Source organism: Salmo salar, unplaced genomic scaffold (genome assembly GCF_965601325.2).
Source record: "Salmo salar unplaced genomic scaffold, fSalSal1 ptg000177l, whole genome shotgun sequence".
NCBI classification, from domain to species: Eukaryota; Metazoa; Chordata; class Actinopteri; order Salmoniformes; family Salmonidae; genus Salmo; species Salmo salar.
This window is the reverse complement of record NW_027675325.1, coordinates 840,785-912,873: the sequence shown is the minus strand read 5'-3', so window position 1 is coordinate 912,873 and position 72,089 is coordinate 840,785. Positions and strand designations below refer to the sequence as shown.

Genomic DNA, 72,089 nt, shown 5'->3' with positions numbered 1-72,089 from the left:
ACAGTAGGTTGTATCTCTCTAGGTCATGGCAGTAGGCTACAGTAGGTTGTATCTCTCTAGGTCATGCCAGTAGGTTACAGTAGGTTGTAACTCTCTAGGTCATGCCAGTAGGCTACAGTAGGTTGTATCTCTCTAGGTCATGCCAGTAGGTTACAGTAGGTTGTATCTCTCTAGGTCATGCCAGTAGGTTACAGTAGGTTGTATCTCTCTAGGTCATGCCAGTAGGTTACAGTAGGTTGTATCTCTCTAGGTCATGCCAGTAGGCTACAGTAGGTTGTATCTCTCTAGGTCATGCCAGTAGGTTGTATCTCTCTAGGTCATGCCAGTAGGTTACAGTAGGTTGTATCCAAGTGGAAACAATTATCAACCCAATGTGGAAAGTGTTGAATGTGGTCAACAACAAAATGAATGGCTTATTTGCTACGTGAGGTTTACTTGATCTAACAGAAGTTTCGTAATGATTAAGTTGTTACGTGGACACGTGACATACCGACAACTTTGATAAAAACACTATAGGAGTTGTCTTCAGATCGCTATGCATATTCATGCTAGTAGCTTAGCATCTCTCTCCATTGAATACAGGCGGTTGACGACAACAACCCTCATAGAATATAAACAATAGATTACAATAATAAGATGTATCCACCAATCCAAAGACAGGATAGGCGGGAGATAGACAACCCACAGAGCTTCGTGGACAACGACTCCCCTTGTCAGGACGGAGAGACATCTTGTCAGTATATCCATAATCTTTGGTGTAGCCAACCCAACTCTCACATGGCTCTATTGGGGGTCACGGTGTGTAGTAAAACATCACTACATTAAAATCACTACATGCTGTGGCCCCCCAGTCTGCGGTCAGCAGATAGACCCTCCTCAAATATATATGTTAAGTCACTTTTTGGAAACGGAACGGAAAAAACAAGGGGTAGCTTGTTCTCTACGTTGTCTGATTCTAGACATATCAGTCATCATCCCAGGGCCCTCCGTTGAAGAGGTATTGACGAGCCAACTCCGAATATCCAAAGTTAAAAACGAATTGAAGGCGGTACTTACTGGTGTTAATCAGATCTCCTGTCTCCTCCTCTTCATCTTCCAATGTGACAGTAATCTCTCCTTCCTTCTTCACTCCAAAAACAGCATCATCCTCTTCTTCCTCTTGTTTAACTGAAACGTCTTTCTCTTCTTCTTTCACTGTAACAGCCTCACCCTCTACTTCTTGTTTTACTGTAACATCCTCTTCTTCCTTCTCCTCTTTCACGACAATGTTCAGCCCCAGAGCTTCTTTCTCCGTCCAGCAGACCTCCTCTTCTTTAACAGGAGGGGAGTAGTTTAGGGAGCTCATGTTCGGGGATGTTAGCTAGCTAGCTATCATTAGCGACTAGGCTAATGCTAACTTAACCAGCCAGCTACTATAGCTGACTAATAAAAATAACGTAATATTAAATTAAATAGGTTAACAAGTAGATACGATAGAAGTGTGTCTAAAACACAGTAGCTAATATAGACCGAAAGCGTCTAAATAGCTTGAATCTTTCGGCTATGTTGGCTAGCAAGCTACCGAGGTGGTTGACGAGCTGTTTATGAAGAACCGTCCACTAGATTATACGTCACGCTGCAGCATCGCCTGAAAGACGCACATCGCCGTCTGCTGACTGGATGGAAACGCAGTTGAGGATCACATTTTAATTACAGACAAAGATTATTTTACATGAATTTAATTAACTTTTTTTAAATGTAGTTTATAGCGTATTCGGAAAGTATTCAAACGCTTTACTTTCTCCACATTTTGTTACGCTTTATTCTAAAATGGATTTAGGAGAAAATGTTCCTCATCAATCTACACACAATACCCCATAATGACAAAGCGAAAGCAGGTTTTTAGAAATGATCAGAAATGTATTACAAATAAAAAACTAAAATACCTTATTTACATAAGTATTCAAACCCTTTGCTATGAGACATATTACAGACATATTCAATCTCTCCCTATCCCAGTCTACTGTCCCCACATGCTTCAAGATGTCCACCATTGTTCCTGTACCCAATATATATTTATTTTATTTAACTCAGCAAGTCAGTTAAGAACAAATTCTTTATTTACAATGATAGCCTGGCCAAACCCGGACAACGCAGTGACTCCCAATCACAGCCGGATGTGATTCAGCCTGGATTCAAACCAGGGACTGTAGTGACGCCTCTTGCACTGAGATGCAGTGCTGTAAACCGTTGCACCACTCGGGAGCCCAGAAAGCAAAGGTAACTGATCTAAATGACTATCGCCCCGTAGCACTCACTTCCATCATCATGAAGTGCTTTTTGAGACTAGTCAAGGATCATATCACCTCCACCTTACCTGATACCCTAGACCCACTCCAATTTGCTTACCGCCTCAATAGATCCACAGATGATGCAATCACACTGCACACTGCCCTATCCCATCTGGACAAGAAGAATACCTATGTAAGAATGCTGTTCATTGACTATAGCTCAGCATTCAACACCATAGTATCCTCCAAGCTCTTCATTAAGCTTGAGGCCCTGGGTCTGAACCCCGCCCTGTGTAACTGGGTCCTGGACTTCCTGACGGGCCTCCCCCAGGTGGTGAAGATAGGAGAAAACACCTCCACTTCACTGATGGGTGCTCAGCCCCTCCTGTACTTCCTGTTCACCATGACTGCGTGGCCACGTACGCCTCAATCATCAAGTTTGCAGACGACACAACAGTAGTAGGCCTGATTACCAGCAATGATGAGAGCCTACAGGAAGGAAGTGAGGGCCCTGGGAGTGTGGTGCCAGGAAAATAACCTCTCGCCCAACGTCAACAAAACAAAGGAGATGATCGTGGACTTCAGATAACAGCAGAGGGAGCACCCCCCTATCCACATCAATGGGACGCAGTGGAGAAGGTGGAAAGATTAAAGTTCATCATTGTACACATCACTGACAAACTGAAATGGTCCACCCACACAGAAATGTGGTGAAGAAGGCGCAACAGCGACTTTTCAACCTCAGGAGGCTGAAGAAATTTGGCTTGGCAACTAAAACCCTCACAAACTTTTACAGATGCACAATTGAGAGCATCCTGTATCACCGCCTGGTACGGCAACTGATAATGCCTGCAACTGCACCCCCCCGGTGATGCGGTCTGCCCAACGCATCACTGGGGGCAAACTACCTGCTCTCCAGGACATCTACAGCACCCGATTTCACAGGAAGGCCAAGAAGATCATCAAGGACAACAACCACCCGAGATGGTCGATGGTCACTATGAAAGCACTCCAGAGTTCCTCTGTGGAGATGGGAGAACCTTCCAGAAGGACACCATCTCTGCAGCACTCCACCAATCAGGCCTTGATGGTCCAGTGGCCAGACGGAAGCCACTCCTCAGTAAAAGGCACAATATTCTAATTAAAAAGGTACACTGTATTTAAAGGGATGGCTTAAGATGGAAAGGACTGAAAACCCTATTGAAATTAAAACTCCATGAGAAAATATGTTGGCCAACAAGTGTGAGGGTTTTCAGCCGTTTAATGAAATGTATTCAGAGTGCCCAAGGTAGGTATGCAGAGCATGAAATTAGTGTGTAGGCAAAGCATACATTCCTAAATGGGGATCGGCCCCAGTCTCCTGATAAAACACAGACCCCTCCTCCTACAGCAATTTCATGCTCATTTTGAGAAAGTGGCACTACAGTCTCCTGGTAAAAGAATACTTTGCCAAAAAACCCATGCAAAGTGCTGGAAGTGTGTTGATTTTATGGATCTACTTTTGATGAAATAAGGAAAATATTCAATTTACTTTTAGGGAAGAAATTGTACAATAAAACCGGAATAAACGTTAAAATCCCCACTTGCTCCTTGATTATCGATAAACATTTTGGGCATTCAACAAAACATATAGCGTCCTCCATTACTCTGGGTACAGCCTACCTCTGAAAGCAATCTGCACAAACCTGATCACATTCGACATATCAACATTTTGCCATATAGCCAGTTGGCAGGCATGCTGTAATGTCTCTTTTGTCAGTCAACATGTTTGAACACAACTGTTACAGTGGCTTAAATGAAGGAATGGAATGGAACACTATTAGATTCTATATAGAGGAAAGGATGGAATGGAACACTATTAGATTCTAAATAGAGGAAAGGATGGAATGGAACACTATTAGATTCTATATAGAGGAAAGGATGGAATGGAACACTATTAGATTCTATATAGAGGAAAGGATGGAATGGAACACTATTAGATTCTAAATAGAGGAAAGGATGGAATGGAACACTATTAGATTCTAAATAGAGGAAAGGATGGAATGGAACACTATTAGATTCTAAATAGAGGAAAGGATGGAATGGAACACTATTAGATTCTAAAGAGAAGAAAGGATGGAATGGAACACTATTAGATTCTAAAGAGAGGAAACGATGGAATGGAACACTATTAGATTCTAAAGAGAGGAAACGATGGAATGGAACACTATTAGATTCTTATCCCAACTATATAGTGAACAACATTTAGGGGTTTACACTTGCATTCAATCAATCTTAAGTTCATAATCAAAGCATCATATTTTTTAAACTATTTTAATCCGATTTTCGACATGGTCATTTCTTGAGATGGAAAAAAAATGTTGACCTATTTTTCAGTATGTTTTCATTCATACAATATTATTTAATGTAGAATGAACAAAAACACAATTTCTCAATCAAAAACATAAGTCAGAACACAGCCTCTCTATTCTCTCGTGTGATTTCAGGTCCTCTGACTGGGAAAATGTCTTTCCACAATGAGAGCAGTGGTATGTCTTCTCCTCCTGTGTATTAGTATGTTGGAAAGGCTTTTCTCCTGTGTGTGTTCTCTCATGCTTTTTCAAGCTCCCTAACCGGGTAAAACTCTTTTCACATCGGGAACATTTGTAAGGCTTTTCTCCTGAGTGTATTCTCTCATGCGCTTTCAGGCTCCCTCGATGGGTAAAACTCTTTTCACAATTGGAACAGTGGTAAGGCTTTTCTCCTGTGTGTATTCTCTCATGCTCCTTCAGGCTCGCATACCACCTAAAATTCCTTCCACAGTGGGAACAGTGATAAGGCTTCTCTCCAGTGTGTCCCCTCTCATGTGGTTTCAGGCTCCCTAACTGAGTAAAACTCTTTACACAGTGGGAACAGTGGTACGGCTTCTCTCCAGAGTGTCTTCTCATATGTATTTCCAGGTTCCCTAACCCAGTAAATATCTTTCCACACTGAGAGCAGTGGTAGGTCTTCCTATCTTCTGTGTGTATTTCTTCATGTTGTTTCAGGTACCGTAACTGGGTAAACCTCTTTCCACACTGGGAACATTGGAAACTCTTTTCTCTTGTGTGTGTCCTCTCATGCTCTTTTAGGTTCCCTAACTTGGTAAAACTCTTTCCACAGTGGGAGCATTCGTAAGGGTTTTCTCCTGTATTCTCTCATGTACTTTCAGGTTCCTTAACCACTTAAAACTCTTTCCACACTGGGAACAGTGGTGTTGTCTCGCTGGTTTGGGCGTCTCTGGGTCTGGTTCCCCTAAAGGAGTCTCCCTGCTGTCAGAGTGAGAGTCTGGTCCCTCTCCTACCAAAGACAAACAGAGTTTTTAGTTAAATATTAAACAGAGAACTGAATTAAACCTCCATAAAATAAAACTGTCTTCCTGTGAGGCTAGATTCCTCAAAAACCTGAAGTCAGTTTTCAGAACATTACATAATTTAATAAAAACTTGGTGGCCGCCCTAATAATAATAATAATGTAGAACATAAAATCTAATCTTTCTCACATGTTTATAGGCTGAGCAGAGCTCTACAATAGGGAAAGGGGGATACCTAGTCAACTGAATGGATTCAACTGAAATGTGTGTCCCGTATTTAACCCAACCCCTCTGAATCAGAGAGGTGTGGGGGGCTGCCTTAATAGACATCCACGTCATCGGCAGCCAGGGAACAGTGGGTTAACTTCCTTGCTCAGGGGCAGAATGACAGCGTTTTTACCTTGTCAGCTCGGGGATTTGATCCAGCAACCTTTCGGTTACTGGCTCCTACCTGCCAGGCTACATAATGTCGTATTTTAGGCTGAGCAGAGCTCTATAATAATAGATAATGTCAAGTTTATAGGCTGAGCAGAGCTCTATAATAATAGATAATGTCATGTTTATAGGCTGAGCAGAGCTGTATAATAATAGATAATGTCAAGTTTATAGGCTGAGCAGAGCTCTATAATAATAGATAATGTCATGTTTATAGGCTGATCAGAGCTCTATAATAATAGATAATGTCATATTTACAGGCTGAGCAGAGCTCTATAATAATAGATAATGTCATGTTTATAGGCTGATCAGACCTCTATAATAATAGATCATGTTTATAGGCTGAGCAGAGCTCTATAATAATAGATAATGTCATGTTTATAGGCTGATCAGAGCTCTATAATAATAGATAATGTCATGTTTATAGGCTGATCAGAGCTCTATAATAATAGATAATGTCATGTTTATAGGCTGATCAGAGCTCTATAATAATAGATAATGTCATGTTTATAGGCTGATCAGAGCTCTATAATAATAGATAATGTCATGTTTATAGGCTGAACAGAGCTCTATAATAATAGATAATGTCATGTTATAGGCTGATCAGAGCTCTTTAATAATAGATAATGTCATGTTATAGGCTGATCAGAGCTCTATAATAATAGATCATGTTTATAGGCTGAGCAGAGCTCTATAATAATAGATAATGTCATGTTTATAGGCTGATCAGAGCTCTATAATAATAGATAATGTCATGTTTATAGGCTGATCAGAGCTCTATAATAATAGATAATGTCATGTTTATAGGCTGAGCAGAGCTCTATAATAATAGATAATGTCATGTTTATAGGCTGATCAGAGCTCTATAATAATAGATAATGTCATGTTTATAGGCTGAACAGAGCTCTATAATAATAGATAATGTCATGTTATAGGCTGATCAGAGCTCTATAATAATAGATAATGTCATGTTATAGGCTGATCAGAGCTCTATAATAATAGATAATGTCATGTTTATAGGCTGATCAGAGCTCTTTAATAATAGATAATGTCATGTTTATAGGCTGATCAGACCTCTATAATAATAGATCATGTTTATAGGCTGATCAGAGCTCTATAATAATAGATCATGTTTATAGGCTGAGCAGAGCTCTATAATAATAGATAATGTCATGTTATAGGCTGATCAGAGCTCTATAATAATAGATAATGTCATGTTATAGGCTGAGCAGAGCTCTATAATAATAGATCATGTTTATAGGCTGAGCAGAGCTCTATAATAATAGATAATGTCATGTTTATAGGCTGATCAGAGCTCTATAATAATAGATAATGTCATGTTATAGGCTGAACAGAGCTCTATAATAATAGATAATGTCATGTTTATAGGCTGATCAGAGCTCTATAATAATAGATAATGTCATGTTTATAGGCTGAACAGAGCTCTATAATAATAGATAATGTCATGTTTATAGGCTGATCAGAGCTCTATAATAATAGATAATGTCATGTTATAGGCTGAGCAGAGCTCTATAATAATAGATCATGTTTATAGGCTGATCAGAGCTCTATAATAATAGATAATGTCATGTTTATAGGCTGATCAGAGCTCTATAATAATAGATAATGTCATGTTTATAGGCTGAGCAGAGCTCTATAATAATAGATAATGTCATGTTATAGGCTGATCAGAGCTCTATAATAATAGATCATGTCATGTTATAGGCTGATCAGAGCTCTATAATAATAGATAATGTCATGTTATAGGCTGATCAGAGCTCTATAATAATAGATAATGTCATGTTTATAGGCTGATCAGAGCTCTATAATAATAGATAATGTCATGTTTATAGGCTGATCAGAGCTCTATAATAATAGATAATGTCATGTTATAGGCTGAACAGAGCTCTATAATAATAGATAATGTCATGTTTATAGGCTGATCAGAGCTCTATAATAATAGATAATGTCATGTTTATAGGCTGATCAGAGCTCTATAATAATAGATCATGTTATAGGCTGATCAGAGCTCTATAATAATAGATAATGTCATGTTTATAGGCTGATCAGAGCTCTATAATAATAGATCATGTTATAGGCTGATCAGAGCTCTATAATAATAGATAATGTCATGTTTATAGGCTGATCAGAGCTCTATAATAATAGATAATGTCATGTTTATAGGCTGATCAGAGCTCTATAATAATAGATAATGTCATGTTATAGGCTGAACAGAGCTCTATAATAATAGATAATGTCATGTTTATAGGCTGATCAGAGCTCTATAATAATAGATAATGTCATGTTTATAGGCTGATCAGAGCTCTATAATAATAGATCATGTTATAGGCTGATCAGAGCTCTATAATAATAGATAATGTCATGTTATAGGCTGAGCAGAGCTCTATAATAATAGATAATGTCATGTTATAGGCTGATCAGAGCTCTATAATAATAGATAATGTCATGTTTATAGGCTGAGCAGAGCTCTATAATAATAGATCATGTTTATAGGCTGATCAGAGCTCTATAATAATAGATAATGTCATGTTATAGGCTGATCAGAGCTCTATAATAATAGATAATGTCATGTTATAGGCTGATCAGAGCTCTATAATAATAGATAATGTCATGTTTATAGGCTGATCAGAGCTCTATAATAATAGATAATGTCATGTTATAGGCTGTATTTGATCCAATGTAAATAACATTTTGTTGGTGTCCCACTTCATCTCTAAAGTAATAATTACCATACTTTCTAAATGATAATTCTTTAGTTCAGCCTTTCCTTGAAATGGCTATTTTATTTTATGTTTTTTTGTAGACTTACAAACGTTTGCTAATATGTTCAGTCTCCCCAAAACGCTTGTCCTTTTGCTAATATGTTCAGTCTCCCCATAACACATGTCCATTTCATGTCAATAATGCATCTTATTTTATGTATTTCTCCAACATTATTTAGAAATCTGCTTTTTGTTGGTATACACACTCCACACAAGGCCTACAATAGACACACGTCAAAAGTTTCATTTATAACTTGTTTGCCATTCTGTGAGACAATTAAGTTGTTATTTTGTGGTGGGAGGGACTCTGATGGTATACACATGTCACAGTTAAGCAATAAGACCAGAGGAAGTGTGGTATATGGCCAATATAGCATGGTTAAAGACTGTCCTTACGCACGACGCAACACAGAGTGCCTGGATACAGCCCTTAGCCGTGGTATATTGGCCATATATCACAAACCAGAGGTGGCTTATTGCAATTATAAACTGGTTACCAATGTAATCAGAACAGTAAAAATGCATGTTTTGTCATACCCATGGTATACGGCCTGATATACCACGGCTGTCAGCCAATCAGCATTCAGGGCTTTAATCACCCATTTTAAAATGTAGCTTTAACATTATATTATAACATAAATTGCTATAGTACAGAACAACATTTTCAAGTATAGAATTTTAGTAGCATGCTGCTTTAAAACAACACATTCGTTTAAAATTGTTGGACAGTTAGAGCCCGTTTTTAAGACAGTACTTACTGATGGTAATCAGATCTCCTGACTCCTCTGTCAATATGACAGTAATCTCTCCCTCTTTCTCCTCCTTCATTCCAAAAACAGCATCCTCCTCTTCTTTTACTGTAACAGCTTCCTCTTTCTCTTCCTCCTCTTCTTTCACTGTAACAGCTTCACCCTCTACTTCTTGTTTTACTGTGACATCCTCCTCTTCCTTCTCCTCTTTCACGACAATGTTCAGCCCCAGAGCTTCTTTCTCCGTCCAGCAGACCTCCTCTTCTTTAACAGGAGGGGAGTAGTTTAGGGAGCTCATGTTCGGGGATGTTAGCTAGCTAGCTAGCTAGTTAGCATGAGTGACTAGTTTAGTGCTAGGCTAACTTATCAAGCCAGCTAGTTGACTAACAATGTACCTATAACATGTAAATGGGGGCAATTAACTAGATGTCAGAAGTATATTTAAAACACAGAGGCAAATATGCACAGAAACAGTCTAAATGTTTCTGCGTCACGCTGCAGCATCACCTGAAAGACGCACATCGCCGTCTGCTGACTGGAGGGAAACGTAGTTAAGGTACGTTTTTTGTTGTTGTTGCACACAAATTTATTTTTCATTCCTTTCATGAAATAATAATATTATATTGAGACGTTCAAATAGAGCAATGCATATTTTAAGTGAGAATTTAAAACATACTATCATTCACATCTGTATTTAAGGCAGTTTCATATTCATTCATTAATTTGGTCACTGCGCTCAATGCAATGGCACTTACAAATGTAGATCCTTCAAACACCCCCAAACAGGGAAACAGATCCCAATCACAGGTGTTATCAGGTGCACCACTAAGGCAGTTATTTATCTTTTCATTTGTCCTTGTGGTAAAATCTTTTTGGAAGCGAACCCCTTGATTTCGTCCCTACATTATATCGGCATCGAACACGTCACCCTCCCTAGGAGAGGGGGTGACCTCGACAATTTATTGTTAAAAACAAGAGGCTGTCTGGATCTTTAATTTAAAGACCTTTGCTCCCGTCTGTCTCAACGTAGCCATTATTGTAATATTGCTATTCATTGTAAATGTTTGCAGGTCTATGTATCCATTATTGTAATATTGCTATTCATTGTAAATGTTTGCAGGTCTATGTATCCATTATTGTAATATTGCTATTCATTGTAAATGTTTGGAGGTCTATGTATCCATTATTGTAATATTGCTATTCATTGTAAATGTTTGGAGGTCTATGTATCCATTATTGTAATATTGCTATTCATTGTAAATGTTTGCAGGTCTATGTATCCATTATTGTAATATTGCTATTCATTGTAAATCTTTGCAGGTCTATGTATCCATTATTGTAATATTGCGATTCATTGTAAATGTTTGGAGGTCTATGTATCCATTATTGTAATATTGCTATTCATTGTAAATGTTTGGAGGTCTATGTATCCATTATTGTAATATTGCTATTCATTGTAAATGTTTGGAGGTCTATGTATCCATTATTGTAATATTGCTATTCATTGTAAATGTTTGGAGGTCTATGTATCCATTATTGTAATATTGCTATTCATTGTAAATGTTTGGAGGTCTATGTATCCATTATTGTAATATTGCTATTCATTGTAAATGTTTGGAGGTCTATGTATCCATTATTGTAATATTGCTATTCATTGTAAATGTTTGGAGGTCTATGTATCCATTATTGTAATATTGCTATTCATTGTAAATGTTTGGAGGTCTATGTATCCATTATTGTAATATTGCTATTCATTGTAAATGTTTGGAGGTCTATGTATCCATTATTGTAATATTGCTATTCATTGTAAATGTTTGGAGGTCTATGTATCCATTATTGTAATATTGCTATTCATTGTAAATGTTTGGAGGTCTATGTATCCATTATTGTAATATTTCTATTCATTGTAAATGTTTGTAGGTCTACATAGCCAAATTGTATCTATGATCGTATGCTATCCATTTATGTTTTCATATGTTCTATTTATATCTGTAAATTAACCAATGATATCAGGCCACACTCAGACATGATTACAGACACCTGTGTGTGTCCTTTGACACAATATAAACCAGTTACCTGCAGTGTTTGTCATTATACCGTGATGAAGACAGCTTGTCTGTGGAAACGTTGGTTATTAGGTTATTAAATGATTGCATCTGAGCTCCTGGAGCGTGAAGTTCTCCTTTTCTTTTTCAGGCCACCGGGGTCTGACAACTTGGATGGAAAAATGACTGAGGATAATAGAGGACGACATCGCCACTCCTATTTGCCATATGTTCAATATAAGCCTACTAGAAAGTGAGAAAACCCTACCTTGTCACAACACAACTGATTGGCTCAAATGCATTAAGGAAAGACATTTCACAAATGAACTTTTTATTATTATTTGTTCTGTGACAAATGGTGAATTAGTTATTGATTTATACCACTTTTAAATGGCATTTTATATATTTATGTATTTCTATAAAATCAAAACTGGAATTTTTGTTTAAAAAAAGTTGTAAAAGTATGCTAGACATGTATATAATAAATCTAGTTTGATGTTTCTGTGATAATCAATGAATTAGTTATTGATTTATACCATTTTAAATGGCTTTTGGCCAATGTCTGTTGAATATCTGAATGTGTGAATATAAATCCAACTTTACCTCGGTCTTAACTTTCATTGCCTAGGTCTCATTTTTAGCCATCTTACTCATTGCTATAACCAGGACATTGTGATTAGGAAACTATGAGAACCACACAAAGTCCAGGGGTTGATCACACTCTACCACTAAGGGTCAGTTTAGTTGGAGCAACGTAAGACAGTCTCGTGTTCCAATTGTATGTTTTAGTAGCATGAATTGTTCCGGTTCACACCGAGGTGAAGAGCGGAATAATGGAAGGAATGAATCCCAGCCTGACCCTCATCACCTGTGGAAGGCGGGACTTCCAGTCCGGAGCGGATTTCATTGGCCTTTTCAGGTGTGATTTTAGATCCTTCAACCGAAGTCGCGACTCCCTATAGTATGTTGTACCAAAGTTGACTGACCCTGAAGGGAACTACACTGCCATAAATACAAGGAAAGTCAAGTAGTGTTAAATAAAAAAAAAATAAAAAAATACAAATCCAGCAAGGCACCAACTTTGAGAAGGGTTTAAAACAAAGGTTTCAGACAATGTATAAATGTTATTGAATGTAGGTATGTTTCTCCTTTAATGTAATGGCATTGAAAACAATTGAAAAAAGGCGAATATCTGTGTTTGACTACCCATACTAACATACTGTATACAACTTACTTAATGAGTATATACTACATACTATTAGTTAATTGTAGTATACTGTAACTACATACTTAATGAGTATATACTACATACTATTAGTTAATTGTAGTATTCTGTAACTACATACTTAATGAGTATATACTACATACTATTAGTTAATTGTAGTATACTGTAACTACAACCTGTTATGGCTAGGGGGCAGTATTTTCACGGCCGGATAAAAAACGTACCCGATTTAATCTGATTATTACTCCTGCCCAGAAACTAGAATATGCATATAATTATTAGCTTTGGATAGAAAACACTCCAAAGTTTCTAAAACTGTTTGAATGGTGTCTGTGAGTATAACAGAACTCATTTGGCAGGCCAAAACCTGAGAAGATTCCTTACAGGAAGTACCCTCTCTGACCATTTCTTGGCCTTCTACACTCTCTTTATTGAAAACTGAGGATCTCTGCCGTAACGTGACACTTCCTACGGCTCTCATAGGCTCTCAGAAGGCGGCAAAATGGTGAATGATGACTCTGCTGTCTCTGGCTGAAAAACAGTGCTGTCACGTCCTGACCAGTAAAAGGGGTTATTTGTTATTGTAGTTTGGTCAGGGTGTGGCAGGGAGTGTTTGTTTTGGGTGTTTTGGGTGATGTTCTATGTTTGTATTGACTGCTATGTAGGTTAAATGTACACTTCAAATGCAGCTGTCCTACAACATATCTGTACCTTCTTGATCCCAATTGCATTGTGTCCATGTTCTGTCCTATAAGAATTTCAAAGGAAGAGAAAATGTGTCAAAGAATAGTCTTACAAGTATTAATATATATATATATATATATATATATATATATATATATATATATATATATATATATATATATATATTTTAAATGAATATTGAAAGATAAATGGCATCGACAAACAATGTAATGTAAAATAGAAGAACATATTGGAGAAAGCACTAGCCAATACAGTACTGCCATACAGTAACAGTACTGCCATACAGCCCTAATATCACATTTCAAGATATCTTTGTACACAAATTGTTCAATATTTTATCAGGCTGACTTGAAAGATTATACACAACATTTTGCTGCGTGGCAATACTGTGTTTGGATTCTGAAGAGCATTTATACAAAAGAGGTAGTCTAGACACTGTATTAATACCATTATGCATTTGAATCCCATCTACAGCTACCATCTAAGATATTAATTTCCCTCCACAAGGGGGCGGACATGTAACGTTTCCAAAATGGGATAGTATTGTACATGTAACGTTTCCAAAATGGGATAGTATTGTCCATGTAACGTTTCCAAAATGGGATAGTATTGTACATGTAATGTTTCCAAAATGGGATAGTATTGTACATGTAACGTTTCCAAAATGGGATACTATTATCCATGTAACGTTTCCAAAATGGGATAGTATTGTACATGTAACGTTTCCAAAATGGGATAGTATTGTACATGTAACGTTATGCCCCCTTGTGAGTTAATAGTATTGCATGCTGTAGCAGGCTATATAAAGAGGAAGACCTCCATTGACGATTCAGTTCGTTGTAACATCTCGTCTGGACAGGTCACCGTCCTAAGTTAGTTAGTTAGTTAACGAAGCTAACGTTAGCAGAAGCTGCTGCAGCTCCAATACAGTATGAGGTGAGACGGTGAACTGATGTTGAATTACACCTCTGTTGCTAGGCAGAACTTTAGTCACATGAGTTCTTCCTCACTTGACCTGACCTGACCTCAGCCTAAATTCCTCCCTCCTCCCCACCTCACGGCTGTCCTGTTGACTTGTTCCAGACTGTGGCCCTTCTCCTCCCCACCACCTCACGGCTGTCCTGTTGACTTGTTCCAGACTGTGGTCCTTCTCCTCCCCACCTCACGGCTGTCATGTTGACTTGTTCCAGACTGTGGCCCTTCTCCTCCCCACCTCACGGCTGTCCTGTTGACTTGTTCCAGACTGTGGCCCTTCTCCTCCCCACCTCACGGCTGTCCTGTTGACTTGTTCCAGACTGTGGCCCTTCTCCTTCCATAGGATCCCTGACGTCTAACAATAACACATTCTGACAGAATGTAAACGTTCTACATTCCCCTCAAACAGTGACATGAATAAGGATATTTCATATTTTCAAGTTCAGAAGTCAGAACTCATCACCTGCTATGTAAAAGAGACAGAAGAATGCACAATGGTCAATGCTATCTGGGATCCTTGGGACATCCCTACCCTAAACCCTAACCTTAACCCCTACCTTAACCATTTAAAATGTCAACTTCAACGGGCTAGGGACGTCCCAAGGATGTATCTCTACCTGGAAATACATGATCTAAGTGATTGATAGTTGGTATTCAGCAGTCATAAAGCCTTATTTACTTTAATGAACTACTAAAATAGTGATTTTGTCAGACAGCATAGACAGCAGCTCTACACTTTATTGACTGACTGATCCATTCATCCTTCCATCCCTCCTCAGCCTTCCTCTCCTCTGAAGACCCAGTGAGGGTGGAGCTCAGTCAGAGAGCTGTTGAGGGACTGGTTAGGAAGAACACTTCTACAGCCAGAGAGGTGAGAGGTCACACATGGTTTAGATGGTAAATATTTATGTCCCCTTAGCGGTTCATCACGTCAGCTAAAAGGAATATGTTCCATCATCTATGTTTATTTACATTAGTACAAATTGTCCACTGATATTGGTGTAATTTCTCACCCCTTTTGGCTGTATGAAAGTTAATTTCCCCTCAGACACACATTTGTTCTTTGATATAATGAAGGTCATTTGTGTCAAATGTACTTTTCCCCACTCATTCACCCCATCTCTTTACATTGCTGATGCATATTCAGTGGCCTGACTGCGTCAAGGCCCATCCTGGTAGATCTGAACCTAATGCAGCTTGGAGTGATCAGAAGTCACATTTAGGTGCCAGGTGTAACTGAGGCCATAGATGCTCCATATCCATTACTTTGAGTGTTTTATATAATAAGACTAAATGTGTTTCTGTGTTGCAGGGGCAGTCAAGAAATGGAACAGCAAGGCCACAGAACATGACATAAGCAGAGCTGTGGGAGACCACCTCAAGCCCCTGGTAGAGCCGGGGGTGGTGTTTACCACTCCACCACGCCTTCAGCAGGCTGGAAAAGTGGGATTGATCTGGTTGATCCATTTGTTTGTTTCGGTTTGCAGTAGTTGAATCCTTTGACGTATTGTTGAATTCAACATTTATCTTCAACAAATGCACTAGGTTGGTTGAAAAGTGATACTAAATGTACAGACCAGCACTATTTTAACATAGTGGGAGATTAACTGAATTTATACTTTTTTCATAATAAGATGGACCAAGATACGTATTGGTTTAGCAAGAGTCTGTTGATTTCTTTTGCAATATGTTCAAATCAAGCTTTATTTATACAGCACATTTCAGACATGGATGCTTCACAGGAAAAAAAATAAAACAATGAAAATAAACAGAAATATTTACCACAACAAACATAAGATTAACAACTGAAAGACGAATTAGCATTCTAAGGAAAATCCATTGATTAAAATATTAATTGGATGCAACAACCAACCCAAAATATAAGCATGTTTTTAGGAGGGGCTCTGAAAGACACTATGGGGGTGTCCACTGGAAGTTGACTAGTAACAACAACTGGGACCTAAAAGACACCCACCATGAGACCCACTAAATCTGCCCAAGAAGAGACAAACAAAAGAAAAACCCACACCAAACTTAAAGACAGGAAGCAAACCAAAAAGGTAGAGCAACTAAAGGTGTTGACTCTCCACATGTATCAAGACAACTGGAGCACTGGGCCAGACACTCTTAAATAGAACCTGGACCAGCTCAGGTGAAACACCTTCCCACTAACGAGATGGACAAGCCAGCACAGGTGTAACACATACTGACTAACGAGGTGACACCAATCAGTGCGTCCTACGTGCTAACGAGCTAGACGAGCTAACGAGCTAGACGGGCTAACGAGCTAGACGAGCTAACGAGCTAGACGCGCTAACGAGCTAGACGCGCTAACGAGCTAGACGTGCTAACGAGCTAGACGTGCTAACGAGCTAGACCTGCTACGAGCTATACCTGCTAACGAGCTAGACGTGCTAACGAGCCAGACGTGCTAACGAGCTATACGGGCTAACGAGCTATACGGGCTAACGAGCTAGACGTGCTAAAGTCCAACCTCAAAACATAAATGGAAAAACCAAAGCCTGTAACACCTTAAGACAACAAATATATCCTATATTTTTGTTGGAAAAGTTTGCTCACCACCAACAGAAAACAACTTCCATTTCACATTATAATCAACTACAATGCTTCACCTTCACCAATATAAACATGGTGTCTACTGGATGTCAACAATTAAAAACAAGAAAAAAACACGTATTTCTAAATAATAATATACAATAGTATTATTTGTTTCTCCTTTTTCTTTCTATAGAATCCTAAAACTAACTAGCTTCTAGAACACTCGTCTTCCTAAAACTCACTAGATTCTAGAACTCTCCTCTTCCTAAAACTCACTAGATTCTAGAACTCTCCTCTTTCTAAATCCCACTAGCTTCTAGAACTCTCGTCCCCTTGGAACGAGCCCAAACAAAACTCATCTCCAATACGGAAAACGTGCAGTCAAAATAAATAAAGATCCATAGCAACGCACTAGCTAAACACAAAACACAAATCTTATATTCATTTGGGGGGAAATCAGGTTGAACCTGCTCTTGAAACTAACACAACAAAACAAAAAACACATGGAAATGGAGATATATTTTACCTCACTGGTTAGAGGACAACCTGCAGAAGACAGTCAGCTACATTTTGGAGTGATGCATTTAAATTTAGGGGTCCCTAAACAAAGGAACAACACTTATTTGTCATAACTCATCGATATCATGTTGAAATCAATTGTGCCGAGAGGAGGGAGATGAGGTTGCACGTCCTGTTAAAACTAACAGCTCAAAAATCACACGGAATCTGGGAATAATGTGTACACCCCTGGTTAGAGGACAATTTGTAAAAAACAGATCGCTACATTTTGAAGTGTTGCATTTTGATTCCAGTGGGTCACCAACATGGTAAGTGTTACAACTCTTTTTTTGTTAGTCACTTTTTATTAAATCACATAAATAGTAACTCTTCCAATTCAGAGCCTGGATTTTCCCCCTGAGGCTAATATCCATATCATGTTGAAATCAATAGAACAGGGGCAAACGTTTAGGGTTCTACATTGTGACACTATTAAAATACTCCTAGTACAATGTTAAAACTTTCTACATTGTGACATTATATCATTGATATCATGAAACAACTCATTCATGTATTTTCTGATGTTTGATCAGATGTCTTTTACCGGAGAATCTCTTGTCACACTGATCACAGCTACAAGGTTTCTCTCCTGTGTGTATTCTCTGGTGTAGAGTCAGAGAGCCAGATGTTATAAAACTCTTCCCACATTGACCACAGCTATAAGGTTTCTCTCCTGTGTGTATTCTCTGGTGTGATATCAGGCTGGTTGACCAAGTAAAACTCTTCCCACATTGACCACAGCTAAAAGATTTCTCTCCTGTGTGAATTCTCTGATGAATTTTAATGCCTGATGAGGAGGTGAATCTCTTCCCACAATCAGAGCAGCAGTGAGTTCTCTTCCCTGTGGATCTCTGCAGGTGTTTCTTGAGGTGTTCTGATCTGGAGAGACTCTTCTCTGCCTCGTCAGCATCATGAGGTTGTTGAGGCTCCCCGGAGGATCCACGATAGTCAAGTCTCTCTCCTGTGTGAACAACAAAGTCAGACAGATGATTAAAGGCCCACAACAGTAGAAATCCACTGTAAAAGGGGATGCCAACAGCGTAGCCATGCTGTTGTTGTACAACAATTGACGTCTGTAATGTCATGTTAAAATTGTTGGACAAATGTCTTAAAATGAGCAAGAATAGTCATATTTTGTCTTGTTTTCACTATAGTAGTGAAATCGATGATTGTAGGCTAGAAATAAGTTAAAGTTGTTGAAACTCTAAGCAGTGTGCCAGACGACGTCTGGTCTCCAATATAGGCCCCTTTCTGTGTTTAATAAAATTGCGGCACGAAACTTTGAAATTTGATTGTAGAAACTCCTCCCTGCTAATAAGGAAACCGATAGTGATGGATGTAGTATATCTGGTAATGAGGAAACCACTAGTTATGGATGTAGTATATCTGGTAATGAGGAAACCACTAGTTATGGATGTAGTATATCTGCTAATGAGGAAACCACTAGTCATGGATGTAGTATATCTGGTAATGAGGAAACCACTAGTTATGGATGTAGTATATCTGCTAATGAGGAAACCACTAGTTATGGATGTAGTATATCTGGTAATGAGGAAACCACTAGTTATGGATGTAGTATATCTGGTAATGAGGAAACCACTAGTTATGGATGTAGTATACCTGCTAATGAGGAAACCGCTAGTTATGGATGTAGTATATCTGGTAATGAGGAAACCGCTAGTTATGGATGTAGTATATCTGCTAATGAGGAAACCACTAGTTATGGATGTAGTATATCTGGTAATGAGGAAACCACTAGTTATGGATGTAGTATATCTGGTAATGAGGAAACCACTAGTTATGGATGTAGTATATCTGGTAATGAGGAAACCACTAGTTATGGATGTAGTATATCTGCTAATGAGGAAACCACTAGTTATGGAAGACAGGAAGCAAACCAAAAAGGTGGAGCAACTAAAGGTGTTGACTCTCCACATGTATCAAGACAACTGGAGCACTGGGCCAGACACTCTTAAATAGAACCTGGACCAGCTCAGGTGAAACACCTTCTCACTAACGAGATGGACAAGCCAGCACAGGTGTAACACATACTGACTAACGAGGTGACACCAATCAGTGCGTCCTACGTGCTAACGAGCTAGACGGGCTAACGGAGCTAGACGTGCTAACGAGCTAGACGTGCTAACGAGCTAGACGTGCTAACGAGCTAGACGTGCTAACGAGCTAGACGTGCTAACGAGCTAGACGTGCTAAAGTCCAACCTCAAAACATAAATGGAAAAACCAAAGCCTATAACACCTTAAGACAACAAATATATCCTATATTTTTGTTGGACAAGTTTGCTCACCACCAACAGAAAACAACTTCCATTTCACATTATAATCAACTACAATGATTCACCTTCACCAATATAAACATGGTGTCTACTGGCTGTCAACAATTAAAAACAAGAAAAAACACGTATTTCTAAATAATAATATACAATAGGATTATTTGTTTCTCCTTTTTCTTTCTATAGAATCCTAAAACTCACTAGCTTCTAGAACTCTCCTCTTTCTAGATCCCACTAGCTTCTAGAACTCTCGTCTCCTTGGAACGAGCCCAAACAAAACTCATCTCCAATACGGAAAAACGTGCAGCCAAAATAAATAAAGATCCATAGCAACGCACTAGCTAAACGCAAAACACAAATCTTATATCCATTTGGGGGGAAAATCAGGTTGAACCTGCTCTTTGAAACTAACACAACAAAACAAAAAACACATGGAGATGGAGATATCTTTTACCTCACTGGTTAGAGGACAACCTGCAGAAGACAGTCAGCTACATTTTGGAGTGATGCATTTAAATTTAGGGGTCCCTAAACAAAGGAACACAACACTTATTTGTCATAACTCATCGATATCATGTTAAAATCAATTGTGCCGAGAGGAAGGAGATGAGGTTGCACGTCCTGTTAAAACTAACAGCTCAAAAATCACACGGAATCTGGGAATAATGTGTACATCCCTGGTTAGAGGACAATTTGTAGAAAACAGCTAGCTACATTTTGAAGTGTTGCATTTTGATTCCAGTGGGTCACCAACGTGGTAAGTGTAACACAGCTCTTTTTGTGTTAGTCACTTTTTGTTAAATCTCATAAATAGTACTCTTCCATTTCAGAGTTTGGGTTTTCCCCCCGAGTCTAATATTCATATCATGTTGAAATCAATAGAACAGGGGACAAACGTTTAGGGTTCTACATTGTGACATCATTAAAATACTCCTTCTACAATGTTAAAACATTCTACATTGTGACATTATTTCATTGATATCATGAAACAACTCCTTCATGAATTTTCTGATGTTTAATCAGATATCTTTTATCAGAGTATCTCTTCCCACATTGATTACAGCTATGAGGTTTCTCTCCTGTGTGTGTTCTCTGGTGTAGTGTCAGCACTCCAGATCGAGCAAAACTCTTCCCACATTGATTACAGCTATGAGATTTCTCTCCTGTGTGTGTTCTCTGGTGTAGTGTCAGCACTCCAGATCGAGCAAAACTCTTCCCACATTGATCACAGCTATAAGATTTCTCTCCTGTGTGTGTTCTCTGGTGTTGAGTCAGATGGCAAGATTGACCAAAACTCTTCCCACATTGACCACAGCTATAAGATTTATCTCCTGTGTGTATTCTCTGGTGTTTAGTCAGACTGCTAGATGCAGCAAAACTCTTCCAACATTGATCACAGCTATAAGGTTTCTCTCCTGTGTGTGTTCTCTGGTGTAAAGTCAGCTGGCCAGATGCAGCAAAACTCTTCCCACATTGATCACAGCTATAAGGTTTCTCTCCTGTGTGTGTTCTCTGGTGTAAAGTCAGCTGGCCAGATGCAGCAAAACTCTTCCCACATTGATCACAGCTATAAGGTTTCTCTCCCGTGTGTATTCTCTGGTGTAAAGTCAGCTGGCCAGATGCAGCAAAACTCTTCCCACATTGATCACAGCTATAAGGTTTCTCTCCCGTGTGTGTTCTCTGATGAATTTGAATGCCTGTTGATGAGGTGAATCTCTTCCCACAGTCAGAGCAGCAGTGAGTTCTCTTCCCTGTGGGTCTCTGCAGGTGTTTCTTGAGGTGTTCTAATGTGGAGAGACTCTTCTCTGCCTCTTCAGCATCATGAGGTTGTTGAGGCTCCCCAGAGGATCCACGATAGTCCCGTATCTCTCCTGTGTGAACAACAAAGTCAGACAGATGATATAAAGGCCCACAACAGCGGTAATCCACTGTAAAAGGTGATGCCAACAGAGTAGCCATGATGTTGTACAACAATTGATGTCTGTAATGAATGTTTAAATAATTTATTCATTGCTTATGAGTGCATTTCAGTGCATTTCACACTACTTTGGATTATAATTGTAAGGCTCGTTTGAATGTCCTGCTTAATATAATGTTTGCTACAGTATTAAGAATTATGTGTAATTATTGAAGAACCACATTAATGTCAATAAAGTTAATATGTTTTTACTTCATTTTTTTAGTTCACCTTTATTTAACCAGGTAGGCTAGTTGAGAACAAGTTCTCATTTACAACTGCGACCTGGCCGAGATAAAGCAAAGCAGTGCGACAGAAAAAAACAACAGAGTTACAAATGGGATAAAAAGTAGTCAATAACACAACAGAAAAATCTATATACAGTTGTGCAAATGTAGCAAGGAGGTAAGGCAATAAATAGGCCATAGTAGCGAAGTAATTACAATTTAGCAAATTAACACTGGAGTGATAGATGTGCAGATGATGTGCAAGTAGAAATACTGGTGTACAAAAGAGCAAAAAAAGTAAATAAAAACATGGGGATGAGGTAGGCAGTTGGATGGGCCATTTACAGATGGGCTGTGTACAGCTGCAGCGATTGGTAAGCTGCTCAGATAGCTGATGCTTAAAGTTAGTGAGGGAGATATATGTCTCCAACTTCAGCGATTTTTGCAATTCGTTCCAGTCATTGGCAGCAGACAACTGGAAGGAAAGGCGGCCAAAGTAGGTGTTGGCTTTGGGGCTGACCAGTGAGATATACCTCCTGGAGCGCGTGCTATGGGTGGGTGTTGCTATGGTGACCAGTGAGTGAAGGCGGCCTAGCAAAGACTTATAGATGACCTGGAGCCAGTGGGTTTGGCGACGAATATGTAGCGAGGGCCAGCCGACGAGAGCATACAGGTCCCAGTGGTGGGTGGTATATGGGGCATTGGTGACAAAACGGATGGCACTGTGATAGACTGCATCCAGTTTGCTGAGTAGAGTGTTGGAGGCTATTTTGAAAATGACATCGCCAAAGTCAAGGATCGGTAGGATAGTCAGTTTTACGAGGGTATGTTTGGCAGCGTGAGTGAAGGAGGCTATGTTGCGAAATAGGAAGCCGATTCTAGATTTAATTTTGTATTGAAAATGCTTAATATTTTAATATGAGGCTGGAAGGAGAGTTTTCAGTCTAGCCAGACACTTAGGTATTTATAGTTGTCCACATATTCTAAGTTAAAACCGTCCAGAGTAGTGATGCTGACGGGCGGGTGCGGGCAGCGACCGGTTGAAGAGCATACATTTAGTTTTGCTAGCATTTAAGAGCAGTTGGAGGCCACAGATGGAGTGTTGTATGGCATTGAAGCTCGTTTGGAGGTTTGTTAACACAGTGTCCAAAGAAGGGCCAGATGTATACAGAATGGTGTCGTCTGCGTAGAGGTGGATCAAGGAATCACCCGCAGCAAGAGCAACATTGTTGGTATATACAGAGAAAAGAGTCGGTCCGACAATTGAACCCTGTGGTAGCTCCATAGAGACTGCCAGAGGTCCGGACAACAGGCCCTCCGATTTGACACACTGAACTCTGTCTGAGAAGTAGTTGGTGAACCAGGCGAGGCAGTCATTTGAGAAACCAAGGCTGTTGAGTGTGCCAATAAGAATAAGGTGATTGACAAAGTCGAAAGCCTTGGCCAGGTTGATGAAGACAGCTGCACAGTACTGTCTTTTATCGATGGCGGTTATGATATCGTTTAGTACCTTGAGCGTGGCTGAGGTGCACCTGCGATCAGCTCGGAAAGTGGATTGCACAGCAGAGAAGGTACGGTGGGATTCAAAATGGTCAGTGATCTGTTTGTTAACCTGTTGGGGATAGGGGGCAGTATTGACACGGCTGGATAAAAAACGTACCCGATTTAATCTGGTTACTACTCCTGCCCAGTAACTAGAATATGCATATAATTATTGGCATTGGATAGAAAACACCCTAAAGTTTCTAAAACTGTTTGAATGGTGTCTGTGAGTATAACAGAACTCATATGGCAGGCCAAAACCTGAGAAGGTTTCATGCAGGAAGTGGCCTGTCTGACCATTTATTGCCCTTCTTTGTCATCTCTATTCATTACAAAGGATCTCTGCTGTTACGTGACACTTCCTACGGCTCCAATGGGCTCTCAGAGCCCGGGAAAAACCTGAATGACGTAATTCAAAGCCCTGGCTGAAACACACGAGCGCTTTTGCTAAGTGGTCTATCAGAGGACAAAGGGCTTAGGCTCGAGCACTGGCCGCCCCCGCCTTTCTGTTTTTCCCTCCGTTTACAGACACGCAGATTCCCGGTCGGAATATTATCGCTTTTCTACGAGATAAATTGCATAAAAATTGATTTTAAACAGCGGTTGACATGCTTCGAAGTACGGTAATGGAATATTTCAAAAAAATGTGTCACGTTATGCGCCATGCGTGCGACCGTGATTTACCATTGGGATAGTGTCTAGAACGCACGAACAAAACAGAGGATATTTGGATATAACGATGGATTATTTGGGACCAAACCTACATTTGTTATTGAAGTAGAAGTCCTGGGAGTGCATTCTGACGAAGAACAGGAAAGGTAAGACCATTTTTCTTATAGTAAATCTGATTTTGGTGAAGGCTAAACTTGCCGGGTGTCTAAATAGCTAGCCCGTGATGGCTGGGCTATGTACTTAGAATATTGCAAAATGTGCTTCATCCGAAAAGCTATTTTAAAATCGGACATATCGAGTGCATAGAGGAGTTCTGTATCTATAATTCTTAAAATAATTGTTATGCTTTTTGTGAACGTTTATCGTGACTAATTTAGTAAATTGTTAGTAAATTCCCCGGAAGTTTGCGGGGGGGTATGCTAGTTCTGAACGTCACATGCTAATGTAAAAAGCTGTTTTTTGATATAAATATGAACTTGATTGAACAAAACATGCATGTATTGTATAACATAATGTCCTAGGTGTGTCATCTGATGAAGATCATCAAAGGTTAGTGCTGCATTTAGCTGTCTTTTGGGTTTTTGTGACATTATATGCTAGCTTGAAAAATGGGTAGTCTGATTATTTCTGGCTGGGTAGTCTGCTGACATAATCTAATGTTTTGCTTTCGCTGTAAAGCCTTTTTGAAATCGGACAGTGTGGTTAGATTAACGAGAGTCTTGTCTTTAAATAGCTGTAAAATAGTCATATGTTTGAGAAATTGAAGTAATAGCATTTCAAACGTTTTGAAAACCCCCTAGAGAGGTTAAGCATATCCCAGTTTAGGTCACCTAACAGAACAAACTCTGAAGATAGATGGGGGCCAATCAATTCACATATGGTGTCCAGGGCACAGCTGGGAGCTGAGGGGGGTCTGTAACAGGCGGCAACAGTGAGAGACTTATTTCTGGAGAGATTCATTTTTTTAATTAAAAGCTTGAACTGTTTGGGCTTAGACCTGGAATGTATGATAGAACATTGCAGGCCATCTCTGCAGTAGATTGCAACTCCTCTCATTTTGATGGAAAATGTTGTAGTTGGGGATGAAAATTTCAGAATTTTTGGTGACCTTCCAAAGCCAGGATTCAGACACGGCAAGGACATCAAGGTTGGCGGAGTGTGCTAAAGCAGTGAGTAAAACAAACTTAGGGAGGAGGCTTCTGATGTTAACATGCATGAAACCAAGGCTTTTACGGTTACAGAAGTCAACAAATGAGAGCGCCTGGGGACACACAGGGCCTGGGATAACGTCTACATCACCAGAGGAGTAGGATGAGGGCACGGCTAAAGGCTTTCAGAACTGGTCGGCTCCCTCCAGTCAGGTCATGTTGACGACTGGCTCCCTCCAGTCAGGTCATGTTGACGACTGGCTCCCTCCAGTCAGGTCAAGTTGACGACTGGCTCCCTCCAGTCAGGTCATGTTGACGACTGGCTCCCTCCAGTCAGGTCATGTTGACGACTGGCTCCCTCCAGTCAGGTCATGTTGACGACTGGCTCCCTCCAGTCAGGTCATGTTGACGACTGGCTCCCTCCAGTCAGGTCATGTTGAAGACTGGCTCCCTCCAGTCAGGTCATGTTGACGACTGGCTCCCTCCAGTCAGGTCATGTTGACGACTGGCTCCCTCCAGTCAGGTCATGTTGACGACTGGCTCCCTCCAGTCAGGTCATGTTGACGACTGGCTCCCTCCAGTCAGGTCATGTTGACGACTGGCTCCCTCCAGTCAGGTCATGTTGACGACTGGCTCCCTCCAGTCAGGTCATGTTGACGACTGGCTCCCTCGTCATTTGTGTGTCTTATTTATTTAATCAAACAGCGTGCTTAAAGCATCAGACAAGTTCAGTACATACAGATTTTATAAAAACACATGGGGTGATTGGTAGAAAGAACAGATGACTCTTGGTTGACCAAGATGTATTTTAGTTGGGGACAGCACTAGACCATGATTTTGGGGCTCCCGAGTGGCGCAGCGGACACTGCATCTCAGTGCTTGAGGCTTCACTACAGACACCCTGGTTCAAATCCAGGCTGTATCACAACCGGCCGTGATTTGGAGTCCCATAGGGCGGCGCACAATTGGCCCAGCGTTGTCCGGGGTAGGCAGGCATTGTAAATAAGAATTTGTTCTTAACTGACTTGCCTAGTTAAATAAAGGTTACATTTAAATACATTTAAAAAATAGAGTTTCATGACAAACCATTTTTTACAAATCCGGCAAGGCACCAATTTTGAGACGGGTTTAAAACAAAGGTTTCAAACCAATTCATGAATGTAATTGAATCTAGGTATGTCTTGCCTTTAATGTAATGGCATGAAAAACAATTGGCTGAATACTATACAATGACTTATCAACAGCTCTAATAATTTGCCTCCACAGGAAATCTACACTGGCAATTCTAGAATATACTATATAGCCCAGAAACCTGGTTAAACTATCATTATGACATCATGGATGAATTCTAGAATATACTATATAGCCAAGAAACCTGGTTAAACTATCATTATGACATCATGGATGAATTCTAGAATATACTATATAGCCTAGAAACCTGGTTAAACTATCATTATGACATCATGGATGAATTCTAGAATATACTATATAGCCTAGAAACCTGGTTAAACTATCATTATGACATCATGGATGAATTCTAGAATATACTATATAGCCTAGAAACCTGGTTAAACTATCATTATGACATCATGGATGAATTCTAGAATATACTATATAGCCTAGAAACCTGGTTAAACTATCATTATGACATCATGGATGAATTCTAGAATATACTATATAGCCTAGAAACCTGGTTAAACTATCATTATGACATCATGGATGAATTCTAGAATATACTATATATCCTAGAAACCTGGTTAAACTATAATTATGACATCCTGGATGAATAAATTTGAGTGGTTACACTCCTCCTTCCCCCATCCCTCAGCTGTTTACCAAACCAAGTCTCTGGGCAGCCATTTTGTTACTGTTGAAAAAACCCACACAACCCAGCAATCTGCCGTTCATACAACAACAAATCTGTCATTCCACCACTGTTTTGGTTATAAGATGATTATGGGGTTGGAGAAATGTAACTACTCTCAAATTCATAGACAGACCTATGGATGCAAGGACTGACCATCCATGATATCAACATTATAGTTTTAACCATGTTGAGGCTATACAGTGTTGGTTTACATTTCTAAACATTGGAGTAAAAAAAAGCTTATTTGGGGTTCTGATGGGGTACAACAGTTGAACTAAGCTCATGAGGCATGTGTTATATTCTTCAAGAATCAATGGTTATACATAAATAATTTTAAAAGTCTAAATATGGATGTAGCTGTTGAATATTTCCGCTTTAACACCACACATCAGTTCAACAACTGCAGAGTTTGTGCCTCTGTATTTAAGACAGTACTTACTAGTGTTAATCAGGGAACGGTTTCTCAAAACCATCTTATGGCTAATTTCACCGTTAGAACCATTGGACGCCTTAAGATGCGTTTGGGAAACCGGGCCCAGATGTCCAGTTTCCTCCTCTATCGATGTAACAGTCATCTCCCCCTCTTCCTCTTTCACTCCATAAACTGCATCCTCCTCTTCTTTTACTGTAACATCCTCCTCCTCTTTCACTCTGAACGCGTATTTTTCTTCTTTCACAGTAACGGCCTCACCCTCTACTTCTTGTTTTACTGTGACGTCCTCTTCTTTAGCAGGAGAGTAGCTCAGTGACCGCATGGTCGGAGATGTTAGCTAGCTAGGCTAATGCTAACTTAACCAGCCCGCTAGCTGAATAATAACAACAACACCGTAAATATGAAATTAAAACGGATAACTAACTAGACGACAGAAGTGGGTTTAAAACACAGTGGCTAATATACACTAAAGCGTCTAATGAGCTTTATTGGTTCGGCTATTTTGTCTAGCGAGCTACCGAGGTGGCTGATTAACTGTTGCTACTGTTGAAAGAAGCGTTCCGTCCACTACATTATACGTCACACCAACAGCATTACCTTAAATTCCCACACCGCCATCTGCTGACTGGAGTGGGTAACATAGTTGAGTAAAATGTTTATTTAATTTTCAGACAAAAGTTAAAGGGTAGGAATCCGGGACGTCGATACGCCTAAATATTCATTAGCCTAAATATTCATTAGGGACATCGCTGGTACTAAAATATTAATTAGCCCCCCTTAAATAAATCAATATCAGTCAATATATTTTTTCTGTGATTTATTTTTTTCGTCAACCGTTCCATCGCATCTTAAACTTTTTAAGGGGGCCGCACTAGGACCGGGGGAGGCTGCTGCTGCACTAGTGACTGTTAGAATTTCTTCAGTAAAGATGGTGGACAGAAACACTAGGAGAGAGGGGTACCCCTACACACAACTGAACTGGATCAAAGATGGCGGACAGAAACACTAGGAGAGAGGGGAACCCCTACACAGAACTGAACTGGATCAAAGATGGCGGACAGAAATACTAGGAGAGAGGGGTACCCCTACACAGAACTGAACTGGATCAAAGATGGCGGACAGAAACACTAGGAGAGAGGGGTACCCCTACACAGAACTGAACTGGATCTAAGATGGTGGACAGAAATACTAGGAGAGAGGGGTACCCCTACACAGAACTGAACTGGATCAAAGATGGAGGACAGAAATACTAGGAGAGAGAGGTACCCCTACACAGAACTGAACTGGATCAAAGATGGTGGACAGAAATACTAGGAGAGAGGGATACCCCTACACAGAACTGAACTGGATCAAAGATGGCGGACAGAAACACTAGGAGAGAGGGATACCCCTACACAGAACTGAACTGGATCAAAGATGGCGGACAGAAACACTAGGAGAGAGGGGTACCCCTACACAGAACTGAACTGGATCAAAGATGGCGGACAGAAACACTAGGAGAGAGGGGAACCCCTACACAGAACTGAACTGGATCAAAGATGGCGGACAGAAATACTAGGAGAGAGGGGTACCCCTACACAGAACTGAACTGGATCAAAGATGGCGGACAGAAACACTAGGAGAGAGGGGTACCCCTACACAGAACTGAACTGGATCTAAGATGGTGGACAGAAATACTAGGAGAGAGGGGTACCCCTACACAGAACTGAACTGGATCAAAGATGGCGGACAGAAACACTAGGAGAGAGGGGAACCCCTACACAGAACTGAACTGGATCAAAGATGGCGGACAGAAACACTAGGAGAGAGGGGAACCCCTACACAGAACTGAACTGGATCAAAGATGGCGGACAGAAATACTAGGAGAGAGGGGTACCCCTACACAGAACTGAACTGGATCAAAGATGGCGGACAGAAACACTAGGAGAGAGGGATACCCCTACACAGAACTGAACTGGATCAAAGATGGCGGACAGAAACACTAGGAGAGAGGGATACCCCTACACAGAACTGAACTGGATCAAAGATGGCGGACAGAAACACTAGGAGAGAGGGGTACCCCTACACAGAACTGAACTGGATCAAAGATGGCGGACAGAAATACTAGGATGGAAGCAAATGTAAGGGATTATAACGTCATAACGAATCATGCAGAAACATGTACAGTTGACAGTAATGTTAGTTCATGTAGAGACAAACGATTATGCTTTTTTTTAATCATAAAGTTAATTTACGAAAATCGCGATTTAGCAAGCTAGCTGACTAGCTAACATTAGCCAACTAGCTGACTAGCTAACATTAGCCAGCTTGCTGACTAGCTAACATTAGCTAACATTAGCCAGCTAGCTGACTAGCTAACATTAGCCAGCTAGCTGACTAGCTAACATTAACCAGCTAGCTGACTAGCTAACAATAGCTAGCTAGCTAACATTAGCCAGCTAGCTGACTAGCTAACTTTAGCCAGCTAGCTGACTAGCTAACATTAGCCAGCTAGCTGACTAGCTAACATTAGCCAGCTAGCTGGCTAGCTTTATGGGTGTTGTGACATGAGTATGAAATTGTCATTCTGGTTGATTTAGGGACTCCTGAAACAACCAGCAAACCAGGCTGTCGTTTTGTGAAACAGTGGATGTATAGAATCTAGCTAGCTGAAGAATTTACTGAAAATTGAATGTACAATTGTGTAAGCTTGCCTTGCTGATATTTGCCATGCAGATAGATGAAATAACGTAGCTAGCTATGTTCTTGCTTATTGTTCAGTGGATGATTAAAATACCTGTATGCCTATGGATGTGTAGCTAGCTATCTAGCCGATCTGTGTATGGACCCAAACGTTTGGTATACATATTAGTTCAGAACCTATGAACCTCAGCTATCATAGCCAGTTGTATCAACTTCAAAACAGCCTGAATGACATTAATGAAGCCTATGGATTGAGTAGAATATAATATCATGTTGTACCAAGGATGCAAGTCGTATATACTTGTAGTTATTACCATGCATGAGATCCCCACATTGTAGCCTGTACATTTAACATATTCACTGATGATGTACTCTACCTTGGCAAATAAAGGTGCAGTTTAGGTATGAATGTCTTTGAGATTATTTTTCAGTCATATCCAATACCAGGAGTATCAAATTCCAGTCTTTGAATGACGCTGTGTCTGCATGTATGTATTACAATTATACACTTCAACAGTGTTTACCAATCTTGGTCCTGGGACATCAATGGTTACACATTGTAACTAATAGACTAGAAACAGGATTTAACTAGTTAATTCATATATACAGAAATATAATGTTAAAAAACAGTACACTACACTTCCTATGCATCATGTAAATACTCTAACACTGGTTCATCTCAACATCTAATGCCCTTCATCTGCATTGATCTGATAAACACAGGATAGGTGGAGTATTTCATCACATTACACTTCATTTCAACCAGTAGAGAATGTGAAACGCTTTATTGAAAAGCTCATTATCCAAGTGTTATAAATACAAGTTTAATCTGTACTTCAATGCACATCTGTTGTGCATTATAAAAACAGAGGAAGAAAGAGGAGGTGGTGAGAGAGGTGTAAAAGACAGAAAGGGAAAGAGGTAAGCACATAGGAGCAGGGAAGGCAGCACATGATTAATGAATCACAGTGCTACATAAATATTCTCTCAGTTCATCACAATTACATAATAGTGTCTCTCGTTGACCCAAAGGTTCTTAAAAGCAGGTGAGGTGGTGATGATGGGACTGGGGGTTGGCATCCTCTCACATCAAAACATACCTGCAGACGAGAGACAGATGGAGAGAGAGAGAGCATGTTTAAACCTTGTGTTTTTATTTTTTATTCTAACATTGTTAGTCATCAATCAGGAGGTGAAATGTAAAACTGACCTTGGATCATTAACTCTGGGACTACTGCATCTCTATCTGTATTTCAATGTAAAGCATCTCTTTAATAATACTTCCTGTATAATATAAACTGACCTGGGATCATTAACTCTGGGACTACTGCATCTCTGTCTGTATTTCAATGTAAAGCATCTCTTTAATAATACTTCCTGTATAATATAAACTGACCTGGGATCATTCACTCTGGGACTACTGCATCTCTGTCTGTATTTCAATGTAAAGCATCTCTTTAATAATACTTCCTGTTGACCTGACCAAGTGACCTCTCACCTCTGATCATGCTGTGCCCTCTATGTAGCCAGTTCAGATGCAGGAGGGGTTCGTCGACACAGCTGATATAACCTAGAGGATTTAGGGAGAAGAGGAGAGAGGGATGAAGTGAAGGAGAGAGACTGTTATTGAGAAAATAAGGTAGTTAAAGCGACAGTGTTCAACAGGAATCTGTGTGTGGCCTCACCTGGTGTCCACACCACACTAAGTGGCTGCAGAGTACTTTATGCTGAAAAACATGAATGGACACATGAGGACAAACAATATAGCGTAGTTATAGAAATAATGAAGTGTCTTACTATTCTCCATGGTTGGCCCTCTTGCCTATTCTTTGAAGGTGGAAGGAGCCACAGTTATACACCTGAGCCTGTTTACTGCACAACACAATCCATCAATCAGATTGATTCATGAGTGTGTAGGTGTGGGTTATAGGGTGTCTAATTGTTCTACATTTTTTCAATATGGGTGATTTAAAATAGCCTGTTTTGTTTTTGCACAGACATCACACCCTTACCTAAACAGCACCCTCACCTGAGAAGTAGAAATCAAAGGGAGAGAAACTGTGAATTGAATAACTGCAGTTGACATAGCTAAGTAAATGGAAGAATACTCTTATTGCAATGTGAATGGCTCTTAAAAGAGCTTTTGGTTGTGCATAGTGACGTCTATGGTGTTGTCAGGGAACAGCACCCTCTTTGAAGAAGTAGGAGGTGAAGATCTCCTGCACACGGATTGGCTCTCTTGCTGCGTTGTTGGACCCCATCCTTGAAACATCCTGCAGAGCAGCAGACTCCTCCTCTGGCACACGGCGACGAGCTGCAGATCCCCTCCTGGTCCTCGTGTCCATCCTCATGAAGTTACGCAGGACACAGGTAGCCTTCACACACCTGAATTCATGTAACAGTTGTTAAAGTACTGTGTGAATTTCCCCAAGTTCATATATTAATATGGCATGTTGATTTGTTATTATGCATGTCTGCATCCTGGGAGTAGGGGAGTGTGTACTTACGTTTTGCCCTGCATGCTCGTGCTCAAATCATTTTGATGCACTATGAGAGGTAGGCACGCTTTTTCTGTCATCTTCAGAAAAGTTTAATTATTTTAAGCACAAAGTCATACACAGTGTTTTGTTCATGAATAATGTTGTATATTTAGAGGTTACTCATAAGTGGATGGTATTGTTAAGATGCTCTTGTAATTGTACTTTTTAGGATGATATCAACATTCTGAATTCAACATGTGGTTAATAGCTAAGGTATTAGCAGGCTATTGTATGTGTGCTCCTCGAATGATCCCAGTCCCTTGTATTGTGCATCTGTTGTAGAAAGAGGTGACGATTCGCAGAACATATCTGCTCTACAAATGTTTTATTTTCTTTTGGATGCAGAGAGTGAATTCTGCTTAATTAAAACGCCCTGATCTCCAAATTCCACGTCTATCAACCACACACAACGCAGTTACAGAGGTGCAGCACCGGTTACACTATTTACACACAAACATCTGCCACAATAGTAATCATATAGACTGCACAAGCACCAGAAACGCTGTTGTTTTGACAAGTAGCAATAAATCACTGATATCGATTAGGGGGGAAATCAGGTTGTACGTGCTGTTGAAACTAACAACTAAACAAAACACATGGAAATGGAGATATATTTTACCTCACTGGTTAGAGGACAACCTGCAGAAGACAGTCAGCTACATTTTGGAGTGATGCATTTAAATGTCGGGGTCGCTAAACAAAGGAACACAACACTTATTTGTCATAACTCATCGATATCACGATGAGATCAATTGTGCGAGAGGAGGGAGATGAGGTTGCACGTCCTGTTAAAACTAACAGCTCAAAAACCACACGGAATCTGGGAATAATGTGTACATCACTGGTTAGAGGACAACTGGTAGAAAACAGCTAGCTACATTTTGAAGTGATGCATTTTGATTCAAGTGGGTCGCCAACGTGATAAGTGGAACACAACTCTTCTTTTGTTAGTCACTTTTTGTTATATCACATAAATAGTAACTCTTCCATTTCAGAGACTGGATTTTCCCCCTGAGGCTAATATCCATATCATGCTGAAATCAATAGAACAGGGGACAAACGTTTAGGTTCTACATTGTGACACTATTAAAATACTCCTACTACAATGTTAAAACATTCTACATTGTGACATTATTTCATTATCATGAAACAACTCCTTCATGTAGTTTCTGATGTTTGATCAGATAACTTTTATCAGAGTATGTCTTCCCACATTGAGTACAGCTATAAGGATTATGTCCTGTGTGTGTTCTCTGGTGCAAAGTCAGCTGGCTAGATGTAGTAAAACTCTTCCCACATTGACTACAGTTATAAGGTTTCTCTCCTGTGTGTGTTCTCTGGTGTGTCGTCAGACATCCAGATGTACCAAAACTCTTCCCACATTGATCACATTTAAAACCTTTTCTCTCCTGTGTGTGTTCTCTGGTGTACTATCAGGCTGTTTAGCTGATTAAAACTCTTCCCACATTGATTACAGGTTTCTCTCCTGTGTGTATTCTCTGATGTGATTTCAGGGTTTGTAGCTGAATAAAACTCTTCCCACATTGACTACAGCTATAAGGTTTCTCTCCTGTGTGTCCCCGCTGGTGTACTATCCGGTTGCTTAGCTGAGTAAAACTCTTCCCACATTGATCACAGCCATAAGGTTTCTCTCCAGAGTGTATTCTCTGGTGTGATTTCAGGGTTTGTAGCAGAATAAATCTCTTCCCACATTGATCACAGCCGTAAGATTTCTCTCCTGTGTGTGTTCTCTGGTGTATTGTTAGATAGCTAGATGTAGTAAAACTCTTCCCACATTGATCACAGCTATAAGATTTCTCTCCTGTGTGAATTCTTTGATGTATTTTAAGGTTTGATGAAGAGTTGAATCTTTTCCCACAGTCAGAGCAGCAGAGAGTTCTCTTCCCTGTGGGTCTCTGCTGGTGTTTCTTGAGGTGTTCTGATCTGGAGAGACTCTTCTCTGCCTCTTCAGCATCATGATGTTGTTGAGGCTCCCCAGAGGATCCACGATAGTCACGTCTCTCTCCTGTGTGAACAACAAAGTCAGACAGATGGTTAAAGGCCCACAACAGCAGAAATCCACTATTTATTTGAGGTAAAGGGTGATGTCCAGAGCGTACCCATGAAACTGTACAACAATTGTCATCTGTTAAATTTGAAAATTAAGACAGTCAAGATAGCAACAATAGTCATATTTTGTCTTGTTTTCACATTCGTAGTAACATCGATGATTGTAGGCTAGAAATAAGTTATTCATGTTGTTGAACCTCTAAGCAGTGTGCCAGACGACTTTTGGTCTCCAATATAGGCCCCTTTCTGTGTTTGCTAAAATTGCGGCACGAGGGCAATTTGATTGCAGAAACTCCTCCCTGCTAATGAGGAAACCACTAGTTATGGATGTACTATATCTGCCTGGAGCAAAAATGGTGAGCAAAGATTTTAGTTTTTCACAATGTATTCTGAATGTGAATGGGGGAAACTCAGGGGAGTAACCTCCATTTCCAGGTTGCTTATGAGTACATTTCACACTACTTTGGATTATAATTGTAAGGATATTTGAATGTCCTGTTTAATATAATGCTTGCTAAAGCATTAAGAATTATGTGTAAATAATAATTGTTATGCTTTTTGTGAACGTTTATCGTGAGTAATTTAGTAAAATGTTAGCGAATTCCCCGGAAGTTTGCGGGGGGTATGCTAGTTCTGAACGTCACATGCTAATGTAAAAAGCTGGTTTTTGATATAAATATGAACTTGATTGAACAAAACATGCATGTATTGTATAACATAATGTCCTAGGGTTGTCATCTGATGAAGATCATCAAAGGTGAGTGCTGCATTTAGCTGTCTTCTGGGTTTTGGTGACATTATATGCTGGCTTGAAAAATGGGTGTCTGATTATTTCTGGCTTGGTACTCTGCTGACATAATCTAATGTTTTGCTTTCGTTGTAAAGCCTTTTTGAAATCGGACAGTGTGGTTAGATTAACGAGAGTCTTGTCTTTAAATAGCTGTAAAATAGTCATATGTTTGAGAAATTGAAGTAATAGGATTTTTAACGTTTTGAAAATCGCGCCACAGGCTGCCAGTGGCTGTTACGCAAGCGTCCCACCTAGCCCATAGAGGTTAACCTCTATGGGCTTTTTACATGCTAATGTAAAAAGCTGGTTTTTGATATAAATATGAACTTGATTGAACAAAACATGCATGTATTGTATAACATAATGTCCTAGGAGTGTCATCTGATGAAGATTATCAAAGGTTAGTGCTGCATTTAGCTGTGGTTTTGGTTTTTGTGACATATCAAACGCTGTTTAAAATCAATTTTTATGCTACTTTTCTCGTAAAATAGCGATAATATTACAACCGGGCAACGTTGTATTCATTCAAAGGCTGAAAGAAAAAAAAATGGAATTCTCGTGAACGCGCATCTCAGTCTCACTGTCCCCAGGCTGACTGATCACAAACAGAGCTGCTGTACATTGCCCAGAGACAGCAGACACCCCATTCCACTTTCTGGTGGCTTTAGAGAGCAAATGGAAGCCTTAGAAAGTGTCACGTTACAGCACAGATGCTGTAATGTCGATAGAGATGCAGAAGGACAACAAATTATCAGACAGGGCCTTCCTGTATGGAATCTTCTCAGGTTTTTGCCTGCCATATGAGTTCTGTTATACTCACAGACACCATTCAAACAGTTTTAGAAACTTTAGAGTGTTTTCTATCCAAATCTACTAATTATATGCATATTCTAGTTTCTGGGCAGGAGTAGTAACCAGATTAAATCGGGTACGTTTTTTATCCGGACGTGAAAATACTGCCCCCTATCCCAAACAGGGTAAACTATCATTATAACATCATGGATGAATTCTAGAATATACTATATAGCCTAGAAACCTGGTTGAACTATCATTATGACCTCATGGATGGCAAGTCCTTGTATTCATAGTGTAGTGAATTCAGGGGGAGGTCCTGAGCTGAACTCAAACCTGGGTCCAGTGACTGTCAAGCCAACACCTTATAACTGTTACGCCAAGATGTCTGAACTTCTTGACGAGGTCCCTATGAATTTGAGAGTGGTTACATTTCTCCTTCCCCCATCCCTCAGCTGTTTACCAAACCAAGTCTCTGGGCAGCCATTTTGTTTCTGTTTTAAAACTAGGTTGCCCCTTTAAAAAAGCCACACAATCAATCAACCAATCTGCAGTTCAACCAATAACAAAGCTGTAATTCCACCACTGTTTTGGTTATAAGATGATTATGGGTCTGGAGAAATGTAACTACTCTCAAATGCATAGACTGACCTATGGATGCAAGGACTGACCATCCATGATGTCAACATTATAGTTTTAACCATGTTGAGGGTATACAGTGTTGATTACATTGTTTCTAAACATTGGAGTAAAAAAAGTTTCTTTGGGGGTTCTGATGGGGTACAACAGTTGAACTAAGCTCATGAGGCATGTGTTATATTCTTCAAGAATCAATGGCTATAAATTAATAATTATAAAGTCACAATATGGATGTAGCAGTTGCAGATTTCCCCTTTAACACCACACATCAGTTCAACAACTGCAGAGTTTGTGCCTCTGTATTTAAGACAGTACTTACTAGTGTTTATCAGGGCCCGTTCATCGTTAAAACCATTGGATGCCTTATCATGCCTTTGGGAAACCGGGCCCAGATATACAGTTTCCTCCTCTTCTTCCTTTTTCGATGTGACAGTCATCTCCCCCTCTTCCACTCCATAAACTGCATCTTCCTCCTCTTCTTTTACTGTAACATCCTCCTCCTCTTTCACTCTGAACGCGTCTTCCTCTTCTTTTACTGAAACGTCTTTCTCTTCTTCTTTCACGGTAACAGCCTCACCCTCCACTTGTTTTTGTATTGTAACATCTTTCTCTTCCTCCTCCTCTTTGACGAGAGTTTCTTTCTCCGTCCAGCAGACCTCCTCTTTAACAGGAGGAGAGTAGCTCAGTGACCACATGGTCGGAGATGTTAGCTAGCTAGGCTAATGCTAACTTAACCAGCCCGCTAGCTGAATAATAACAACAACACCGTAAATATGAAATTAAAACGGATAAGTAACTAGACGACCGAAGTGGGTTTAAAACACAGTGGCTAATATACACGAACGCGTCTAAAGAGCTTTATTGGTTCGGCTATTTTGTCTAGCAAGCTACCGAGGTGGCTGAATAACTGTTGTTGCTGTTGAACGAAGCGTTTCGTCCACTACATTATACGTCACACTAACAGCATTACCTTAAATTCCCACACCGCCATCTGCTGACTGGAGTGGGTAACGCAGTTGAGTAAAATGTATATTATAATGTTCAGACAAAAAGTTAAACGGTAGGAACTTCCTGAATTGGAATTACCCCTCTACACATGTACTGCACTGGAATTATCCCATTGGCTGGCAGAAACGTGCAGTTTCGTTTTTATTGGGCCATCAAAGCTGTGTCAGGGATTTTTGTGATTGGTTCCATTTCAGTCACATGTGCATAAGGGAGAGGTGGCGTCTGATGTCTGCAGGTCAATGCAACTGAGAAATATGATCCTTGTAACTATTCTCTGTGAATATCAGCAGTGGGAATGATTGTGAAATATGATCCTTGTAATTATTCTCTGTGAATATCAGCAGTGGTAATGATTGTGAAATATGATCCTTGTAATTATTCTCTGTGAATATCAGCAGTGGTAATGATTGTGAAATATGATCCTTGTAATTATTCTCTGTGAATATCAGCAGTGGGAATGATTGTGAAATATGATCCTTGTAATTATTCTCTGTGAATATCAGCAGTGGGAATGATTGTGAAATATGATCCTTGTAATTATTCTCTGTGAATATCAGCAGTGGTAATGATTGTGAAATATGATCCTTGTAATTATTCTCTGTGAATATCAGCAGTGGTAATGATTGTGAAATATTTAGTTCATTTCATCAGAGCAACATGATAATTAATGATTTCTGAACAACCATTTTTTATTTAATGTCTATTAAGAATATCTGATCAACTTTATTTCACTTGGTGATGTTTCATTATAGAGAACATGACAATACATGACATCTACAGTGGTGATGTTTCATTATAGAGAACATAACATAACAATACATGACATCTACAGTGGTGATGTTTCATTATAGAGAACATGACAATACATGACATCTACAGTGGTGATGTGTCATTATAGAGAACATGACAATACAATACATGACATCTACAGTGGTGATGTTTCATTATAGAGAACATAACAATACATGACATCTACAGTGGTGATGTTTCATTATAGAGAACATGACAATACATGACATCTACAGTGGTGATGTTTCATTATAGAGAACATAACAATACATGACATCTACAGTGGTGATGTTTCATTATAGAGAACATGACATGACAATACATGACATCTACAGTGGTGATGTTTCATTATAGAGAACATAACATAACAATACATGACATCTACAGTGGTGATGTTTCATTATAGAGAACATAACAATACATGACATCTACAGTGGTGATGTTTCATTATAGAGAACATGACAATACATGACATCTACAGTGGTGATGTTTCATTATAGAGAACATGACATAACAATACATGACATCTACAGTGGTGATGTTTCATTATAGAGAACATGACATAACAATACATGACATCTACAGTGGTGATGTTTCATTATAGAGAACATGACATAACAATACATGACATCTACAGTGGTGATGTTTCATTATAGAGAACATGACATAACAATACATGACATCTACAGTGGTGATGTTTCATTATAGAGAACATGACATAACAATACATGACATCTACAGTGGTGATGTTTCATTATAGAGAACATGACATAACAATACATGACATCTACAGTGGTGATGTTTCATTATAGAGAACATGACATAACAATACATGACATCTACAGTGGTGATGTTTCATTATAGAGAACATGACATAACAATACATGACATCTACAGTGGTGATGTTTCATTATAGAGAACATGACATAACAATACATGACATCTACAGTGGTGATGTTTCATTATAGAGAACATAACAATACATGACATCTACAGTGGTGATGTTTCATTATAGAGAACAGAACATAACAATACATGACATCTACAGTGGTGATGTTTCATTATAGAGAACATAACAATACATGACATCTACAGTGGTGATGTTTCATTATAGAGAACATGACATAACAATACATGACATCTACAGTGGTGATGTTTCATTATAGAGAACATAACAATACATGACATCTACAGTGGTGATGTTTCATTATAGAGAACATAACAATACATGACATCTACAGTGGTGATGTTTCATTATAGAGAACATAACAATACATGACATCTACAGTGGTGATGTTTCATTATAGAGAACATGACATAACAATACATGACATCTACAGTGGTGATGTTTCATTATAGAAAACATAACAATACATGACATCTACAGTGGTGATGTTTCATTATAGAGAACATGACAATACATGACATCTACAGTGGTGATGTTTCATTATAGAGAACATAACAATACATGACATCTACAGTGGTGATGTTTCATTATAGAGAACATGACATGACAATACATGACATCTACAGTGGTGATGTTTCATTATAGAGAACATGACATAACAATACATGACATCTACAGTGGTGATGTTTCATTATAGAGAACATGACATAACAATACATGACATCTACAGTGGTGATGTTTCATTATAGAGAACATGACAATACATGACATCTACAGTGGTGATGTTTCATTATAGAGAACATAACAATACATGACATCTACAGTGGTGATGTTTCATTATAGAGAACATAACAATACATGACATCTACAGTGGTGATGTTTCATTATAGAGAACATAACAATACATGACATCTACAGTGGTGATGTTTCATTATAGAGAACATGACAATACATGACATCTACAGTGGTGATGTTTCATTATAGAGAACATAACAATACATGACATCTACAGTGGTGATGTTTCATTATAGAGAACATGACAATACATGACATCTACAGTGGTGATGTTTCATTATAGAGAACATGACAATACATGACATCTACAGTGGTGATGTTTCATTATAGAGAACATAACATGACAATACATGACATCTACAGTGGTGATGTTTCATTATAGAGAACATAACAATACATGACATCTACAGTGGTGATGTGTCATTATAGAGAACATGACAATACAATACATGACATCTACAGTGGTGATGTTTCATTATAGAGAACATGACAATACATGACATCTACAGTGGTGATGTTTCATTATAGAGAACATAACAATACATGACATCTACAGTGGTGATGTTTCATTATAGAGAACATAACATGACAATACATGACATCTACAGTGGTGATGTTTCATTATAGAGAACATAACAATACATGACATCTACAGTGGTGATGTTTCATTATAGAGAACATAACATAACAATACATGACATCTACAGTGGTGATGTTTCATTATAGAGAACATAACATAACAATACATGACATCTACAGTGGTGATGTTTCATTATAGAGAACATAACATAACAATACATGACATCTACAGTGGTGATGTTTCATTATAGAGAACATGACATAACAATACATGACATCTACAGTGGTGATGTTTCATTATAGAGAACATAACAATACATGACATCTACAGTGGTGATGTTTCATTATAGAGAACATAACAATACATGACATCTACAGTGGTGATGTTTCATTATAGAGAACATGACATGACAATACATGACATCTACAGTGGTGATGTTTCATTATAGAGAACATAACATGACAATACATGACATCTACAGTGGTGATGTTTCATTATAGAGAACATGACATAACAATACATGACATCTACAGTGGTGATGTTTCATTATAGAGAACATGACATGACAATACATGACATCTACAGTGGTGATGTTTCATTATAGAGAACATAACAATACATGACATCTACAGTGGTGATGTTTCATTATAGAGAACATAACATGACAATACATGACATCTACAGTGGTGATGTTTCATTATAGAGAACATAACATGACAATACATGACATCTACAGTGGTGATGTTTCATTATAGAGAACATAACATGACAATACATGACATCTACAGTGGTGATGTTTCATTATAGAGAACATAACAATACATGACATCTACAGTGGTGATGTTTCATTATAGAGAACATAACATAACAATACATGACATCTACAGTGGTGATGTTTCATTATAGAGAACATAACAATACATGACATCTACAGTGGTGATGTTTCATTATAGAGAACATAACAATACATGACATCTACAGTGGTGATGTTTCATTATAGAGAACATGACATAACAATACATGACATCTACAGTGGTGATGTTTCATTATAGAGAACATAACAATACATGACATCTACAGTGGTGATGTTTCATTATAGAGAACATAACAATACATGACATCTACAGTGGTGATGTTTCATTATAGAGAACATGACAATACATGACATCTACAGTGGTGATGTTTCATTATAGAGAACATGACAATACATGACATCTACAGTGGTGATGTTTCATTATAGAGAACATAACAATACATGACATCTACAGTGGTGATGTTTCATTATAGAGAACATAACATAACAATACATGACATCTACAGTGGTGATGTTTCATTATAGAGAACATAACATAACAATACATGACATCTACAGTGGTGATGTTTCATTATAGAGAACATGACAATACATGACATCTACAGTGGTGATGTTTCATTATAGAGAACATGACAATACATGACATCTACAGTGGTGATGTTTCATTATAGAGAACATGACAATACATGACATCTACAGTGGTGATGTTTCATTATAGAGAACATGACATAACAATACATGACATCTACAGTGGTGATGTTTCATTATAGAGAACATGACAATACATGACATCTACAGTGGTGATGTTTCATTATAGAGAACATGACATGACATCTACAGTGGTGATGTTTCATTATAGAGAACATAACATAACAATACATGACATCTACAGTGGTGATGTTTCATTATAGAGAACATAACAATACATGACATCTACAGTGGTGATGTTTCATTATAGAGAACATGACAATACATGACATCTACAGTGGTGATGTTTCATTATAGAGAACATAACAATACATGACATCTACAGTGGTGATGTTTCATTATAGAGAACATAACATGACAATACATGACATCTACAGTGGTGATGTTTCATTATAGAGAACATAACATGACAATACATGACATCTACAGTGGTGATGTTTCATTATAGAGAACATAACATGACAATACATGACATCTACAGTGGTGATGTTTCATTATAGAGAACATAACATAACAATACATGACATCTACAGTGGTGATGTTTCATTATAGAGAACATGACAATACATGACATCTACAGTGGTGATGTGTCATTATAGAGAACATGACAATACATGACATCTACAGTGGTGATGTGTCATTATAGAGAACATGACAATACATGACATCTACAGTGGTGATGTGTCATTATAGAGAACATAACAATACATGACATCTACAGTGGTGATGTTTCATTATAGAGAACATGACATAACAATACATGACATCTACAGTGGTGATATTTCATTATAGAGAACATAACAATACATGACATCTACAGTGGTGATGTTTCATTATAGAGAACATGACAATACATGACATCTACAGTGGTGATGTTTCATTATAGAGAACATGACATAACAATACATGACATCTACAGTGGTGATGTTTCATTATAGAGAACATGACATGACAATACATGACATCTACAGTGGTGATGTTTCATTATAGAGAACATGACAATACATGACATCTAAGTAGCTGAATATGATTATGGACTAACACTTTGAAGGACACAACTCATGTTGTTCTGGTTAAACAGTGGGGATTTTTTTTACAATTAGGAAATAATATGTCATGTTTTACTCGTACCTCAGCCAGCATTGTGAATGGTTAGGAAATAATATGTCATGTTTTACTAGTACCTCAGCCAGCATTGTGAATGGTTAGGAAATAATATGTCATGTTTTACTAGTACCTCAGCCAGCATTGTGAATGGTTAGGAAATAATATGTCATGTTTTACTCGTACCTCAGCCAGCATTGTGAATGGTTAGGAAATAATATGTCATGTTTTACTCGTACCTCAGCCAGCATTGTGAATGGTTAGGAAATAATATGTCATGTTTTACTCGTACCTCAGCCAGCATTGTGAATGGTTAGGAAATAATATGTCATGTTTTACTCGTACCTCAGCCAGCATTGTGAATGGTTAGGAAATAATATGTCATGTTTTACTCGTACCTCAGCCAGCATTGTGAATGGTTAGGAAATAATATGTCATGTTTTACTCGTACCTCAGCCAGCATTGTGAATGGTTAGGAAATAATATGTCATGTTTTACTCGTACCTCAGCCAGCATTGTGAATGGTTAGGAAATAATATGTCATGTTTTACTAGTACCTCAGCCAGCATTGTGAATGGTTAGGAAATAATATGTCATGTTTTACTCGTACCTCAGCCAGCATTGTGAATGGTTAGGAAATAATATGTCATGTTTTACTCGTACCTCAGCCAGCATTGTGAATGGTTAGGAAATAATATGTCATGTTTTACTAGTACCTCAGCCAGCATTGTGAATGGTTAGGAAATAATATGTCATGTTTTACTCGTACCTCAGCCAGCATTGTGAATGGTTAGGAAATAATATGTCATGTTTTACTAGTACCTCAGCCAGCATTGTGAATGGTTAGGAAATAATATGTCATGTTTTACTCGTACCTCAGCCAGCATTGTGAATGGTTAGGAAATAATATGTCATGTTTTACTAGTACCTCAGCCAGCATTGTGAATGGTGTCTGAGGCGATGACATACTAGACCATGGCAGTAAATCTAATACTTAGGTGTTTTTAGTCATGCATGAAAGGTCTGTGGTGGTTCTGTGGTTATAAGTTACTGACCTTGGAATACATTTCTGGCCATGCTGGCAGGGTCTGAATCAAACCCAATGTCCACCTGGTACACTGGCAGGGCCTGAATCAAACCCAATGTCCACCTGGTACACTGACAGGGTCTGAATCAACCCAATGTCCACCTGGTACACTGACAGGGTCTGAATCAACCCAATGTCCACCTGGTACACTGGCAGGGTCTGAATCAAACCCAATGTCCACCTGGTACACTGACAGGGTCTGAATCAACCCAATGTTAAGGGGAGGGTAGATTGGTCAAGAGGGTGATGATTATTGTTGTTCTACTGCCTGATTGTTATGCAACAACACTGTTTACAAAAGCTTTGTTAAAGAACAAGTTGTTGTTTGTGTCGCACTGCTTTGCTTTATCTTGGCCAGGTCGCAGATGTAAATGAGAACTTGTTCTCAACTGGCCTACCTGGTTAAATAAAGGTGAATTTGTTTAATTTTTTTGTTTCTTAATTTTTTTACAACATTAACAATGTCTACACTGTATTTCTGATAAATTGTATTATTATTTTAATGGATGAAAAATGTGCTTTCTTTAAAAAACAAGGACATTTCTAAGTGACCCCAAACTTTTGAACGGTAGTATATATCTACATGATGTATTGTTACACCATGTAGGAGCAGTATAGACCTAGTCTGTTCATTATATACATCTACATGATGTATTGTTACACCATGTAGGAGCAGTATAGACCTAGTCTGTTCATTATATACATCTACATGATGTATTGTTACACCATATAGGAGCAGTATAGACCTAGTCTGTTCATTATATACATCTACATGATGTATTGTTACACCATGTAGGAGCAGTATAGACCTAGTCTGTTCATTATATACATCTACATGATGTATTGTTACACCATGTAGGAGCAGTATAGACCTAGTCTGTTCATTATATACATCTACATGATGTATTGTTACACCATGTAGGAGCAGTATCGACCTAGTCTGTTCATTATATACATCTACATGATGTATTGTTAGTCCATGTAGGAGCAGTATAGACCTAGTATGTTCATTATATACATCTACATGATGTATTGTTACACCATGTAGGAGCAGTATAGACCTAGTCTGTTCATTATATACATCTACATGATGTATTGTTACACCATATAGGAGCAGTATAGACCTAGTCTGTTCATTATATACATCTACATGATGTATTGTTACACCATGTAGGAGCAGTATAGACCTAGTCTGTTCATTATATACATCTACATGATGTATTGTTACACCATGTAGGAGCAGTATAGACCTAGTCTGTTCATTATATACATCTACATGATGTATTGTTACACCATGTAGGAGCAGTATAGACCTAGTCCTATAGCTAGTCCTATATTATTTTATACTAATACAATTGCTCAGAGAAAGAGATTTAGTTTAAAATGTAATTCTCAAAAGGTTGGGGTCTGAATTATTGCCTCCCATGTTTTCAATACTCCAGCACCCTCCCCTTGGGAGAATAACGACACTGAAATGTTTTATGAGATTAGAGAACACATTGGGTGGTATCTTAGACCATTCCTCCATACAGAATCTCTCCAGGTCCTTGATTTATTTAGTCTGTCTTATGGACTGCCCTGATCAATTCAAACCACAGGTTTTCAATGGAGTTAAAGTCCGAAGACTGAGATGGCCATTGAAAATGTTGATTTTGTGCCCAATTAACCATTTCTTGGTGGATGTTGATGTGTTTTGCTGGAAGATCCTCTTATGGCCAAGTCTCAGCCTCCTAGCAGAGAGGTAACCAGGTTTTGGGCTAAAATATCCTAGTAGTGGGTAAAGTTAATTTATTTATTTCATACAGTAATTTTAGCTCATCTTTATCAAGGGTATCAATAACTAGGTGCTTATTTTGATATCTAGTTATTTGACTGAATCAGAAATACAGATGTGGAGTAGAGGTTAAGTTTGTTTTAAATTCTCAATAAAAAAATCTGAACTAATCAAACAACACTTGTTGCTCTTTGTACGTGTTGATATAATATTCATATTTAATGGAGAGAAAAAAACGTTTCCCTAAACTGCTTTATAATATTATAATTCAATGAAGAATAAAAAAAGTTTTCCCTCCTCAACTGCGTTTCCTCCCTCCAGACAGCAGATGGCGATATGTGTCTTTCAGGCGATGTTTCTAGTGTGACGTATAATTTAGTGGACGGAACGCTTCTTCAACAACTGCAGCCACCTCGGTAGCTCGCTAGCCGACAAAGTCGGAACATTCAAGTTCTTTAGACAATTTCGTGGTTTATTTGTCACTATGATTTAAACATACTTATGTGGAAACAACTTGCTACCCCATTTAATTTAATATTTACGTTGTAAGTCAACTAGCTGGCTGGTTAAGTTAGCATTAGCCTAGCTAGCTAACATCCCCGACCATGAGTTCACTAATCTACTCTCCTCCTGCTAAAGAAGAGGAGGTCTGCTGGACGGAGAAAGAAGCTCTCGTGAAAGAGGAGGAGGAAGAGGAGGCTGTTACAATACAAAAACAAGTAGAGGGTGAGGCTGTTACCGTGAAAAAAGAAGAGAAAGACGTTACAGTGAAAGAAGAGGAAGACGCGTTCAGAGTGAAAGAGGAGGAGGATGTTACTGTGAAAGAAAAGGAGGAAGATGCAGTTTTTGGAGTGAAAGATGAAGAGGGGGAGATTACTGTCACATTAGAGGAGGACGAAGAAGAGAAGACTGGAGAACTGATTAACACTAGTAAATACAGTGAGTACTATCTAATAAAACAGGGACATTGATCTGATTAACACCAGTAAATACAGTGAGTACTATCTAATAAAACAGGGACATTGATCTGATTAACATCAGTAAATACAGTGAGTACTATCTAATAAAACAGGGACATTGATCTGATTAACACCAGTAAATACAGTGAGTACTATCTAATAAAACAGGGACATTGATCTGATTAACACCAGTAAATACAGTGAGTACTATCTTATAAAACAGCGACATTGATCTGATTAACACCAGTAAATACAGTGAGTACTATCTAATAAAACAGGGACATTGATCTGATTAACACCAGTAAATACAGTGAGTACTATCTTATAAAACAGGGACATTGATCTGGTTAACACCAGTAAATACAGTGAGTACTATCTAATAAAACAGGGACATTGTTCTGGTTAACACCAGTAAATACAGTGAGTACTATCTTATAAAACAGGGACACAAACTCTGCAGTTGTTGAACTAATGTGTGATTTTTAAAAGGGCATTCTACACTCAAATATGTTTTTGTACTGTATGAATTGTTCATGACGTCCTTTCCTGTTGAAAAGTGATATAAATACAGTAAATTATAAACACACTAAAGGGAAACAAATAAATGTTTTGAGCAAAATAGTTTTTTTAGACAACTGCAAACTAGAAGGGGTGAGTGATGTCATAGTAAGGCCTTCAATGAGTTGGCTTGATGGGAAGTCGTGATGTCATCCAATAGGAGACTGATCTTCATGTGCATATTCATTATTCTTTTTAAAATCCTTCCTGTTCTGTCAAGTATGTTGTTGATCATTGCTAGAAAGCCATTTTCAAGTCTTGCCATAGACTTTCAAGACAATTTAAGTCCAAACTGTAACTAGGCCACTCAGGAACATTCAATGTCATCTTGGTAAGCTCCTCCAGTGTAGATTTGGCCTTGTGGTTTAGGTTATTGTCCTGTTAGGACAGTTTTTTGTATTCAGATCTCTGAAATGCTCTCTACCTACGTAACATTTAGTGTCTCCTTATGTTACGCTGGAAAAACAGTTTTCATGGGCACAGAAATCCTAAATAATTTCAGAGTTTGCTAAATCCAATGGTAAAAACCGAGAGTCACCTTAACTTTATTGACAACACCCAAATGGATACTGTCATTAATGCGGTTCTTCAATAATTACACATAATACTTAATACTGTAGCTGTTTAGTTACAGTCACATGTTCAACTATCATCAGCTGATCCAGGAAATCATTTTCTGAATGACAGTCACATGACAAACATCACGACATGCAACAACAACCAAAGTGCTTCTTCATTCATTACTCTGGTAAAGACAGTTATGCTGTGCTGCACATTGGATCCAACATCCCTAACAAATTCATGTTTATAATGTGCTATTGTCTGGTTGATGTACTGTAGGGTCTCGTTAGTCTGTCTGGACACAGAGATACTTCGCTCATAATGTGTAGAGAACTGTTCCTTGATGGATAGGCTATTGTACAACACACAGAGCTATTTTCCTATATTCAGGACATTTAGAATGACAACACATTACAGAGTAGCCTAGTGGGATTATTCACAAAATTATCTGGTGATCAGGTTATGAAATGTCATGACAAAGACATGTTAGTTTCCATGTTTCACCTGAAATATTAAATGATTTATAGTCCTAGGTCTATGTTATTGTTAGGTGAAGTTATGGGTCCTACAGTAGGTCTATGTTATTGTTAGGTGAAGTTATGGGTCCTACAGTAGGTCTATGTTATTGTGAGGTGAAGTTATGGGTCCTACAGTAGGTCTATGTTATTGTTAGGTGAAGTTATGGGTCCTACAGTAGGTCTATGTTATTGTTAGGTGAAGTTATGGGTCCTACAGTAGGTCTATGTTGTTGTTAGGTGAAGTTATGGGTCCTACAGTAGGTCTATGTTGTTGTTAGGGGAAGCTATGGGTCCTACAGTAGGTCTATGTTATTGTTAGGTGAAGTTATGGGTCCTACAGTAGGTCTATGTTATTGTTAGGTGAAGTTATGGGTCCTACAGTAGGTCTGTGTTGTTGTTAGGTGAAGTTATGGGTCCTAAAGTTGGTCTATGTTGTTGTTAGGTGAAGTTATGGGTCCTACAGTAGGTCTATGTTGTTAGGTGAAGTTATGGGTCCTACAGTAGGTCTATGTTATTGTTAGGTGAAGTTATGAGCCAATTTGTTAAACACTTGGTGTACAAACCCTCATTGTCAGGCTGATGGAAAAGCCAAAGAGCATTTTACTGGTTGAAGTGTTTTTTAAGTATAAAGCAGTTGATTTGCGACAATAACACAAACATATTAAGCAGGAGATTCAAACGAGCCTTACAATTATAATCCAAAGTAATGTGAAATGCACTCATAAGCAACCTGGAAAAGGAGGCTAATTTTGCTGTCAGCCTATGAGAACTCCCCTGAGTTTTCCCCCATGGTGGTGAATTAGTGAATAGACACAGAGCTTAATGTGAGTTTCCTTGAGTAGCACTCCTGATAGTGTGCTGTAATATTCAGAATACATTGTGAAAAATTTAAATCTTTGCTCACCATTTTTGCTCCATGCAGATATACTACATCCATAACTAGTGGTTTCCTCATTACCAGATATACTACATCCATAACTAGTGGTTTCCTCATGACCAGATATACTACATCCATAACTAGTGGTTTCCTCATTACCAGATATACTACATCCATAACTAGTGGTTTCCTCATTACCAGATATACTACATCCATAACTAGTGGTTTCCTCATTACCAGATATACTACATCCATAACTAGTGGTTTCCTCATTAGTTAAATGATTTGACCATTAAGACAGTTAACAGAAGTCAACTGTTGTACAACTTCATGGGTATGATCTGGGCATCACCTTTTACCTCAAATAAACAGTGGATTTCTGTTGTTGTGGGCCTTTAACCATCTGTCTGACTTTGTTGTTCTCACAGGAGAGAGACGTGACTATCGGGGATCCTCTGGGGAGCCTCAACAACCTCATGATGCTGACAGGGCAGAGAAGAGTCTCTCCACATCAGAACACCTCAAGAAACGCCAGCGGAGAACCACAGGGAAAAGATCTCACCGCTGCTTTGACTGTGGGAAAAGATGCACCTCATCAGGCATTAAACTACACCGGAGAATTCACACAAGGGATAATTCTCACTGCTGCTCTGATTGTGGGACATTTTTAAAATCTTCATCAGAACTCAAAATACACCTGAGAAATCACACAAAAGAGAAACCTTACTTCTGCTCTGACTGTGGGAAGAGTTTTCCTCTGTCAACCAGCCTGATATCACACCAGAGAACACACACAAGAGAGAGAACTTACAGTTGTGATCAATGTGGGAGGAGTTTTCCTATTTTAATCGCCCTGATATCACACCAGAGAACACACACAGGAAAGAAACCATGTAGCTGTGATGAATGTGGGAAGAGTTTTGCTTCACCTGGCGGCCTGACAGCACACCAGAGAACACACACAGGAGAGAAACCTTTTGGCTGTAATCAATGTGGGAAGAGTTTTACTCTGCTAAGCAGCCTGATATACCACCAGAAAACACACACGGTAGAGAAACCTTATAGCTGTGCTCAATGTGGGAAGAGTTTTACTTGTTCTAGCATGCTGACTAGACACCATAGAACACACACAGGAGAGAAACCTTATAGCTGTAATCAATGTGAGAAGAGATACTCTAGTAAAAGATCTCTGATTATACATCAGAAAATTCATGGAGTTGTTTCATGATATCAATGAAATAATGTCACAATGTAGAATGTTTTAACATTGTAGAAGGAGTATTTTAATGATGTCACAATGTAGAATGTTTTAACATTGTAGAAGGAGTATTTTAATGATGTCACAATGTAGAACCCTAAACGTTTGTCCCCTGTTCTATTGATTTCAACATGATATGGATATTAGCCTCAGGGGGAAAATCCAGGCTCTGAATTGGAAGAGTTACTATTTATGAGATTTAATAAAAAGTCACTAACAAAAAAATAGTTCTGTTACACTTACCATATTGGTGACCCACTTGAATCAAAATGCAACACTTCAAAATGTAGCTAGCAGCTTTCTACAAGTTGTCCTCTGACCAGGGATGTACACATTACTCCCAGATTCCATGTGGTTTTTCAGCTGTTCGTTTTAACAGGATGTGCAACCTCATGTCCCTCCTCTTGCATAATTGATTTCAACATGATATCGATGAGTGATGACAAATAAGTGTTGTGTTCCTTTGTTTAGTGACCCCTACATTTAAATGCATCACTCCAAAATGTAGCTGACTGTCTTCTTCAGGTTGTCCTCTAGTGAGGTAAAATACATCTCCATTTCCATATGTTTATTTTTTAGTTGTGTTAGTTTCAACAGCACGTACAACCTGATTTCCCCCCTAATCGATATTAGTGATTTATTGCTACTTGTCAAAACAACAGCGTTTTTGGTGCTTGTACAGTTTTATAAGGTGCTTGTTTTAAATAATACAAGTAATATGATTATTGTGACAGATGTTTGTGTATGTATTACATTTTATGTTTAGGTTTTCAATTTATCACAAACTGTTTCTGCATTTGTACTACTGATTTGGACACGTTTAAACTGTGACATTGGGGATATCTCACCTAGCAAAATGTCGTTGAAAATAAGACTATGCCCGACATTCAATATAAGTTTGGTTTTAGTTGAAAGTTGAAAAGAAAACAATTTAATTTCAACATACTTACAGCCTAAACACATAGTCACAGTACAATAATCAAATATATGAGCAATCCTACATCACTCCAGTATTTATTTACAACATTCCACTACTGAAGAAGCATGACTCAAATCACCTCATATTTCAAACATTAAGCCTGACAAAGATACATTTTATGCCTCGCCATTAAGTGAATTATTGCTAATACATATTAACAAAGGGGTGTACATTTGGTTTTTATATTTCATGTGTAATATTCATGTAAGATTTAGTAATCATAATTATTTATGCAACCAACTGACAATTTCTGGGTACAATTATATTGACATTGTTATCCTGCTTTTAGAATATCAGGGTTCATTCTCAGATGTGCCAAACCAAATGTACCAGAGCATGACATTGGGGACTGGGCCCCGATCCAACAACATGCCTATCTAGTGAACCCTGAAAAGAGAGAGAAGCTCCGCAGTGAGGTGAAAAGTTACTATGGATATTGCAGGAGTTTCCTCTTGAAATCAGACATGTCTGTGGTAAGGACAACTTGGTTTCTGATTGTCTCAAAGGTGGGCAGTCAAAAAGATTTGTGTTTTGCGTTTAGCCAGTGAGTTGCCATGGATCACAATTTATTATGACTGCATGTTTTTACGTGTTGGAGATGAGTTTTGTTTGGGCTCGTTCCAAGGAGACGAGAGTTCTAGAAGCTAGTGAGTTTTAGGAAGACGAGAGTTCTAGAAGCTAGTGAGTTTTAGGAAGACGAGAGTTCTAGAAGCTAGTGAGTTTTAGGATTCTATAGTAAGAAAAAGGATAAGGATCAAAAATATTTCGATTGTATATATATATATTATTTAGAAATGTGTTTTTCTTGTTTTTAAATGCTGACACGTCTAGCTCGTTAGCCCGTCTAGCTCATTAGCCCGTCTAGCTCGTTAGCCCGTCAGCACGTCCAGCCCGTTAGCAGGTCTAGCTCGTTAGCACGTCTAGCTCGTTAGCCCGTCTAGCTCGTTAGCACGTATAGCTCGTTAGCACGTATAGCTCGTTACCACGTCTAGCTGGTTAGCGCGTCTAGCTCGTTAGCCCATCTAGCTCGTTAGCCCGTCTAGCTCGTTAGCACGTCTAGCTCGTTAGCACGTAGGACGCACTGATTGGTGTCACCTCGTTAGTCAGTATGTGTTACACCTGTGCTGGCTTGTCCATCTCGTTAGTGGGAAGGTGTTTCACCTGAGCTGGTCCAGGTTCTATTTAAGAGTGTCTGGCCCAGTGCTCCAGTTGTCTTGATACATGTGGAGAGTCAACACCTTTAGTTGCTCCACCTTTTTGGTTTACTTCCTGTCTTTAAGTTTGGTGTGGGTTTTTCTTTTGTTTTCCTCTTCTTGGGCAGATTTAGTGGGTCTCATGGTGGGTGTCTTTTAGGTCCCAGTTGTTGTTACTAGTCAACTTCCAGTGGACACCCCCATAGTGTCTTTCAGAACCCCTCCTAAAAAACAAGTTATATTTTGGGTTGGATATTGCATCATATTGTTGATATTTTAATCAATGGATTTTCCTTACAATGCTCATTAGTCTTTCAGTTGTTATTATTGTTTTTTTATCCTCATATTTGTGTACTAAATATTTCTGATTATTTTCATAGTTTTTTCCTGTGAAGCCATTGTGTTGCATCCATGTCTGACATGTGCTGTATAAATAAAGCTTGTTTTGATTTGAACATATTGTAAAACAAATTAACCCAATGACTGACCAATCAAGTCCACCTTAGTATGAAAAACTGTATCAATCCCACTTTTCCAGCCTGCTGAAGGCGTGGTGGAGTGGTAAACACCACCCCCGGCTCTACCAGGGGCTTGAGGTGGTCTCCCACAGCTCTCCTTATGTCATGTTCTGTGGCCTTGCTGTTCCATTTCTGACTGCCCCTGCAACACAGAAACACATTTAGTCATATTATATAAAACACTCAAAGTAATGGATATGGAGCATCTATGGCCTCAGTTACACCTGGCACCTAAATGTGACTTCTGTCATCTGATCACTCCAAGCTGCATTAGGTTCAGATCTACCAGGAAGGGCCTTTGACATAGTCTGGACGCAGTCAGGCCACTGATTATGCATAAGCAATGTAAAGAGATGTTGGGAAAAGTACATTATACACAAATGACCTTCGTAATATCAAAGAACAAATGTGTGTGCCTGAGGGGAAATTAACTTCATACAGCCAAGGGAGGTGAGAAATTACACCAATATCAGTGGACAATTTGCACTAATGTAAATAAACATAGATGGAACATATTCCCTTTTGCTGACGTGATGAACCGCTAAGGGAACATAAATATTTACCATCTAAACCATGTGTGACCTCTCACCTCTCTGGCTGTAGAAGTGTTCTTCCTAACCAGTCCCTCAACAGCTCTCTGACTGAGCTCCACCCTCACTGGGTCTTCAGAGGAGAGGAAGGCTGAGGAGGGATGGAAGGATGAATGGATCAGTCAGTCAATAAAGTGTAGAGCTGCTGTTTATGCTGTCTGACTAAATCACTATTTTAGTAGTTCATTAAAGTAAATAAGGCTTTATGACTGCTGAATACCAACTATCAATCACTTAGATCATGTATTTTCAGGTAGAGATACATCCTTGGGACGTCCCTAGCCCATTGAAGTTGACATTTAAAATGGTTAAGGTAGGGGTTAAGGTTAGGGTTTAGGGTAGAGATGTCCCAAGGATCCCAGATAGCATTGACCATTGTGCATTCTTCTGTCTCTTTTACATAGCAGGTGATGGGTTCTGACTTCTGAACTTGAAAATATTAAATATCCTTATTATGTGAAATTGAATGAAACAATAATGTATGTTGATGGTCATATAATGTACAATATTCCATGATGTTTCTATATGATAACAATAGAGTAATATATTTAATATGATGTACAATATTCCATGATGTTTCTATATGATAACAATAGAGTAATATATTTAATATGATGTACAATATTCCATGATGTTTCTATATGATAACAATAGAGTAATATATTTAATATGATGTATAATATTCCATGATGTTTCTATATGATAACAATACAGTAATATATTTAATATGATGTATAATATTCCATGATGTTTCTATATGATAACAATAGAGTAATATATTTAATATGATGTACAATATTCCATGATGTTTCTATATGATAACAATAGAGTAATATATTTAATATGATGTACAATATTCCATGATGTTTCTATATGATAACAATAGAGTAATATATTTAATATGATGTACAATATTCCATGATGTTTCTATATGATAACAATAGAGTAATATATTTAATATGATGTACAATATTCCATGATGTTTCTATATGATAACAATAGAGTAAAATATTTAATGTCATATACTATTTAACAGTTTCACTAATTCATTTTAATGAACTTAATCATTATGACACACCCCTCTCTATTGTCATTGGTTGCACTAATTGCACTGTTTGGCTACATAACCTGGTTGAAGTATTCATGACATCACCCTGAGGAAGGCACAGTGATACTGAAACGTTGGTAAATACCCAATAAATTGCTGGGAGTTTATACATGGAGTGTGCGACTTTATTTTGATAGTTTATAGTTTATTCGCGGTTAGTCAGGACCTCCACACAAACTATTCTTCTGGGTGTGCGCCAGCTCATGTTTTTTAAGGGTAGGTAACAACACATCCGCCACACTGATCCTCAACTCAGGGGCCCCTCAGGGGTGCGTGCTCAGCCCCCTCCTGTACTCCCTGTTCACTCATGACTGCACAGCCAGGCACGACTCCAACACCATTATTAAGTTTGCCCATGCCACAATAGTGGTAGGCCTGATCACCAACAACGATGAGACAGCCTATAGGGAGGAGGTCAGAGACCTGGCCGTGTGGTACCAGGAAAACAACCTCTCCCTCAACGTGATCAAGACAAAGGAGATGATTGTGGACTACAGGAAAAGGAAGACAGCACGCCCCCATTCTCATCGACGGGGCTGTAGTGGAACAGGTTGAGAGCTTCAAGGTCCTTGGTGTCCACATCACTAACAAACTATCATGGTCCAAACACACCAAAACAGTCGTGAAGAGGGCACAACAAAACCTATTCCTCCTCAGGAGACTGAAAAGATTTAGCATGGGTCCTCAGATCCTCAAAAGGTTCTACAGCTGCACAATCGAGAGCATCCTGACTGGTTACATCCCTGCCTGGTATGGCAACTGCTCTGCCTCTGACCGCAAGGCACTACAGAGGGTAGTGAGTACAGCCCAGTACATCACTGGGGCCAAGCTTCCTGCCATCCAGGACCTCTATACGAGGCGGTGTCAGAGGAAGCCCCCACCCCCCCCCCACACTCTCTGTTATCATCTATGCATAGTCACTTTAATAACTCTACCTACATGTACATATTACCTACTAACCGGTGCCCCCACACATTGACTCTGTACCGGTACCCCCTGTATATAGCCCCCACATTGACTCTGTACCGGTACCCCCTGTATATAGCCCCCACATTGACTCTGTACCGGTACCCCCTGTATATAGCCTCCACATTGACTCTGTACCGGTACCCCCTGTATATAGTCTAGCTATTATTATTTAACTTCTGCTCTTTAATTACTTGTTCCTTTTATTTAGTATTCTTATTTGTGCTTTTTAAAACTGCATTGTTGGTTAGGGGCTTGTAAGTAAGCATTTCACTGTAAGGTCAAATTCAATTTGATTTGATAGACTCATAGTACAGAATGAATGAATGACTGACTGCCCAGTTTAACATCACCGTCTCACCTCATACTGTATTGGAGCAGCAGCAGCTGACTGCCCAGTTCAACATCAGTTCACCGCCTCACCTCATACTGTATTGGAGCAGCAGCAGCTGACTGCCCAGTTCAACATCAGTTCACCGTCTCACCTCATACTGTATTGGAGCAGCAGCAGCTGACTGCCCAGTTCAACATCAGTTCACCGTCTCACCTCGTACTGTATTGGAGCAGCAGCAGCTGACTGCCCGGTTCAACATCAGTTCACCGTCTCACCTCATACTGTATTGGAGCAGCAGCAGCTGACTGCCCGGTTCAACATCAGTTCACCGTCTCACCTCATACTGTATTGGAGCAGCAGCAGCTGACTGCCCAGTTCAACATCAGTTCACCGTCTCACCTCATACTGTATTGGAGCAGCAGCAGCTGACTGCCCAGTTCAACATCAGTTCACCGTCTCACCTCATGCTGTATTGGAGCAGCAGCAGCTGACTGCCCAGTTCAACATCAGTTCACCGTCTCACCTCATACTGTATTGGAGCAGCAGCAGCTGACTGCCCAGTTCAACATCAGTTCACTGTCTCACCTCATACTGTATTGGAGCAGCAGCAGCTGACTGCCCGGTTCAACATCAGTTCACCGTCTCACCTCATACTGTATTGGAGCAGCAGCTGACTTGATCGTTGATACTAATCATCATGTTTGAATCTGAGAGTAAATAGAGCCGACTACACTCTAAAAATGAAGGGTTCAACTGGAGTTGTTCTCAGATCCCCTAAGAACCGTAGGGTTCTTGGTCAATGAAAAACAGCCCCAAAAGGTTCTTCAAAGAACTTGTTAGAAGGTGGGTTCATCGAGGAACCTCCGTTGTTGCTGGACTTCTTCCGGGAACTTCGCAATTACAACTGAAAACGATGGTGACAAGTTTGGATGCGACAACAGTTAAAAAGGTTAAGTTGGGTTGATGTTTGGCTCTGAATATGTCTCGAAATAATGTATTATAATAATATAACATACTAATAATGAATAACGAAGACAATGATGGTTTTCTGTGAATATCTTCCATAACGTTACTATAGTTAATGAACGTAAATATTAGAAAGCCGGGTTTGACCGTCGGCGTTGTATGAGCTACAGTACAGTACCGTTAGCTAGCTAGCTAACGTTATGTCCTAACTAGGCACAACTAGGTTTGGATTATTTCCTCAACTATATTCTTTTCCATATATTGTATATCGTTTCCATAAAGCCAACATGGCTTTACACTCATTAACGTAAGTTTCCAATCTAGAGCAGTTCTCACTTTTGTGATAATGAACTAGCTAACGTTAGCTTCGTTAACTAACTAATTAACTAACTAAGGACGGTGACTTGTCCAGACGAGATGTTACAACGAACTGAATCGTCAATGGAGGTCTTCCTCTTTATATAGCCTGCTACAGCATGCAATACTATTAACTCACAAGGGGGCATAACGTGACATGGACAATACTATCCCGTTTTGGAAACGTTACATGTACAATACTATCCCATTTTGGAAACATTACATGTACAATACTATCCCATTTTGGAAACATTACATGTACAATACTATCCCATTTTGGAAACGTTACATGTACAATACTATCCCATTTTGGAAACGTTACATGTCCGCCCCCTTGTGGAGGGAAATTAATATCTTAGATGGTAGCTGTAGATGGGATTCAAATGCATAATGGTATTAATACAGTGTCTAGACTACCTCTTTTGTATAAATGCCCTTCAGAATCCAAACACAGTATTGCCACGCAGTAAAATGTTGAGTATAATCTTTCAAGTCAGCCTGTCACACAATGCTATTCTCAAACATAACTAATCAATTAGTTGTTTTTCAACAATATTTTAACCTGCAGAAATATTTTCACATTTCTATCTCATGGTTAGTTCCTAGGATAATGCAACTCATACATTTTTCATTACTTGTAAAATGGGGTACAGGTTTAAAATAATTACAGGTTTAGAATAAGTACAGGTTTAAAACAAGTTTCCATAAAGACAATATGGCTTTACTCTCATTAACGTAAGTTTCCAATCTAGAGCAGTTCTCACTTTTGTGATAATGAACTAGCTAACGTTAGCTTCGCTAACTAACTATTACAGGTTTAAATCAAGTATATGTTTAAAATAATTACAGGTGCACCTTACTAGCTTATACTATATCATAAATGGTCTTAACTAGTAAACACAGATTCTAGTTTTCATTCAGTTCACAGATGGCTGGCTGGGCTTTACACCACCTTTTTTTTAAACTACGTTCGAAATGTGGTATCCACTCAGCTCGCTGCCTCTGGAGATGTACTGATGTATATACTATACTGATGGTATCCACTCGGCTCACTGCCTCTCAGATTAAAGGTGGGTCCATCTGCTCTGTTCCCGCAGTGTGGTCTCCCTGAGATCCCAAGTTAGAGGGGTCCCTGGTGCACCATTTACCCAGGTCATCAGGAGCGGTCACCAAGTCAAGATTCACATCCCCAAATGTGGTGATTAATTTCTTTAACATCAAATGAGGAGACAAACTTATCACACAAGTCAGAGTTATACTTAAACTAAATCTTTATTAACTTATTAATAAGGGAGCAGGTCAATACAACACGCAAATATAGGGTGAATCAATTGAGTGCTCTACGATAATGATGGCTGGTCGACGAATCACTCCCAGATGATTCGTTGAGAGATGAATCACCCCCAGATGATTTGTTGAGAGATGAATCACCCCCAGATGACTCGTTGAGAACCACGATACAAAAGTACAAAGGTATTTTAAAGCCAAGATACACCCCTTTCAACCTACATGACAAACAACCGATGAATAGAACGGGTCACAAGGTTAAGATTTGTATGAAAGATACTTATAATTCTCAGCAGACAGTATCTGCTGTAAAAACAGTACTCTGTGTAGAGACCAGGGTCTGGCCCTGAGGTCATCTCTCCCTGGTACCATATAGAACAGAAACATTAACTCATGTTCTGGAATGCGGTCTCTTTAGGTTTTATCACCCAAAAGACATTGTAAATCTCCTGTCAGTGTTTTCTCCCAGTGGCCCATCCTCAGTAGAACACACAGACACAATAAGAACCCTCTATTCTGTTGCATAAAACAACCATTTGATGCAATAAAAGTATTATAACATAATCTTGCAGTTTTGCTCTCAGTGTCCACTGGAAGTTGACTAGTAACAACAACTGGGACCTAAAAGACACCCACCATGAGACCCACTAAATCTGCCCAAGAAGAGGAAAACAAAAGAAAAACCCTTCTAGCTTCTAGAACTCTCGTCTCCTTGGAACGAGCCTAAACAAAACTCATCTCCAATACGGAAAAACGTGCAGTCAAAATAAATTGTAATGCACTGACAAAACACAAATCTTTTTGACTGCCCACCCTTGAGACAATCAGAAACCAAGTTGTCCTTACCACGGACATGTCTGATTTCAAGAGGAAACTCCTGCAATATCCGTAGTAACTTTCCACCTCACTGCAGAGCTTCTCTCTCTTTTCAGGGTTCACTAGATAGGCATGTTGTTGGATCGGGGCCCAGTCCCCAATGTCATGCTCTAGTACATTTGGGTTGGCACATCTGAGAATGAACCCTGATATTCTAAAAGCAGGGTAACAATGTCAATAAAATAGTCAGTTGGTTACATAAATAATTATTACTAAATGTTACATGAAATGTAAATATGAAATATTTGGTCGAAGTCTTTTCAATTACATGTTGCTAGATGGGATATCCCCAATGTCAAAACACAGTTTTAACGTGTCCAAATCAATAACCAATATGCAGAAACAGTTTGTGATATATTGAAAACCTAAACATAAAATGTGCTATATACACAAACATCTGCCACAATAATCATATTACTTGTATTTTTTAAAACAAGCAGCTTTTAAACTGCACAAGCACCAAAAACGCTGTTGTTTTGACAAGTAGCAATAAATCACTGATATCGATTAGGGGGGAAATCAGGTTGTACGTGCTGTTGAAACTAACAACTAAACAAAAACACATGGAAATGGGAGATATATTTCACCTCACTGATTAGAGGACAACCTGCAGAAGACAGTCAGCTACATTTTGGAGTGATGCATTTAAATGTAGGGGTTGCTAAACAAAGGAACACAACACTTATTCATCGATATCATGCTAAAATCATTTGTGTGACAGGAGGGAGTTGAAGTTGCAAGTCCTGTTAAAACTAACAGCTCAAAAACCACACGGAATCTGGGAATAATGTGTACATCCCTGGTTAGAGGACAACATGTAGAAAACAGCTAGCTACATTTTGAAGTGTTGCATTTTGATTCAAGTGGGTCGCCAACGTGGTAAGTGTAACAACTCTTTTTTTGTTAATCACTTTTTGTTAAATCTCATAAATAGTAACTCTTCCATTTCAGAGCCTGGATTTTCCCCCTGAGGCTAATATCCATATCATGTTGAAATCAATAGAACAGGGGACAAACATTTACGGTTCTACATTCTGACATCATTAAAATTCTCCTTCTACAATGTTAAAACATTCTACATTGTGAGATTTCATTTCATTGATATCATGAAACAACTCCTTCATGTATGTATTTTCTGATATTTGATCAGAAGTCTTTAATCAGATTATCTCTGGTCACAGCTATAAGATTTCTCTCCTGTGTGTGTTCTCTTGTGTACTGTCAGACCGCTAGATGAAACAAAACTCTTCCCACATTGATTACAGCTATAAGGTTTCTCCCCTGTGTGTTCTCGTCGGTGTATAGTCAGATAGCTAGATTGACTAAAACTCTTCCCACATTGACCACAGATATAAGATTTCTATCCTGTGTGCGTTCTCTGGTGTGAAGTCAGAGAGCCAGATGTGGTAAAACTCTTCCCACAGTGATTACAGCTATACGATTTCTCCCCTGTGTGTGTTCGTCGGTGTATAGTCAGATGTAGTACAACTCTTCCCACATTGATCACAGCTATAAGGTTTCTCTCCTGTGTGTCTTCTCTGGTGTAGTGTCAGAGTTCTAGATGCAGCAAAATTCTTCCCACATTGACCACAGCTATAAGGTTTTTCTCCTGTGTGTATTCTCTGGTGCACTGTCAGCTCTCCAGATCGACCAAAACTCTTCCCACATTGATCACAGCTATAAGGTTTCTCTCCTGTGTGTATTCTCTGGTGTTGAGTCAGAGTGATAGATGCAGCAAACCTCTTCCCACATTGACCACAGCTATAAGGTTTCTCTCCTGTGTGTGTTCTCTGGTGTAGAGTCAGAGTGCTAGATGCAGCAAACCTCTTCCCACATTGACCACAGCTATAAGATTTCTCTCCTGTGTGTGTTCTCTGGTGTTGAGTCAGAGTGCTAGATGCAGCAAACCTCTTCCCACATTGACCACAGCTATAAGATTTCTCTCCTGTGTGTGTTTTCTGGTGTGATATCAGATGGCCAGATTGACCAAAACTCTTCCCACATTGACCACAGCTATAAGATTTCTCTCCTGTGTGTATTCTCTTGTGTACTGTCAGACGGCTAGATGAAACAAAACTCTTCCCACATTGATTACAGCTATAAGGTTTCTCTCCTGTATGTTCTCGTAGGTGTATAGTCAGATAGCTAGATTGACTAAAACTCTTCCCACATTGATCACAGCTATAGGGTTTCTCTCCTGTGTGTGTTCTCTGATGAATTTTAATGCCTGATGAGGAAGTAAATCTCTTCCCACAGTCAGAGCAGCAGTGAGTTCTCTTCCCTGTGGATCTCTGCAGGTGTTTCTTGAGGTGTTCTGATGTGGAGAGACTCTTCTCTGCCTCTTCAGCATCATGAGGTTGTTGAGGCTCCCCAGAGGATCCACAATAGTGAAGTTTCTCTCCTGTGTGAACAACAAAGTCAGACAGATGGTTAAAGGCCCACAACAGCGGTAATCCACTGTAAAAGGTGATGCCAACAGCGGAGCCATGATGTTATACAACAATTGACATCTGTAATGAATGTTAAAATTATTTGACAATTGTCTTAAAATGAGCAAGAAGTCATATTTTGTCTTGTTTTCACATTAGTAGTAACATCTAAGATTGTAGGCTAGAAATAAGTTATTCATGTTGTTGAAACTCTAAGCAGTGTGCCAGACGACTTTTGGTCTCCAATATAGGCCCCTTTCTGTGTTAGCTAAAATTGCGACATGAGGGCGATGCACACACAATATGGTTGTAGAAACTCCTCCCTGCTAATGAGGAAACCGATAGTTATGGATGTACTATATCTGCCTGGAGCAAAAATTGTGAGCAAAGATTTTAGTTTTTCACAATGTATTCTGAATGCGAATGTTACGGATACAGGTATCCTGTGTGTGTGTTTCTTTTCTCTCCTTCTCTCCTCACAGGTGACAATCATCACTCCCCAATCAGTCATCAATCAGAAGACACCTATTCCTTTTCCCTCAACCTATCACAGCCCCTTTCCCTTGGTTTAAAAACCCAGTCAGTTGTTTTCTCCCCAGATCAATCTTTGTGTTCATTCTCTCTCGCTGTGTGTTGATCTCTTTTGTTTTTACAACTACATGTCACTTTGTCCAGCCCACCTGTGAGTATTGTTTTGTTAAAGTGTTGACTGTTTGTTGGTGAGAAAAGGGGGTACCAAGACAAGTTGCCCATGGGCATACATTACCCGTAGGAATACTGTGTCTAAGTACCCTAGTTAGAACTGGGCGGACAACCCTCTGTATTTTTGGTTAGTTAGCTAGTTGTTGTGGAAATAGGCTAGTCTAGTTTAGGGGTGTTTTTGATTATTGTTTCTTTGCTTGGGTCCAACTCAGCCCCTTTTCTCACACCCCTTTACCGTGTGTTTAAAATAAACCTTTTGAGTTTGACGGTAGATTTCAGTTGTCTGTGGTTTTTGGTTCTCACTGTTACTTGTCACGATTATAATTTGCATGATTTATGTTACGGGTCTCGTATCCATCCCCCCCCCCCCCCCAGACCGCTGGGCCAAAGGGATTCGTAACATAAGTGGGGGCTCATCCGGAATTTGAACCCAGGACCTCTCGCACCCCAAGGAAGAATCATACCCCTAGACTCGTAACAGCGAATGTTGGAAAACTCAGGGGAGTAACCTCCATTTCCAGGTTGATGATGAGTTCATTTCACACTATTTTGGATTATAATTGTAAGGCTCGTTTGAATGTCCTGTTTAATATAATGTTTGCTACAGTATTAAGAATTATGTGTAATTACTGAAGAACCGCATTTCACCAGGCCAGTCAACAAGTTCTCATTTACAACTGGCCAAGACAATGCGCTGTAAGCCTTTTTGAAATCGGACAATGTGGTTACATCAAGGAGAAGTGTATCTTTAAAATGGTGTAAAATAGTTGTATGTTTGACAAAGTTGAATTATGACATTTTGTTTTGAATCTGATATTTCACTGGCTGTGCCCCGCAGGTGGACGCAGCCCTGAGAAGTTAAATTATTTGACAATTAAGACAGTCAAATTAGCAAAAAGGCATTTTGTCTTGTTTTCACATTAGTGGAAACTAGAAGTAAGTTAGTAAAGTTGAAACTCTAAGCAGTGTGCCAGATGACTTTTGGTCTCCAATATAGGCCCCTTTCTGTGTTTAATAAAATTGCGGCACGAGGGCAGAAACACCTCCCTGCTAATAAGGAAACAGCTAGTTATGGATGTAGTATATCTAAAATGGTGAGCAAAGATTTTAGTTTTTTACAATGTATTCTGAATATTACAGCGCAAGATCGGGAGTGCTACTCAAGGAAACTCACATTAAGCTCTGTGTCTATTCACTAATTCACCACCGTGGGGGAAACTCAGGGGAGTTCTCATAGGCTGACAGCAAAAATAGCCTCCATTTACAGGTTGATTATGAGTGCATTTCACATTACTTTTGGATTCTAATTGTAAAGCTCGTTTGAATCTCCTGCTTAATATGTTTGTGTTATTGTCTAAAATCAACTGCTTTATACTTTAAAAAACACTTCAACCAGTAAAATGCTCTTTGGCTAGCTTTGATACCAGCCTGACAATGAGGGTTTGAACAGTAAGTGTTTAACAAACAGTAACATGGTAGAGGTCGACCGATTATGATTTTTCAACGCCGATACCGATTATTGGAGTACCAAAAAAAGCCGATACCGATAAATCGGACGATTTTTATATATATATTTGTAATAATGACAATTACAACAATACTGAATGAACACTTTTATTTTAACTTAATATAATACCATAAATAAAATAAATGTAGTCTCAAATAAATAATGAAACATGTTCAATTTGGTTTAAATAATGCAAAAACACAGTGTTGGAGGTGAAAGTGCAATATGTGCCATGTAAGTAAGCTAACGTTTAAGTTCCTCGCTCAGAACACGAGAACATATGAAAGCTGGTGGTTCCTTTTAACATGAGTCTTCAATATTCCCAGGTAAGAAGTTTTAGGTTGTAGTTATTATAAGAATTATATTACTATTTCTCTCCATACCATTTGTATTTCATATACCTTTGACTATTGGATGTTCTTATAGGCACTTTAGTATTGCCAGCCTAATCTCAGGAGTTGATAGGCTTGAAGTCATAAACAGAGCTGTGCTTCAAGCATTGCGAAGAGCTACTGGCAAACGCAGGAAAGTGCTGTTTGAATGAATGTTTGAATGAATGCTTACGAGCCTGCTGCTGCCTACCACCACTCAGTCACAGCTCAGTCAGACTGCTATATCAAATATCAAATCATAGACTTAATTATAATATAATAAACACAGAAATACGAGCCTTAGGTCATATTCAATTTAATATCGCTCTTCAAAGACCCAGGAAGGGGTGGAGCCAAACAGGTGTTGAAATACAATCCTTCCCCAACTGACCCAAACAGATACTAAATGAAACGGCCCCTGGCAGACCACCCAGACCTGACCCCGCAAGATTGTTGTCAATTTATTAATTGTCTTTTGTTTGAAACACTCCTGTCAATGTTGAGTGAAGACGCACACCTGAATACGCATATAGAAGTAGGACTAGTCTACCTGGTTACCCATATAGAAGTAGGACTAGTCTACCTGGTTACACATATAGAAGTAGGACTAGTCTACCTGGTTACACATATAGAAGTAGGACTAGTCTACCTGGTTACACATATAGAAGTAGGACTAGTCTACCTGGTTACCCATATAGAAGTAGGACTAGTCTACCTGGTTACACATATAGAAGTAGGACTAGTCTACCTGGTTACACATATAGAAGTAGGACTAGTCTACCTGGTTACCCATATAGAAGTAGGACTAGTCTACCTGGTTACCCATATAGAAGTAGGACTAGTCTACCTGGTTACACATATAGAAGTAGGACTAGTCTACCTGGTTACCCATATAGAAGTAGGACTAGTCTACCTGGTTACACATATAGAAGTAGGACTAGTCTACCTGGTTACACATATAGAAGTAGGACTAGTCTACCTGGTTACCCATATAGAAGTAGGACTAGTCTACCTGGTTACCCATATAGAAGTAGGACTAGTCTACCTGGTTACACATATAGAAGTAGGACTAGTCTACCTGGTTACCCATATAGAAGTAGGACTAGTCTACCTGGTTACACATATAGAAGTAGGACTAGTCTACCTGGTTACCCATATAGAAGTAGGACTAGTCTACCTGGTTACACATATAGAAGTAGGACTAGTCTACCTGGTTACGCATATAGAAGTAGGACTAGTCTACCTGGTTACCCATATAGAAGTAGGACTAGTCTACCTGGTTACCCATATAGAAGTAGGACTAGTCTACCTGGTTACACATATAGAAGTAGGACTAGTCTACCTGGTTACACATATAGAAGTAGGACTAGTCTACCTGGTTACACATATAGAAGTAGGACTAGTCTACCTGGTTACACATATAGAAGTAGGACTAGTCTACCTGGTTACCCATATAGAAGTAGGACTAGTCTACCTGGTTACACATATAGAAGTAGGACTAGTCTACCTGGTTACACATATAGAAGTAGGACTAGTCTACCTGGTTACACATATAGAAGTAGGAATAGTCTACCTGGTTACCCATATAGAAGTAGGACTAGTCTACCTGGTTACACATATAGAAGTAGGAATAGTCTACCTGGTTACACATATAGAAGTAGGACTAGTCTACCTGGTTACCCATATAGAAGTAGGACTAGTCTACCTGGTTACACATATAGAAGTAGGACTAGTCTACCTGGTTACCCATATAGAAGTAGGACTAGTCTACCTGGTTACCCATATAGAAGTAGGACTAGTCTACCTGGTTACACATATAGAAGTAGGACTAGTCTACCTAATTACACATATAGAAGTAGGACTAGTCTACCTGGTTACACATATAGAAGTAGGACTAGTCTACCTGGTTACCCATATAGAAGTAGGACTAGTCTACCTGGTTACCCATATAGAAGTAGGACTAGTCTACCTGGTTACACATATAGAAGTAGGACTAGTCTACCTGGTTACACATATAGAAGTAGGACTAGTCTACCTGGTTACACATATAGAAGTAGGACTAGTCTACCTGGTTACCCATATAGAAGTAGGACTAGTCTACCTGGTTACACATATAGAAGTAGGACTAGTCTACCTGGTTACACATATAGAAGTAGGACTAGTCTACCTGGTTACACATATAGAAGTAGGACTAGTCTACCTAATTACACATATAGAAGTAGGACTAGTCTACCTGGTTACACATATAGAAGTAGGACTAGTCTACCTGGTTACCCATATAGAAGTAGGACTAGTCTACCTGGTTACCCATATAGAAGTAGGACTAGTCTACCTGGTTACACATATAGAAGTAGGACTAGTCTACCTAATTACACATATAGAAGTAGGACTAGTCTACCTGGTTACACATATAGAAGTAGGACTAGTCTACCTGGTTACACATATAGAAGTAGGACTAGTCTACCTGGTTACACATATAGAAGTAGGACTAGTCTACCTGGTTACCCATATAGAAGTAGGACTAGTCTACCTGGTTACACATATAGAAGTAGGACTAGTCTACCTGGTTACACATATAGAAGTAGGACTAGTCTACCTGGTTACACATATAGAAGTAGGACTAGTCTACCTGGTTACACATATAGAAGTAGGACTAGTCTACCTGGTTACGCATATAGAAGTAGGACTAGTCTACCTGGTTACACATATAGAAGTAGGACTAGTCTACCTGGTTACACATATAGAAGTAGGACTAGTCTACCTGGTTACACATATAGAAGTAGGACTAGTCTACCTGGTTACACATATAGAAGTAGGACTAGTCTACCTGGTTACACATATAGAAGTAGGACTAGTCTACCTGGTTACCCATATAGAAGTAGGACTAGTCTACCTGGTTACACATATAGAAGTAGGACTAGTCTACCTGGTTACACATATAGAAGTAGGACTAGTCTACCTGGTTACCCATATAGAAGTAGGACTAGTCTACCTGGTTACACATATAGAAGTAGGACTAGTCTACCTGGTTACACATATAGAAGTAGGACTAGTCTACCTGGTTACACATATAGAAGTAGGACTAGTCTACCTAATTACACATATAGAAGTAGGACTAGTCTACCTGGTTACCCATATAGAAGTAGGACTAGTCTACCTGGTTACACATATAGAAGTAGGACTAGTCTACCTGGTTACACATATAGAAGTAGGACTAGTCTACCTGGTTACACATATAGAAGTAGGACTAGTCTACCTGGTTACCCATATAGAAGTAGGACTAGTCTACCTGGTTACACATATAGAAGTAGGACTAGTCTACCTGGTTACACATATAGAAGTAGGACTAGTCTACCTGGTTACACATATAGAAGTAGGACTAGTCTACCTAATTACACATATAGAAGTAGGACTAGTCTACCTGGTTACCCATATAGAAGTAGGACTAGTCTACCTGGTTACACATATAGAAGTAGGACTAGTCTACCTGGTTACACATATAGAAGTAGGACTAGTCTTCCTGGACTTTGTGCAAATGTAGGTCTATAAATGTGCCCATTTGGTGATGTCAGATAGTATTTCTGATTGTCTTAACGCACCACCACTAATGAGTTGTGGAGCTTCTCAAAGTCATTTTTTCTTCACCTCAAACAGCAAGTAAACAAAGTCTTCCTAAAATCAATTGCAAATGACAATAGTTCCTCAAAGTATTTTCGTAAAATATTTCCACTCGGCACGAAAGAGAAACTGTATTTCACGAAAGAGAAACTGATCGAGTGAAAATGTCAAAATACCTGATTACTTCTTATCCCTTTCACAAATAGCCTACAGCTGCGTCTGTCCCAAACTCACTGGAGCAGGAAACTGAGGGCCCAGAATATTTTATAGTGTTTCAAGTTCGTTATAGACAGGCCATGTGATTTAGAGGATATTTATTAGCAATGTTTTTATTTGTTGGCTTTATGTAGGCATTTTTTTCACATAGTTGCCAATGGCATTTAAAGTTACTTTTAGATTTGTATAATTTTCATTTAGATTTAGATAGAATGTAGATTAATCACAGACAATGATTTTGAGATACAATTCTAAATTAAATGAAACTGTTCCACGAAAATGAACATATGAAAATCATAACTGGCACCAGATCTGGAGGATCAGCAGCAGCGGGAGGAGGAGGAGGAAGAGTATTTCTCGGTTATATTGGTGACAGGCTCACTCAAGTAACTTGTGTATCTGTAATTATTTAATCAAATACCTCAAGTCAGGTTATTTTGATGACTGGCTCCCTCAAGTCATTTGTGTGTCTTATTTACTTAATCAAACAGCATGCTTAAAGCATCAGACAAGTTCAGTACATATAGTTGATTTTATAAAAACACCTGGGCCGATTGGTAGAAAGAACAGATGACTCTTGGTTGACCAAGATGTATTTTAGTTGGGGACAGCACTAGAACATGATTTTGGGGCTCCCGAGTGGCGCAGCGGACACTGCATCTCAGTGCTTGAGGCTTCACTACAGACACCCTGGTTCAAATCCAGGCTGTATCACAACCGGCCGTGATTGGGAGTCCCATATGGCGGCGCACAATTGGCCCAGCGTTGTCCGGGGTAGGCAGTCATTGTAAATAAGAATTTATTCTTAACTGAACAAATAAATATTGTGTTTTATGACAAACTGTTTTTTACAAATCCGTCAAGGCACCAACTTTGAGAAGGGTTTAAAACAAAGGTTTCAAAACAATTCATGAATATAATTGAATCTAGGTATGTTTCGCCAACACTTTATAACTGTTACGTCAAGATGTCTTAACTTCTTGACAAGGTTTTGGGTTACGGGGGTAGTCCTGAGCTGACCTCAAACCTGGGTCCAGCAACTGTCAAGCCAACACCTTATAACTGTTACGCCAAGATGTCTGAACTTCTTGAAGAGGTCGCTAGGTGTTGGGTTACGGTTGCTACAATAGCTTTCTCTATGAATTTGAGAGTGGTTACATTTCTCCTTCCCCCATCCCTCAGCTGTTTACCAAACCAAGTCTCTGAGCAGCCATTTTGTTGCTGTTTAAAAAACCCACACAACCCAGCAATCTGCAGTTCAAACACTGTTTTGGTAATAAGATGATGGGGTTGGAGAAATGTAACTACTTTCAAATTCATAGACAGACCTATGGATGCAAGGACTGACCATCCATGATATCAACATTATAGTTTTAACCATGTTGAGGCTATACAGTGTTGATTTACATTGTTTCTAGACATTGGAGTAAAAAAAGCTTATTTGGGGTTCTGATGGGGTACAACAGTTGAACTAAGCTCATGAGACGTGTGTTATATTCTTCAAGAATACATGGCTATAAAAAAATCATTAAAAAGTCACAATATGGATGTAACAATTGGAGATTTCCCCTTTAACACCACACATCAGTTAAACAACTGCAGAGTTTGTGCCTCTGTATTTAAGACAGTACTTACTAGTGTTAATCAGGGCCCGTTCATCGTTAGAACCATTGGATGCCTTAACATGCCTTTGGGAAACCGGGCCCAGATATCCAGATTCTTCCTCTTCTTCCTTCTTCGATGTGACAGTCATCTCCCCCTCCTCCTCTTTCACTCCAAAAACTGCATCCTCCTCTTCTTTTACTGTAACATCCTCCTCCATCACTCTGAACGCGTCTTCCTCTTCTTTCACTGTAACATCTTTCTCTTCTTCTTTCACGGTAACAGCCTCACCCTCCACTTGTTTTTGTATTGAAACAGCCTCCTCTTCCTCCTCCTCTTTGACGAGAGCTTCTTTCTCCGTCCAGCAGACATCTTCTTTAGCAGGAGGAGAGTAGCTTAGTGAGCACATGGTCGGAGATGTTAGCTAGCTAGGCTAATGCTAACTTAACCAGCCCGCTAGCTGACCAATAACAAAAACACCGTAAATATGAAATTAAATCGGATAACTAACTAGACGACAGAAGTGGGTTTAAAACACAGTGGCTAATATACACTAAAGCATCTAAAGAGCTTTATTGTTCGGCTATTTTGTCTAGCGAGCTACCGTGGTGTCTGACTAACTGTTGCTACTGTTGAAAGAAGCTTTCCGTCCACTACATTATACGTCACACCAACAGCATTACCTTAAATTCCCACACCGCCATCTGCTGACTGGAGTGGGTAACGCAGTTGAGTAAAATGTTTATTTTATTGTCAGACAAAAAGTTAAAGTGTAGGAAGCATGAGTTTTTACTCACCAGCGTAACAACACAGTGTGGTTAAAGACCTAGTAAGCTAGTTGTAGTCACGATATGGTTACCTATAAGTACAAACAGCTATGTTTTTG

The 72,089-nt window shown here is 39.1% G+C and overlaps 2 protein-coding genes and 1 long non-coding RNA gene across 3 annotated transcripts in view; all 3 read right to left on the bottom strand.

The window, feature by feature from the left end:
- LOC145867063 (uncharacterized) overlaps window positions 1-3,972 on the bottom strand; it is a 12,867-nt gene extending 8,895 nt beyond the window's left edge. The window contains exon 1 of the mRNA XM_082971107.1: window positions 3,933-3,972. Within this exon, the coding sequence (XP_082827233.1) occupies window positions 3,933-3,972 (40 nt within the window). The remainder of the gene's footprint in view (window positions 1-3,932) is intronic.
- Window positions 3,973-31,226: 27,254 nt separating this feature from the next.
- On the bottom strand, window positions 31,227-32,131 carry LOC145867078 (uncharacterized). Its single transcript, XR_014383210.1, has 2 exons — window positions 31,955-32,131; window positions 31,227-31,556 (listed from the first exon to the last, which is right to left on the bottom strand). It is a non-coding gene; the product is annotated as an uncharacterized LOC145867078 (long non-coding RNA).
- Window positions 32,132-59,848: 27,717 nt separating this feature from the next.
- On the bottom strand, window positions 59,849-64,532 carry LOC145867062 (uncharacterized). The gene is made up of 2 exons (XM_082971106.1): window positions 64,520-64,532; window positions 59,849-63,159 (listed from the first exon to the last, which is right to left on the bottom strand). Exons 1-2 carry the CDS (start codon window positions 64,530-64,532, stop codon window positions 62,192-62,194), a joined length of 981 nt encoding a protein of 326 aa, XP_082827232.1. The 3' UTR covers window positions 59,849-62,191.
- Between the last annotated feature and the right edge of the window lie 7,557 nt (window positions 64,533-72,089).